The sequence below is a fragment of the Oncorhynchus mykiss genome, chromosome 25 (assembly GCF_013265735.2).
Source record: "Oncorhynchus mykiss isolate Arlee chromosome 25, USDA_OmykA_1.1, whole genome shotgun sequence".
NCBI lineage: Eukaryota > Metazoa > Chordata > Actinopteri > Salmoniformes > Salmonidae > Oncorhynchus > Oncorhynchus mykiss.
This window is the reverse complement of record NC_048589.1, coordinates 17,098,371-17,159,318: the sequence shown is the minus strand read 5'-3', so window position 1 is coordinate 17,159,318 and position 60,948 is coordinate 17,098,371. Positions and strand designations below refer to the sequence as shown.

General features: G+C 42.5%; 2 protein-coding genes across 3 annotated transcripts; one reads left to right on the top strand and one right to left on the bottom strand.

The window, feature by feature from the left end:
• Positions 1-5,230: 5,230 nt before the first annotated feature.
• LOC110505452 (sodium-dependent lysophosphatidylcholine symporter 1-B) lies at positions 5,231-27,869 on the bottom strand. Of its 2 annotated transcripts, none has more exons than XM_021584679.2 (14): positions 27,606-27,867; positions 22,066-22,194; positions 20,616-20,740; positions 12,862-12,985; positions 12,431-12,509; positions 12,159-12,328; positions 11,973-12,063; positions 11,572-11,690; positions 10,138-10,221; positions 8,614-8,697; positions 8,407-8,519; positions 8,119-8,262; positions 7,680-7,856; positions 5,231-7,390 (listed from the first exon to the last, which is right to left on the bottom strand). In XM_021584679.2, exons 1-14 carry the CDS (start codon positions 27,690-27,692, stop codon positions 7,336-7,338), a joined length of 1,581 nt encoding a protein of 526 aa, XP_021440354.2. In that variant the 5' UTR covers positions 27,693-27,867; the 3' UTR covers positions 5,231-7,335. The 2 variants fall into 2 exon arrangements, with proteins under 2 accessions (XP_021440354.2, XP_021440355.2); XM_021584680.2 differs by having other exon boundaries at positions 7,032-7,390; positions 7,680-7,755; positions 27,606-27,869.
• A 13,442-nt stretch (positions 27,870-41,311) lies between these two features.
• On the top strand, positions 41,312-45,336 carry LOC110505451 (protein L-Myc-1b). The gene is made up of 3 exons (XM_021584678.2): positions 41,312-41,644; positions 42,947-43,588; positions 44,045-45,336. Exons 2-3 carry the CDS (start codon positions 42,988-42,990, stop codon positions 44,611-44,613), a joined length of 1,170 nt encoding a protein of 389 aa, XP_021440353.1. The 5' UTR covers positions 41,312-41,644; positions 42,947-42,987; the 3' UTR covers positions 44,614-45,336.
• The last annotated feature ends 15,612 nt before the right edge of the window (positions 45,337-60,948 follow it).

Below are 60,948 nucleotides of genomic sequence, written 5' to 3'. Positions count from 1 at the left end.
TAGAGGTTAAAGGTCCTCAATGATGTCACCATTGTCCTTAATTCTAAGCAATGTTGTGCTGCTATTTTTATTGACTTGGCCAAAGCTTTTGATACGGCAGACCATTCCATTTTTGTGGTGCCGGCTAATGAGATTGGTGTCTCTGAGGGGTCTTTGGCCTGGTTTGCTAACTACCTCTCTCAGAGTGCAGTGTATAAAGTCAGAACATCTGTAGTCTCAGCTACTACCTGTCACCAAGGGAGTACCCCAAGGCACGATCCTAGGCCCCATGCTCTTCTCATCAACAACATAGCTCAGGCAGTAGGAAGCTCTCTCATCCATTTATATGCAGATGATACAGTCTTATACTCAGCTGGCCCCTCCCCGGATTTTATGTTAAACGCTCTACAACAAAAAGCTTTCTTAGTGTCCAACAAGCTTTCTCTGCCCTTAACCTTGTTCTGAACACCTCCAAAACAAAGGTCATGTGGTTTGGTAAGAAGACTGCCCCTCTCCCCACAGGTGTGATTACTACCTCTGAGGGTTTAGAGCTTGAAGTAGTCACCTCATACAAGTACTTGGGAGTATGGCTAGACGGTACACTGTCCTTCTCACAGCACATATAAAAGCTGCAGGCTAAGGTTAAATCTAGACTTGATTTCCTCTATCGTAATCACTCCTCCTCTTTCACCCCAGCTACCAAACTAACCCTGATTCAGATGACCATCCTACCCATGCTAGATTACAGTGACATACTTTATAGATCGGCAGGTAAGGGTGCTCTCGAGCAGCTAGATGTTCTTTACCATTCGGCCATCAGATTTGCCACCAATGCTCCTTATAGGACACATCACTGCACTCTATACTCCTCTATAAACTGGTCACCTCTGTATACCGGTCTCAAGACCCACTGGTTGATGCTTATTTATAAAACCCTCATAAGCCTCACTCCCCCCTATCTGAGATATATTCTGCAGCCCTCATCCTCCACCCGTTCTACCAGTCACATTCTGTTAAAGGTCTCCAAAGCACAAACATCCCTGGGTCACTCCTCCCTTCAGTTCACTGCAGCTAGCAACTGGAACGAGCTGCAACAAACACTCAAACTGGACAGTTATCACCATCTTTTCATTCAAAGACTCAATAATGGACACTCTTACTAGCAGTTATGGCTGCTTCATGTGATGTATTGTTGTCTCTACCTTCTTGCCCTTTATGCTGTTGTCTGTGCCCAATAATGTTTGTATGATGTTTTGTGATGCTACCATGTTGGGCTGCTGCCATGTTGTGTTGCTACTGTCATGTTTCAGACTGATTAAATTATATTACAGGCTATTTTCAAATCGATTACCTAATGTTTGATTGATTATGTGATTTAATTAAACCATTAAACAATTAACTCGTTAATAACCTGGGGCACCACAGAAGAGTGTTTATAGAGGTGCTTTCTCCCAAATAAACTCTTAAAGATCTGAAGATCTTTTATATCAATTGCAGGGAATTATTAATCGTCACCTTATTTAGTCTCATCTGAATGTCGAAAAATTATTGGTTATCTTCACGAACCCTGGCTAACAAGTTAAATCATCAATCCAAAAAATGGCTTAATTATTTATGATATACCTAAATAATCACATATACAGTGGGGCAAAAATGTATTGTCAGCCACCAATTGAGCAAGTTCTCTCACTTAAAAAGATGAGAGAGGCCTGTAATTTTCATCATAGGTACACTTCAACTATGACAGACAAAATGAGAAAAAAATCCAGAAAATCACATTGTAGGATTTGTAATGAATTTATTTGCAAATTGTGGTGGAAAATAAGTATTTGGTCACCTACAAACAAGCAAGATTTCTGTCTCTCACAGACCTGTAACTTCTTCTTTAAGAGGCTCCTCTGTCTGGCACTCGTTACCTGTATTAATGGCACCTGTTTGAACTTGTTATCAGTATAAAAGACACCTGTCCACAACCTCAAACAGTCACACTCCAAACTCCACTATGGCCAAGACCAAAGAGCTGTCAAAGGACACCAGAAACAAAATTGTAGACCTGCACCAGGCTGGGAAGACTGAATCTGCAATAGGTAAGCAGCTTGGTTTGAAGAAATCAACTGTGGGAGCAACTATTAGGAAATGGAAGACATACAAGACCACTGATAATCTCCCTCAATCTGGGGCTCCATGCAAGATCTCACCCCGTGGGGTCAAAATGATCACAAGAACGGTGAGCAAAAATCCCAGAACCACACGGTGAATGACCTGCAGAGAGCTGGGACCAAAGTAACAAAGCCTACCATCAGTAACACACTACGCCGCCAGGGACTCAAATCCTGCAGTGCCAGACGTATCCCCCTGCTTAAGCCAGTACATAACCAGGCCTGTCTGAAGTTTGCTAGAGAGCATTTGGATGACCCAGAAGAAGATTGGGAGAATGTCATATGGTCAGATGAAACCAAAATATAACTTTTTGGTAAAAACTCAACTCGTCGTGTTTGGAGGACAAAGAATGCTGAGTTGCATCCAAAGAACACCATACCTACTGGTAAGCATGGGGGTGGAAACATCATGCTTTGGGGCTGTTTTTCTGCAAAGGGACCAGGACGACTGATCCATGTAAAGGAAAGAATGAATGGGGCCATGTATCGTGAGATTTTGAGTGAAAACCTCCTTCCATCAGCAAGGGCATTGAAGATGAAATGTGGCTGGGTCTTTCAGCATGACAATGATCGCAAACACACCGCCCGGGCAACGAAGGAGTGGCTTTGTAAGAAGCATTTCAAGGTCCTGGAGTGGCCTAGCCAGTCTCCACATCTCAACCCCATAGAAATTCTTTGGAGGGGGTTGAAAGTCTGTGATGCCCAGCAACAGCCCCAAAACATCACTGCTCTAGAGGAGATCTGCATAGAGGAATTGGCCAAAATACCAGCAACAGTTTGTGAAAACCTTGTGAAGACTTACAGAAAACATTTGACCTCTGTCATTGCCAACAAAGGTTATATAACAAAGTATTGAGATAAACTTTTGTTATTGACCAAATACTTATTTTCCACCATAATTTGCAAATAAATTCATTAAAAATCCAACAATGTGATTTTCTGGATTTTTTTTCTCATTTTGTCTGTCATAGTTGAAGTGTACCTATGATGACAATTACAGGCCTCTCATCTTTTTAAGTGGGAGAACTTGCACAATTGGTGTCTGACTAAATACTTTTTTGCCCCTCTGTACACAGGATGGATCATACATCCATTACTAATCATGTCATAAAAGAAAAAGTCCCTAGCGGACAAAACCGATATGACAGCTGGTTACACAAAGAAAGGGGGTTGGGTTTGAAAGAAAGAGCGGGAAGACTGAGGGACTAAAGGAAGTAGGTCTCTATCGGACCTTGAGAAGCTATGCTAACGTTAATACAGAATCTTATGCATTCTAGTAACCGCCCATTCCAAAAAGGAAAATGCAAGATATATATTTACACTGAGCTGCGCTTCGATAGGTCGATGGGTCGATGATGGAAGACTGGTTTGCCCAGCAGAGATTACCCTTGTCCTTTGTAGAATATTTCTGGCCGTAATGATGTAGAGTGGATACGTTGAAGTACCCTGTCGTTCTCATAGGAGATTCCTAGGCCACATACGCTTACAGCTGCAGCTGATAACTAGACTTCTATGATGTATCACTTCTTCTTTAGTGAATAAGAGTTCAAAGTTCATACCGTTTTGCCATAATCAGTTCGCGCTGAATTCTGGCTGGTCTAGTAGAAATTCATCCTTCATCCTTGATCGTCACCTCCACGTCGAAATTAGCCCTTTAAACGTATATGGACACCAGTCCCCACATTGTCGTGAACTAAGGTTGACTTCCGTCAACGGGCTTTTGTATTGGGGAGAGAAGGGCATGTTTCATAGTTCCAATGTCTGTTCACTTGGGCGTGGCCACTGAGTGAGCATAGTTTACTTATGAAAACAATTCTCATTTAGAGGCTAAAATTACATTTAATCTTTTCACAAATAGTTTAATATTTAAACATTTAAATTGCACAACAATTCCATGTGAATCTGATAACTAGAATATGTAGACTTTCCAAAATACAATTTATGTCGTCCTATCATCAGATATGTCCCAGACACCAACTGATGTGACATCATATTCTTTAAGTACCAACAGACACTTTCAACTGGTTGGATTACAGAAATATTGTACCTTTCCCCAACCTTTTGACGCTAGCATACTCTTTCTATGTTAACAAAGGGCTTTCCAAGAGTTAATTCTGTAGAGTGGAGAGAAAAGGGGGAAATGTATTTATGGGGGTCATAAACCTCATACAACAGGGCAATGTCATGACACTACCATGTTGTTGTCATGTTGTGTTGCTACCATGCTATGTTGTCTTAGGTCTCTCTTTATGTAGTGTTGTGGTGTCTCTCGTCTGATGTGTGTTTTGCCCTATATATATATATATTTTTTTTTTTAAATCACAGCCCCAGCAGGAGGCCTTTTGGTAGGCCATCATTGTAAATAAGAATTTGTTCTTAACTGGCTTGCCTAGTTAAAGTTCAAAATAAAAAATAATTAACACTTCTAGTGCATTTTCCAAGATCCATAATTCGTACAGGATTTAACGTCAATGTTCTAACTCAACTGTTAAAGGCTTAATAATGACAAATAACTTTGTCATAAATGTCGTCCTTAATGTAAGGAAAGGTAGTGTTTTATGTCAAACGATCTGTGACGACTCCAAGCATTAACTCATGAATTATGGACAACTCATGAACTAGGTTGTAAAATATTTGATATCAGCTGATGTACGAAGGGCTATATAAATACATTTTGAAAAAAACATTTTGATTTGATTTGATTCAACCCATCATGTATTGAATGTAGGATACCTATTTTGCCTGTGTTCATGTGTTTAAAATTGCTTTGGCTGAGACGGTAGGTTACCCTCGGTAGGCTACCCTCAGTGGTGTTTAGGATTTGTCAAAGTTAAACATTACAGTATTTGAGACATTCGAGTAAAAATCATTTTTAGAGTTCTGATATGTCATATAAACAGTGTTGGGGAGTAGTGCGCTTCATGCAATTCAACTAGAAATGTAAATACATTTTGCAGTAGCTTGGTAGTAGTTGAACTAACTTCTGATCTTGGTAGTGTTTTCAGTAGTTCATTACTTTTTTCCAACTACACACTACTTTAAAAAAGTGTGAAGTAGACAATCATTTCAATTATTTTTCGGCACCTACCGTATTCTCACTTGAAACAGTTTGTTTATTTAATAGGCAAAATTATTATGTTATGACATTGTTAACATCTGACTGCAGAGTGATCTATTTCTCAGATTAATTAATTTCCCAACACTGCAGATACATAGAAAACTTGGCTTGGGTCTGCTCAAAGATTCATACAATAATAAATACGATCAAATGGATTGTTTGTTCCAGTACACACAACACAAACCATTCACATTTCAAGTTAGAAGTGAGATCGTTAACTCAAACTCGTTAGAAAGCTTTCCCACTCTCCAAGGAAGGTTCTACTTTAAAAAAAAAAGGTTGACTTTGGGAGAAAAACTGCATATCAATGCACCATGATTCCAGGTCATGTAATGCTTAAAAACAAAAATGTTAAGATATTTGGCTACGGAGATACCATTTCTTACCCATCTGTCCAAAAACAAATCCTGTGAGATGTCAACACATACTGGAGATTAAGTTCAAAACAAATTGGAACTCAAATCTCAAACTTCTGACTACAGTGCATTCAAAACAGAGAAGAAAAAAAACAAGCGCTGACTGGGGGGAGAAAAAAAAAAAAAAAAAAAAAAAAAAAAAAAAAAAATCGATTTGAGGGGTCATCCAACTCAGAATTCAATCTCGGGAACTCGGGCCTCTTTCTAGTGCTACGACTTTCCAACCTGAAGATCACTGACGCCATGATTTGACCTTGTGTTTATCTGAGTACACAGTCTAGCTAAACGTGGCTAGCTTAGCTGACAAACTACACTGAACAAAATGATGAATGCAACATTCATTTTTTTTACTGAGTTACAGTTCATAAGGAAATAAGTCAACTGTTATAAATTAATTTAGTCCATGTGAAATCTATGGCTTTCACATGACTGGGCAGGGCTGCAGCCATGGGTGGGCCTATGCCCACCCACTTTGGGAGCCAGACCCAGCCAATCAGAAGAAATAAAGCCCTTTAGTGGGGATTTTACAGACATAAATACTCAGTTTCATCAGCAGTCCAGGTGGCTGGTCTCAGACGATCCCGCAGGTGAAGAAGCCGGATGTTGAGATCCTGGGATGGGGTCTGCAGGTGTGAGGCCAGTTGGATGTATTGCCAAATTCTCTAACATTGGAGGCGGCGTATGGTAGAGAAAATAACTTGAAATACTCTGGCAACAGCTCTGTTGGACATCCAGCAATCAGCATGCCAATGGCAAAGATGGACTGTTCATGCTCAAAGTCAACTTTTAAAAAAGGGACCGTGTGAGAGAAACAACTTTGACCAAATAGAATTGAGTAAAAACTGTTGTAATTGCAATGAGATTTTCTGTATAAGGTTTCCAAAGTACAAGATGTGTTAAGGCAGTAATAATAAGGTGGAATTCAGCTAGCCTAGATACAGGAAGTCTGAAATCCAGACATCATTGGCAATGTTAATGAGTTCATTAAGGTTAGTTTATTTATCAAGGTTCCTTTTCCCCACAAGACACCAATATAATTCCAGTGAATGGATAGGATTGTCTGAAATGGAACAGTTATGTGCTCTCCACGTCCCTAAAGGAGGGTATTACTCTCGAGATAAGTGAATATTATTTACATTAAAACATAACCATATAAAACAGTCTAGATAGAACAAGTTACTGGTATGCCCTAAAAATGAGGACTGAAATCTTCCCTCTATGAGGACCACCCTTTCTGGATGGAAAATCTTTTTTTCCTCTGCTGAGAAAGGCTTCCCACCCAATACTTGGTTCAGGTAGACAAACATCATTCAAATGTTAGATTTGAAGGGTAAATGCCCACCCCCCCAAAAAATCCCAAACCAATGTTTGTTATGCAAACAAACAGACACATAAACCAATACCACAAATACATAGTACAGCAGGCAATAGACAGGGCACAGAGAGGGCGATGACTCAGAATGTCCAATAGGGGTCTCTGTAAGCCAGTTGAATCCTTTGGAGACTAGGGCCATTGCGTTCATGTAGCATCAGGTAGGAAGCAGCCAGTGTCGTCTGGTTTTTCTACTGTTAGTTCCAATGAAACCCCAAACACTCCAGCCTGCCAGTGCAAACACGCGGGACAGTTGTGGCCTTTCGGCTGGACCCCCCTCTCTCAGGGCTCCTACACAACGCTCCCAAGCTCTGTGGACTCCGTATCAGAATCCTGATTGCTATCCCTGTTTCAGAATAGGAACACAGCCAAGAGTTAGACACAAAAGACTTGGCTTGTTCAAGATGGTTCTTATTCATTGCAGAGGGGCTAAGGCTTAAAGCGTGTCCTTTCCATTTAGCTGAGGTATAGAGAAAGATGCCAGAAAGGAACAACGTTTAGTGTCCCCATGCAAGATCATTTAGTTCCCCAGTGCACTTAATTTAGGAAAAAAAATAGCTTGGGTCATTACAATGAGTGTCTGGCTTAGATACCCCCAATCAGCCCTAATCGTGGGTGTGTTTGGCCTGACTCACCGCATCGCCTGCAGTAGTTTCCTGTTGCCTTGCCTCCTCTCCTCGTCGATGGGGTAGGTCTTGAATATCAACAGCCCTAGGAATATCAGAACAACAGGAGCAGCTGAGACCAGCACCTTCAGGGTTAAATTCACTGCATCAGGTTGCGAGCAGCTTCTTGTCACATAGCCGGCAAAGCTGAACAAAATTTACAGGGAGAGAGAAGAAAAGAAAGCAGATATAAGGTACAGTTTGGCTTGATTATGAATGTGAGGATTATGTTATGCTTCACCACACGAGTGGCCCAAGGAAAATTCAGCTATCCTAAGGTAGAATTTAGCCAATTTTTTCAAAAATATAATTCACTAAAGCTGTTAGGAGTCCTGCAAAATAGAGTTAGATTTCAAACTAAGCTCAGCATATCATGTACAATACAAGCAAGAGAACGAAACACACTTACTCGAGACTGAGAGTGGAGATGCCGAGGGAGATTCCTGAGGCAAACTTAGTGAAGAAGACATAGAAAGAGTAGAAAATGGCCTCGTGGCCACTAGAGTCTGGATTCTTCACTTTGAAATCATCCACCACATCTGGGAGCATTGACCTGAGAAACAGAAAGATGTGAATGTATACAATAAAGGCAAGACCCACCATAGACTGGACAAACGTAAAGAGACACTGGAGATACGATAGATCTTATAGGTTGCTGTGGGTATACAGAGGTACATTCAGACAGTAGGCTACTTACCAGGGTAGGAGGAAAGCTGCAGCCACACTGACCCCTGCTGCCACAGAGACCACATAGGCCACAATCAGACTGCTCTCTATGCAGACGATCAGGATCATGAAGGGCACTGCCCACTGCGGAGAGACATGAATAAAATAAGCCATAAGAGAGCACCCCATACACACACCAGCTTTGAGATGAAGCTCCACAACAACACACACTGCTTACCGTGATGCCAATGTAGACTGCAGTCTTTTTCCCAAATCTGGTCAGGAACCACTGCCAGAATGGAATGGACAAAGTCCCAGAGAGCTAAACATAAAACACCAAAGAATAGCATTAAGATATTTAACTTTTGAACCATTTCCAATAAAAATACTAATCTAAGCACTGAGGGCAATGTGGGAACAAAAAAGGTCAGACTGACCGATAGGCTAAAACTAAATGTGAGAAGGACACAATGTGAAAGGGCTCTTTATTTAAACCTGCAGGAAGTCCATGACCCTTTACCTCTTGTGTGTGGTCAACCCATCTGTCAAATGACCACACAAGGTTTAGCTAGTGGCTGAGCACTCAGCAATATTAGAAATATCTAACACTATACTGACCAAAACCAGCCTTGCATGGATGGCAGTTGGAGGAGTTGGCTAAATCACAAACAGATCTGGTGACCGGGCTACTAAGGACCTTTCTAAACTCCCACATTTCCTGCTCTAGTGGCCAGGGTGGTGCAAGGCAGGTCTACATCCTACTCAGGCAGAGGGAGAAGTGACGGTGCAGAAGAGAGGGAATGGTAAATTGGAAGGAAATGCCAAAGCATGTTCCCATGGCGGTGCTGACAGATTGCCCGAGCAACAAAGGCCCCTCTGTGCTCCTTTCTCACCCCTGCTCTCTCTAATAGTGTGAGAGAGGGTGACAGGTTCCCAGGGACCACAACCACCTCTCACCCCCCAAAAATGTAACCTTTCCATTCCATGAGGAACCCCGCCCAAACAGTCACAGAAACACCATGGAACCACATGGTGACCTTTCAGTCAACACATAATGTACAGGTCTTAATGTACAGAATATACACTGCTCAAAAAAGATAAAGGGAACACCTATACACAATGTAACTCCAGGTCAATCACACTTCTGTGAAATCAAACTGTCCACTTAGGAAGCAACACTGATTGACAATAAATTAAATTTTCTGTTGTGCAAATGGAATAGACAACAGGTGGAAATTATAGGCAATTAGCAAGACACCCCCAATAAAGGAGTGGTTCTGCAGGTGATAACCACAGACCACTTCTCAGTTCCTATGCTTCCTGGCTGATGTTTTGGTAACTTTTGAATGCTGGCGGTACTTTCACTCTAGTGGTAGCATGAGACGGAGTCTACAACCCACACAAGTGGCTCAGGTAGTGCACCTCATCCAGGATGGCACATCAATGCGAGCTGTGGCAAGAAGGTTTGCTGTGTCTGTTTTGACTTGTTTTAAGGACATTACATCAAAGTTGGATCAGCCTGTAGTGTGGTTGTCCACTTTAATTTTGAGTGAGACTCCAAATCCAGACCTCCATGGGTTGATAAATTTAATTTCCATTGATCATTTGTGTGATTTTGTTGTCAGCACATTCAACTATGTACAGAAAAAAGTATTTCATTCAGATCTAGGATGTGTTATTTTAGTGTTCCCTTTTTTTGAGCAGTGTACATTCACTGATGCCTTTGGGTTACACCTCTAGTGGGAGGTATCCCTAGACTCACCATAATGACCAGGAGAATGTTCTGGAAGTCATTTCTGAAGCCCATGGTGTAGCTGATGAACAGGGCAAAGTTCCCCTCCAGGAGCTGCAAGGAGAGCAATGACATGCACATCAACCACTGAACATACAGGAAGTCATATACTGTTGAAGTCGGAAGGTCACATACACTTAGGTTGGAGTCATTAAAACTTGTTTCTCAATCACTCCACCAATTTCTTGTTAACAAACTGTAGTTTTGGCAAGTTGGTTAGGACATCTATTTTGTGCATGACAAGTAATTTTTCCAACAATTGTTTACAGACAGATTATTTCACATACACTAAGTTCACTGTGCCTTTAAACAGCTGGGAAAATTCCAGAAAATGATGTCATTCTGTCAATTGGAGGTGTACCTGTATTTCAAGGCCTACCTTCAAACTCAGTGCCTCTTTGCTTGACATCATGGGAAAATCAAATCAGCCAAGCCCTCCGAAAGAAAATGGTAGACCTCAAGAAGTATGGTTCATCTTTGGGAGCAATTTCCAAAAGCCTGAAGGTACCACGTTCATCTGTACAAACAATAGTACGCAAGTATAAACACCATGGGACCCCTCAGCCGTCATACCGCTCAGTTCTGTCTCCTAGAGATGAATGTACTTTGTGCGAAAAGTGCAAATCAATCCCAGAGCAGCAGCAAAGGACCTTGTAAAGATGCTGGTGGAAACAGGTACAAAAGTATCTATATCCACAGTAAAACGAGTCCTATATCGACATAAGCTGAAAGGCCGCTCAGCAAGGAGAGAATTATGTGGATATCAGTCAGAAAGTTAAAGCTTGGTCACAAATGGGTCTTCCAAATGGACAATGACCCTAAGCATACTTAGGTTGTGGCAAAATGGCTTAAGGACAACAAAGTCAAGGAATTGGAGAGGCCATCACAAAGCCCTTACCTCAATCCTATAGAAAATGTTGCGGGCAGAACTGAAAAAGCGTGTGCGAGCAAGGAGGCCTACAAACCTGGCTCAGTTACACCAGCTCTGTCAGGAGTAATGGGCCAAATTCACCCAACTTATTGTGGGAAGCTTGTGGAAGGCTACCCGAAACGTTTGACCCAAGTTAAACAATTTAAAAAAGGTAACACACTCAATTAGTATTTGGTAGCATGTAAACTTCTGATCCATTGGGAATGTGATGAAATAAAAAGATTCTCTCCTATTATTCTGACATTTCACATTCTTTAAATAAAGTGGTGATCCTAACTGACCTAAGACTGGGAATTTTTACTAGGATTAAATGTCAGGAATTGTGAAAAACTGAGTTTAAATGTATTTGGTTAAGGTGTATGTGAACTTCTGACTTCAACTGTACATACAGCAAACACCAGGGTTACACAGCCTATAGCTTGTCATAAATCAGTTTTGGTGCAACTGTATCCCATTCTAGGAGTATGAGTCACCATGAAGGCCAGCGACGTGAAGAGGAATCCCATGACCAGTTTGACATACGGCCCATATCCCATCACCATCCTCATGCCCTCAAAGAACGACATGGGCTCTGTCTTCAGACGCCCGCACTCTATGACCAAAAACAAAGATGGTGATTAAAACAGATTAGATGCACTGTGCCAAACATCAGCTGAAGACTTATCCGATGTCATGGATGAGAGATAAGCACTTTTACTGACTGCCAAAATGTGGCCCTCTTCTAGTTATTTGTAACAAAGAATTCTTGGATCATTTTAGGGTTGAGAGGAAAAAGGATAACATACAAAGCTGTTGTACTCTAAATATGAGAAAAGTATATTTGATGTAATTAATGTAAATAAAATGTAAGACAATTCCATTAATCAATTCATACCTTCCTGCTCTCTGACTCCCAGGAACAGGACTGCTGCACAGAGAACGTACATGACACAGATGACTGCTGAGGCGATGAGGTAGGCTCGTTTCTGTTAGAGGGACAAGAGGAGCAGGGTTAGGGTCAAATTACACTTCTAACATTGCCATTACAATGCTACCCTCCCCCCTGGGGTCCACTTATCACCGTTTCATCCAGGGATATGTGGGAGATGCTGACGTCTGACCCCAGCAGTGTGGTGTTACCGTTGTCAAGAACTTCCAGGTCACCCGGGAGACAGGGGGTGATCGCCCCACCCACAATCTGCCCCTGGATTGCTGTGCCAACCACCGAGCCCAGCACCTCCGCTGTCATACCTGAACAAGAGAGAAGGGATGAAGAGAGAGAGTAGAATGAAGACCTCATATTACAACCACATGAGATGCTACATAACTGCAAAGATGTACAGGATGACTTACGGTAGGCCGTGGCAGAGTCTCTCTCTTTCTGGTCCATGCTGATGAACATGGTGAGCGCTGAGTATGGCACATGGAAGCACTGTACACAAAAACAATCAATTCCTGGCACAAAATAGCTGTATGTAGTAGTAGAAGTAAAAGTATTGTTGTCTGTTAGTTTACTCCAATCAGGGTAGGGATGGTAGGAAAAAGTATTTAAAAAAGCAATTCGAAATGACAATTATATTGATAGAACCCACATTAAAGCAGATCTACCCCCCCCCCCCCCCACACACACAAATATATTGTTTAATTACAACCATATCACAGTTCAATGGGGATTGAGGAGCAATGAATTGGATGGAACATGTGCCCCCTCTTATTAATAACATTCGTATTAATAACATTTGTTCACTAACAAGTGTGTGTGTGTGTGTGTAGGGGAGACTGACCGTCTGCAGAGACTGGAATAGGCAGTAGAAGATCAGATACCACAGGACCTTCCACTGCTCCACTGGAGGGACATACCAGATCAGGAAGTATGTGAGTACTGCAAAGGGAGTGGAGATGAGGATCCTGTGAGGAAAACAGAGGAGCATTTTAATGTTTTGGTGTCTAAGTAGGTCTATTTCATCTCTGACTGGAGAAAATATGATATACTATTTAAAATAAAATAAGTTTACAGTATTGAAGCAGTAAATATATGTTCTCACAATTATGATTTCCATGAGTCCCTGCCAGGCTAAGTGTGGCACCTGGTAGTGATGGCAGTAGTGCTACCAGATTTTTTGCACTAACAATGTCATCTGCATAGGGTTGAAATAGACGAACACTGACCAAAAATATGAGAAACAACAAATTTACTGAATTACAGCTCAAAGGGAAATCAGTCAATTTAAATAAATTCATTAGGCCCTAATCTAGGGATTTCACATGACTGGGCAGGGGTGTAGCCATGAGTGATCCTTAGGGGCATTTTTGAAATTTGATTTAACTAGGCAAGTTGTGATAGAGCCCGGGATTGAACCAGGGTCTGTAGTGACACCTCTAGCACTGAGATGCAGTGCCTTAGACCACTTGATATGCAACACCTGTCAGGTGGATGGATTATCTTGGCAAAGGAGAAATGCAAACACCTTTCTGCACAAATTTGTAGAGAAAGAAGATGTGCAATTTTCTGTTTTTATTTCAGCTCATGGAACAATTTACATGTTGCATTTATATTTAGTATCTAACTTTTAAAAAATGTAACTAGGCAAGTCAGTTAAGAACAAATACATATTTACAATGATGGCCAACACAGGCCAAATCCGGACAACTTTGGTCTAATTGTGTGCCACCCTATGGGACTCCCAATAACAGCCAGTTGTAATACAGCCTGGATTCGAACCATGCTGTCTGTAGTGATGCCTCAAGCACTGAGATGCAGTGCGTTAGACTGCCGCGCCACTCAGGAGCCCTTGAACCATGTTGTTTTCTATTTTATTTTTACATTCACATTCCCCTTCTTATTCATTATTTCTCTGCATTGAGATCTATAACCCTTAATCCCCCGTTTGGGGCTGTGTATGGAGAAGGGACTCAGAATGGGCTCAATGTGGCCCTTCTCTCTGCACTATGCCTGCTGACGGGAAGACTGTGGTGGGCTGTCCTTGTGGTGGCGGCGCCATACTACTCACCTCACCCTACTCGACAGGCACCTGACCAGCAAACCAATCCACGCCAGCTAGAAAAGCAGAACATCCGTAGAGAAAGGATCCACTACTGCAGTGGTCTTCCAACACGTAGACCAGTAGCTCAACAATATTCTGAAAGTACATGCATTCTCTCAAACATAAAGCTCACGGCTACCGTCCAAAGCAACATTATCCCACCCCTGGTTAGCCACCATTAGCTTAAAAAGCCAAATGTAACAATATCTGCCAATTAATTTCCAGAAATATTGCCCTTCTGTCTGTTTGGTGCGTACAGTTGTCCATCATCAGTCAGTATGTAGCCAATTAGCAATGTTAATGATACCCAGCATCTTGTGGGTAGACGGCCTTTCCCCAAAAACCTTCTCAATGAAATGTAAACTGCAAAGTTGGCTTCCCTGACAGAACTAGATCATGATTAATTAGGTCATCGTTTTGCAAACTCTGCCATGCCGTGTTCTGCAGCAGTAGGCCTTATTGCTAAACAGACACATTTCTCACTCGTTTTGATCACGCGGACTGGGATATGTCCAGAGTAGCTTCAGAAAATAATATTGACACATATACTGATACGGTGAATGAGTTTATCAGGAAGTGCATAGGAGTTGTGGCACCCACCGTGACCATTTAAACCTACCCCAAACAGAAACCGTGTATAGATGGGAGCATTTGCGCCAAACTGAAGGCACGAACCACTATTTAACCAGGGCAAGAAGACTGGGAATATGGAATAATATAAACAGTGTAGTTATTCCCGCCGCAAGCGATCAGGCTAATCGTCGGTAAAAGGACAAAGTTGAGTCCCAGTTCAACGGCTCAGACATGAGACGTATGTGGCAAGGTCTACAGACAATCACAGATTATAAAAGGAAAGCCGCGCCACGTCGCAGACACCGACATCTTGCTTCCGTACAGGCTGAACACCGTCGCTCGCTTTGAGGAGAATACAGTGCCACCGACGCAGCCCGCTATCAAGGACTACTTCGCCGTGGGGGCCGTGAGTAAGACATTTAAGCGTGTTAACCCTCGCAAGGCTGCTGGCCCAGATGATATCTCTAGCCGTGTCCTCACAGCATGCGCAGACCAGCTGGCTGGCGTTTACAGCTCTATTCAATCTCTCCCTATCCCAGTCTGTTGGCCACCATTGTCCCTGTACCTAAAATCAAAGGTAATTGAACTAAATTACTATCACCCCGTAGCACTCACCTCTGTCCTCATGAAGTGCTTTGAGAAACTAGTCAAGGATCATATCACCTCCACCTTACCGGCTACCCTAGACCCACTTCAATTTGCTTACAAAACTAAGTAGATGATCGTGGACTACAGGATACAGCAGAGGGAGCACCCCTTTATCCACATTGATGGGACCGCAGTGGAGAAGTTGGAAAGCTTCAAGTTCCTCAGCATACATGTCACTAACAAACTGAAATGGTCCACCCACACAGACAGTGTGGTGAAGAATACCTCCTTGACACCTACAGCACCAGATGCCATAGGAAGGCCAAAAAAGAGCAAGGTCATCAACCACCGGAGCCTCTGCCTGTTCACCCCGCTACCATCCAGAAGGCGAGGTCAGTACAGGTGCATCAAAGCTGGGACCGAGAGACTGAAAAACAGCTTCTATTTCAAGGCCATCAGACTGCTAAACAACCATCACTAGCAGAGGCAATTGCGAATCACTGGCCACTAATAATGTTTCTGGATCTAGCATTACTCATTTCATATTTATAAACTGCACTCCACACCATCTTAGTCACTTCTAGATTGTGTTTACATATTGCGTCATCCATTTCATATGTATATACTGTATTGTATTCTATACTACACCATTGACTGTTAAACAGCCATTTTAAAGAAATGAAACACTATCTATCCACTTTAATGTCTCCATATCTTGCATTAATCTCATGTGTAAACTGTACTCTATACTTAGTCACTAATTGTGTGTGTAAATATTGCATCATCCATCTCATTCATATTATATATATATATATATATATATATATATATATATATATATATATATATATATATATATATATATATATATATATATATATATATATATATATATATATATATATATATATATATATATATATATATATATATATATATATATATATACTGTACTCTATAATATATGCCATTGTATCTTAGTCCAATGCAGCTCTTACATGTACAGTTGAAGTCGGAAGTTTACATACACTTAGGTTGGAGTTATTAAAACAAATTTTTCTACCACTCCACAAATTTCTTGTTAACAAAACTATAGTTTTGGCAAGTCGGTTAGGACATTACTTTGTGCATGACAAGTAATTTTCTAACAATTGTTTACAGACAGATTATTTCATTGTATCACAATTCCAGCGGGTCAGAAGTTTACATACACTAAGTTGACTGTGCCTTTAAACAGCTGGGAAAATTCCAGAAAGGGATGTCATGACTTTAGAAGCTTCTGATAACTCAAATGATGTCAATTAGCCTAATTGTAGGTGTACCTGTGGATGTATTTTAAGGCCTACCTTCAAACTCAGTGCCTCTTTGCTTGACATCATGGGGGGGGGAAAAAAAAAAAAAAAAAAAAAAAAAAAAAAAAAACTCAGAAAAATAATTGTAGACCTCCACAAGTCTGGTTCATCATTGGGAGCAATTGCCAAATACCTGAAGGTACCACGTTCATCTGTACAAACAATAGTACGCAAGTATAAACACCATGGGACAACGCAGCCATCATACCGCTGTCTCCTAGAGATGAACGTACTTTGGTGCAAATCAATCCCAGAACAGTAAAGGACCTTGTTTCCTCCAGCATATTCACAGGTACAAAAGTATCTATATAGCCCTTACATCAGCTGATATATCCAAGATTATGTGGATATCAGTCAGAAAGTTAAAGCTTGGTCACAAATGGGTCTTCCAAATGGACAATGACCCCAAGCATACTTCCAAAGTTGTGGCAAAATGGCTTAAGGACAACAAAGTCAAGGAATTGGAGTGGCCATCACAAAGCCCTGACCTCAATCCTATAAAAAAATTGTGGGCAGAACTGAAGAAGCATGTGCGAGTAAGGAGGCCTACAAACCTGACTCAGTTACACCAGCTCTGTCAGGTGGAATGAGCCAAAATTCACCCAACTTATTGTGGGAAGCTTGTGGAAGGCTACCTGAAACATTTGCCCCAACAATTTAAAGGCAATGCTACCAGCTATCACTCTACTATTATTCTGACATTTAACATTCTTAAAATAAAGCAGTGTTCCTAACTGACCTAAGACAGGGATTTTTTTACTAGGATTAAAATGTCAGGAATTATGAAAACCTTAGTTTAAATGTATTTGGTATGTAAACTTCCGACTTCAACTGTATATTCTTAACCCTTTCCTTAGATTTATTTACGTGTATATGTTGTGAACTGTTAGATATTACTGCACTGTCGGAGCTAGAAGCTACACCCACAGTAACATCTGCTAAACACGTGTATGTGAAAAGTAAAATTTGATTTGCAATTATAAAGGGGAATTACACCAAAAAAGAATCTAAATGTGATCGTTTTTTTCCAAACAATCGTCTTCTGATGTGATTTCAGCATTGACATGACTCAGAACATTCCTTTTCGCTGTTTTTATGAATAATTGTTATATTGAGAGTAGAAAACAAAAAAAAATATCAAACCAGGAAGAATAAAACTCCAAAAAAATTGAAATTCAAAAATACTAAAGATGATTTATTAACCATTAAATTACCAGGTATATTGATAGAAAACACATTATACACCAAAGACCCAGGGAAGAGTTGCAGGGAAGAGAAGAATGTGAGTATCTGAAAGTAGCTACCATGTTAGAAAAGGTTGGAGACCCCAGCACTACTGGGTTTCCAGCAGACCAGTCCACTCAAAATAATAGAAGTCAGGGGCATTGCTGGCAGGGTATTTTGGAGACAAATATGTATCAACAAAGACATTTCTATGCCTGCAGGGCAGTGGGCGTTCCATTTGTCTCATCCCCTCACTTGTCTCTGCAAAAGCCACTGTTGAGAACAGTGGTTGCTGTAACATTGCATGCTCATCTGCCAAGTGTTTTAAATCACTACAACTGCATTAATACTTTATAACAATCTCTTGCTAATAAGTAATGTTTTTCTATCCATAATCATGCTTGACCTGCAATTATGGTGCCTACAGTCCTCAGGGGGGCAATCAGCTAAATTAACTGAATATGCATGTTTGTCTGACATGATGACCCCACTCACAAAATGGCCAGTCAAAGGGAATGGCCCATCCTCTGCAGCCCACACCAACTGAACTGGATAATCCCCCTCCATCTTCTTCCTTAGCCTATGTGGGCTGCCAATGGGGTTAATGAGTCTCAATAGGCTGATCTGACTGGAAATAGAGGTAAGATTCCTCCTTGATTGTCTGCATTTTTTAAAACAGTCACTCCGGTTTAATACACAAAGCTCACAGCATGAGCATAACGGCAGCCCAACACCAATGACCTTGAAGCAAAGACATACACAACCCACCTCAGGGGGTAGGGCAAGACACGAGAGAGGAAAAGGCTCAAGGTTTTATTTTGCAGACTGGACCATTCATGAGCTTGTTCAAGTTGTCAACATTGTCTTATCAATATCATAATACTTAAAAAGCGAAACTATTAAAGTACTGATCAGCAGAGCCCATTAAGATAACATTGTGTTCCCTCTTTTATAACAATGATCCTTTTGATGTCATTTTTAAATCACAACCAATCAGATGATTATTTAATCATACAGCTATCCGTCGGTCTTGCAGGTGGATACATGGAAGACGTTCTAGAATTCCAGTGTTTAGGACTAATCAATACAATTCTGGGAAAAACATCATCCACATATAGTGCCAAATAAAAGGCTGGAGCATTCAGATGGGAAAAGAGCTTTAGTCAAGGTTTAGTTAAAAAATGCATTATTGATAGTGGGGAAGACATCTAAATCTCCTAGTCTGTGCTAGGAGATGCGGATAACATGCTGGGGGCTTTGTGGCGGTTTGTACAGGCAAGAAAACTGCCACCTAACAATGACCCACCTCATTGACAAGCAGCCAAGAATCTCCCCTCTACTTGACCTGTGGTAACTTCTCTGAATTAAGCAAGCCCCCTCCCCAACTGCCATTCTGGAATCACACACAGACACACTTCAGGCCACCCATTGGCCTAAATCCAGTGGTGTGTTGAGGGTTGGACCAATCAGAGAGGGAGAAGCCAGTTCTCTCCACCTGGCATCCTACATTACTCACAGGGTCTTAAGATAAAGCGAATCCAGCTACCTTATCATGAATCATCTCTGTCGACAGAATTCCTAGACAGTCAATATAATGCCAAATATACATTTTAACCACAATTTCACTCCGTCCTCTTGTAGAGGAGTATGTGAAAATATACATTAGTATGTTATATAGCAGTGGTCACCATGTTCCCTCTGGTTTAAATAACTTTGGTCTGTGCATGGTCACAGTCGCAGCACCCAAAGGCCAGAGAGGTGTCAGGGATCAGTGTTTCTCTTGACCACATGGGGTCATAGAGTTTGACAAGTGCATATAAAGTAGGCTGCAAAGTGCTAGGTAGCAGGGTTAGGATGCTGCTAGAGGATCTAACACCATCGAGATCATCTCTCTTTACAAACAACTGTCTCACAATGTTAAATAACTCCCATTATGGAATTCCTACAACCAAATGTCAAATAAAAATACTTTTGCCTTGATAGAGCACACCTAGCAACAAAACCGTAACGGTTAACAACGGCGTTTTTTGACACGAGGATTACTTTAGCAGTAGCATTGCCGAATCTTATATGCAATGCTCATGTGTTTAGATGATCAGTGTGACACTGGCGCTCTGGTTTCATCAACTAGCGACTACTACTTTAGAGGGAACTCACCGCTCTCTTCCATTCCTGACACATACCACCCACCACTTGGCTTAACAGTCTCAATTAGGGCATCTGGGGCAAAATTCATAGCATTTTTACCACCCAGAGCTTTGTGGAACCTCAGTGGTAGCTCAGAACAAAAAGGAAAACACCTGGGTATTCTAAAATGAACTAAAATAAGATTTAGCCTCATTCCAGTCTGTCCTGGTTTGCACCCAGAGGAGAAGTTAAAAGCTACTACAATCCAAGACAGACAGTACCCAACTGCAGATAAAGATAGAGTAAACGCATCAGTGGATACTGAGGTTGAATAGAAAACAAGTTATGCATATCAGTGACAGCCTGTTCTCTCTATTCATCTCTATTCAATCCATTTCATTTCAGCTTCGTTGTCACGATTACCACCCATACTTCAATTTCAACTACTGTGCTGTTCTGCCTCGAGGCGTGGCGAGAGGTTATGCTTTTAATTTCTGAATGACTCTCCTCTCCACCCTTCCTCCATTCAATATCCTATTCTTGTTTATGTCCCCTTTTTGTTAACATTTCCTCTTTCATTCCTGCCTGCTGTAAGGATGTCCACTGGGTGACCGAGGCAGAGACACCTACCAGGGCATCATCCGGCCACACCGGGTCCATCTGCTCCGGCTCACCAGGAAGCCCACTGTTGGGTCTGTCACTGCATCCCAGGCCCGGCCCACAAACAAAATGATAGAGGCATAGAATGTGTCCAGCTATGGAGAGAGAGAGTTGAAAGGAGAGAGAGAAATAATTAATTGTCTGTCAGACCACTACAACCACAGACTCCAGCCATCACCTCTCCTCACAGGAGTGGCCTTGACACAGAAATAAAAAGCCATCTTTTGCATCTTATGATTAACAAGATGACTAAGGATATTTGGAGAGTTACCAAGGTAACTCCAAGGTAACTTACCGACTGTATGAACAGTCGGGGATACATTGACAACATTACCATTGGAACATTGTGTTTAAGACAATTCCAAGGAGCTCATTATCTCTGGTTGAATGCGTTGTATTCAGTGTGCACAGTTTATCACTTGCTAATTGAGAGACAAAGCAAAGCAGTGGGAGTCAGAGTTAAACTGCTTCACTAGATGAGTCATGCCAGAGGCTGGCAAAATGAAACCAGCTCTTTGGCCTTCCCCTTAAAATCATCAGTTCCCTTTTACTTTTTAGTGACAGTGAGCTCAGAAATGTTACAGTATTCAGAAAATAAATTAGACAAAATATATACACTGACTTTCTATGTTGTGCTTTAGGACTGATACAGTACAAAGCTCATTAGTTGGATACTGAAATGCTGAATGTGAACTATCATTTTCAGTTCTGCCCTAGGAATTGACTGCAACACTGACGTACTGTGCTCTTTATCTTGGGGGTTTATTACAGTGCCTATATAGAGATCAGTGGTTGAAAAAGTACCCAACTATCATACTTGAGTAAAAGTAAATATACCTTAATAGAAAATGACTCAAGTAAAAGTCACCCAGTAAAATTCTACTTGAGTAAAAGTATTTGGTTTAAAATATACTTCAGTATCAAAAGTAAAATATCATTTCTATATATCAATTCCTTATATTAAGCAAACCAGATGACACCCATTTTATTTATGGAAAGCCACAGGCACACTCCAACATTCAGACATAATTTACAAACAAAGCATGTGGGTTTAGTGAGTCCGCCAGATCAGAAGCAGTAGGGACAACCAGGGATGTTCTCTTGATTAGTGCGTGAATTTGACTATTTTCCCATCCTGCTAAGCATTCAAAATGTAATGAGTACTTTTGGGTGTCAAGGAAAATGTATAGAGTGAAAAGTAGAATATTTTCTTAAGGAATGTAGTGAAGTAAATGTAGTCAAAAATATAAATAGTAAAGTACAGATGCCCCCCAAAAACAACTTAAGTAGTACTTTAAAGTATTTTTTACTTAAGTACTTCACACCACTAAAAGAGCTGCCTAGCTTGGGACTTCTAACCCAAGCCTTCTATGTCCCCCACCCTGGTGTTGCCCTCTGGCTCAACCCCCAACTCACTCACCTGGGCCACATCCAGCAGGTAGATCTGGAGGAAGAAGCCCAGAGCACTGCCAGTGATCTGATAGGGAGCCCCTCCAATGGCATAGCACAACTTACTGCACACTGATAGACGGCCGCTTTCGTCCCGCCGCTGGAGAACAGGGAGAGAAGACTCACATAGCAGGACGACAGGACAATGTTTTGTTATACACTAAATACAGAAATGAAGAACACTGGATTTTAATGGGTTGCTATTGATACACAATTTAGCTGTGTTGTGATACGGGGCTCTTTGTATGTCCATATCCAACTCAGACGTTTTATTAAGAGCTGACAAAATGTGGGAGGCATTTCATTTTTATATATTTAGCCAGGATAGTCTACCAACAGTTGCTACAGTTTTAGAGTCCTGGATTCCATATAATCAATTTAAAAAACAGAAGCAAATATAGCAAAGCCATTAGCATACATACAACAGCACAGCTAAAAATCACAGCATACACAGTAGCACACACTTCATACTTGGTTGGAGACTCCCACCTGAACAGGTCTGACATGTATTCATGCAGTTTGTGCTGTGTCACCTTGGAAACAGTCACTAATGTGTTGTAATGGATCCTGGTTTGTCAGTGGTTCGATTCCAGCATTTTGCACAAAAAATAAATAATCTGTATTCCCTCCGTGAATACCCAGTCATGATAGAAGCAGCCCTATTGATACGTTGTAGCTGGTTAAGATCAGTCTTATTGCACTGATGTATGGTGGGAAGCCACACTGGTTTATCACTTAATAATGAACAGACTTGATCAATAAAAACTAACTGGTAGGTCTACCTTTATTTTTTTACTTTGTGAACTGTCATCATCCTCCCTTAAGGATGTGGGTTTTTGGTAATGGCACAAGGCAACTTTTCTTAAGCAGACAGTATGCAAAGAATTCCTCAAACTAAAAATAAATGTTGATATTAGTTGGTAGGGGTCTTTACTTCAACATGATGTTTGGATGCATTTCTAAAGCCTTAAGACTTTCTGCTAGATGTTGTCTAAGACCCATTTTCCATCAGTTTGACCAGAAATCATAGCCTTTGCTTAGTTTCTCAAAAATAGACTTGACTTTCATTTGACATGCTCCTATGAGCTTCACATGTTGGTCCTCATGGGTCCTTTTAGATAGAAATTCCCTAAAACATTGTGAGGCCAACATTGGACAACCCTCCTCACCCCATTTTTAACATCAGATTAGCACTAAATCCTTCTGACTATGCAGTCTGGGTCACAAGGAGTTTAGAAAGTGGTGTGATACTGGGAGGTCACTACACAACTCTGCTTGGTGCTGGAGGCAGTGATTGGCTCTGGCTATGTGAGGAGGCATTCTGATGTTCCATCAGCAGCCTGAGTGCCCCAGCAGTCTGCAGACAGTCAGGAGTGCACACACACACACCCCTCCTTCCAATCACAAAAACATCCTACTGGTCAATGAGTAAATAAACCCAGTCCAATGGCCAATTAATAGTAAATTGTATCTATTCTGACACTGTCCTGTCAGTGTTGTTATAAGCACCTCTGACCTATTCATAGTACTTTCCCAGGTGAAATATGCCCGCATAGAACAGGAATTACATCCCACATTGCCTTCAGGAATGCAGCCTGAAGATATCCTGTGTAGGACCACTTGTATGGAACATACTTTGTTTATGTGGACACCCCTTCAAAATAGTGGATAAGGCTATTTCAGCCACATGCCTTGCTGACAGGTGTATAATATTGGTCACACAGCCACGCAATTTCTGACCTGGTAGAGCTGCCTCGGTCAACTGTAAGTGCTGTTATTGGGAATCGGAAACGTCTAGGAGCAACAACGGCGAAGTGGTAGGTCACACAAGCTCACAGAATGGGTCCGCAGAAACGTGTAGCACAAACGTTGCCTGTCCTCAGTTGAAACACTCACTACGAGTTCCAAACTGCCCCTGGAAGGAACATCAGCACAATAACTGTTCGTCTGGACCTTCATGAAATGGGTTTCCATGGCCGAGCAGCTCTACAAGCCTAAGATCACCATGCACAATGCCATGCGTCAGCTGGAGTGGTGTAAAGCTCACCGCCATTGAAGCAGAGGAAACGCGTTCTCTAGAGTGATGAATCATGTTTCTCCCTCTGGCAGTCTGATTTTGGCAGATGCCAGGAGAATGCTACCTGCCCCAATGCATAGTGCCAACTGTAAAGTTTGGTGGAGGAGGAATAATGGCCTGGGGATGTGTTTCATAGTTCGGGCTAGGCCCCTCAGTTCCAGTGAAGGGGAAACTTACGCTAAAGCATACAATGACATTCTAGACGATTCTGTGCTTCCAACTGCAGCAACAGTTTTGGGAAGGCCCTTTCCTGTTTCAGTATGACAGCCCCCATGCCTCAATCCCATTGAACACCTTTGGAATTAATTGGCAAGCTGACTGCGAGTCAGGCCTAAATCGCCCAACATCAGGGCCCGACCTCACTAATGTTCGAGGCTGAATGGAAACAAGTCCCTGCAGCAATGTTCCAACATGTAGTGGAAAGCCTTCCCAGAAGAGTGGAGGCTGTTATAGCAGTTGGGGACCAACTCCATATTAATGCCCATTATTTTGGAATGAGATGTTCAATAAGCAAGTGTCCAAATACTCTTGGTCATGAGATAGATATCTATCCACACACAAAAATATAAATGCAGTACCTCTGCATTTGGCAGAGGTACTTCCAAATGCAACAAGCTAATTTCTCACATTGTGCACAAATTTGTTTATGTCCCTGTTAGTAAGCACTTCTTTGCCAAGATGCTGTAAATCCATCCACCTGACAGGTGTGGCATATCAAGAAGCTGATTAAGCTGGGTACAATAAAAGGCCATTTTAAAAATGTGCAGTTGTGTCACACAACGCCACAGATGTCTCACGTTATGAGGGAGTCTGCAATTGGCATGCTGACTGCAGGAATGTACACCAGAGCTTTTTCCAGAGAATTGAATGTTCATTTCTCTACCAATGTCATTTAAGATAATGTCAGTAAGTCCAACAGGCCTCACAACAGCAGACCACGTGTAACTATGCCAGCCCAGGAGGTCCAGATCAGGCTTCTTCACCTGCGGGATCGTCTGAGCCCAGCCACCTGGGCAGATTGATGAAACTCTGGGCTTGCACAAGATGTCAGAAACAGTCTCAAAGAAGCTAATCTGCGTGCTTGTCGTCCTCACCAGGGTTTTGACCTGACTGTACTTCGTTGTCGTAACCAACTTCAGTGGGCAAATGCTCACCTTTAATGGCCACTGGCACGCTGGAAAAGTTTGCTCTTCACGGCTGAATCCCAATTTCAACTGTGCATGGCAGATGGAAGACTGCGTGTATGGCGTTGTGTGGGCGAGCAGTTTGCTGATGTCAATGTTGTGAACAGAGTGCCCCATGGTGGCGGTGGGGTTATGGTATGGACAGGCATTAGCTACAACAAGCAGAATTAAATTTTATCTATGGAAAGTTCAATGCACAGAGATACCGTGACGATAGGCTACCTGACATCGGGGCGGCAGGTAGCCTAGTGGTTCGAGCGTTGGACTAGTAATCAAATGGTTGCAAGATCGAATCCCTGAGCTGACAAGGTACAAATCTGTCGTTCTGCCCACTGAACAAGGCAGTTAACCCACTGTTCCTAGGCCGTCATTGAAAATAAGAATTTGTTCTTAATTGACTTGCCTAGTTAAAGGAAAAAATAATCATATCCTGGAGGCCCATTGTCATGCCATTCATCCGCTGCCATCACTTCATGTTTCAGCATGATAATGAACAGCCCCATATCACAAAGATCTGTATACAATTCCTGGTAGCTGAAAAAGTCCCAGTTCTTCCATGGCCTGCACGCTCACTAGACATGTCACCCATTGAGCACGTTTGGGATGCTCTGGATCAATGTGTACAACTGAGTTCCAGTTCCCGCCAATATCCAGCAACTTCGCACAGCCATTGCAGAGGAGTGAGACAACATTCCACAATCAACAGCCTGATCAACTCTATGTGAAGGTGATTTGTCACACTGCATGAGGCAAATGATGGTCACACCAGATAGTGACTGGTTTTCTGATCCATTCCCCTACTTAAACCAGGCAATTTATTTACATTGACTGATTTCCTTATATTAACTGTAACTCAGTAAAATCTTTGAAATTGTTGCGCTTATAAATTCTCTCAGAGAATAGAAAATTCAAAAACAAACTCAATTTTGATACACTCCCATATCTACTGGGTGAAATACCAGTGTGACATAGCAGCAAGATTTTGCCACAAGGGCAACCGGTGAAGAACAAACACCATTGTACCCTTTTGTACATTGTTACACTGTATTTAGATATGACATTTGTAATGTCTTTATTCTTTTGAACTTCTGTGAGTAATGTTTACCGTTTACTGTTCATTTTTATTGTTTATTATCTACTTCACTTGCTTTGGCAATGTTAACATATGTTTCCCATGCCAATAAAGCCCTTAAATTGAAATTGACACAGACAGAGACACCTCTAGTACCGAGTTCCCAGTTATTTTCAACGCGGCCCATCGAGACAATTACTGACGTCATATCAGTGAACGTCAGTAAAACATTTGTCTTCGGTTCTTATTATAGACAAATTTAGTGCATTCAGGACAACTGGGAACTCGGGAAAATGTTTGACTTCTGATTGGGAAAATGTGTTTTGAATGGTCATCCAAGTCCGAATTCCAAGTCGGAAACTCTGGCCTAGTTCTAGAGCTCCGACTTTCCAACCTGAAGATCACTGATGTTATGAGTCAACCACATTTTATCCCCAGAGTTCCCAATTGTCTTGAAAGCACCAATACGTATGATGTTCTTTTGAGTACGTCAGCTGGTCAACATTATTGAGTACGTCAGCTGGTCAACATTATTTTGAGTACTTCAGCTGGTCAACATTATTTTGAGTACGTCAGCTGGTCAACATTATTTTGAGTACGTCAGCTGGTCAACATTATCCTTCAGACAAAATTAATCATAGCTAAAATACAGGTTTAATGAATGAATGTCCCTTTAAAAACCGGTAAAGTTTTTATTTCTCTGAAGACCGACACTCGGATTGCGCTAACGTGGTGAAATTCAAGACCCATCAACGAAACTGGAGGGCATTAGTGTGCTATGCTATAGTCACAATTATACCAGTAACCTAAGCCACTCGTTGTAAATGCTTATCATTTGAAAGCTATTTGACGGTTGAAACGTGACTGCAGTAAGTAACTAGCCCAATTACAATAACACAAAGGAATCACATGCCCTCACTGCAAATTACAGCGGCTTCCTTAATAGCCTCATCAAACCGGCCTCAATTTTATCTTGATATCACGGTGAAAATATTTCAATTAATTTGTGTGCGTTGAACAACCCATTATAAAAATGCCTATTTAAGCTACAATACAGCCCATATTTATCCATGTGGACATGGTAGTAAAATAATACCGTGCAGATTTCCGTATAGCCTACAAAACAGTATTGTGAAGATAATTTTAGGCCATCAATTAATAGATTTCCTCGCAATTACCTTGGCAATTTTGATTCCATCTTGACTTGTTTTTTTTGGTAATAGACTTGACGCGGAATACTGCTCCGCGCCCTCTCCTTTTACCATATTGTTAGAAATCGATAATTTCTTTAAAAAGCCTTAAAAAAAAAATTGCTCCTCGCTCAGTATTGGAACCGCACGAGTAAGCCACGGTTCAAAGCTCTGTGTGTTGCACACTCAATTTGGGAAGCTGGTCTCCTTGGTTTGATATGGATGTTTGGAGCGCGTTTTTGCCCTCCCCCACTCATTCATCCACGCTTTCAAATACTACGCCTCCAACGTCATGTTAACCCTTTAATTGACTAATATGCTGACGCGACTAATGGAATTCAATGCAAGGTAGCCTACAGTAAAGGAAACATGGTATACCAACAATATAGGCAGAAATATTTGCCTGCATCAATTTTATATTATGACATAGTGCACTTTGGGTTTTAAAAGTGTGCGGGGGACATGACCTGGCGGGTTGGAGGGTCCTCCCCCAGAATATTTGGGCCATCCAGACCAAATTTCATTAAATTTTTACACAATCAAATATATCGTCTCTATTTGCAACTAAAAGTCAGCAAAAATGCCCACAGTCATCAAGCTAGGTTTTTTAAAAATGAGCTCTGACTGGGAAAATTAGTTTTGAAGGGTCATCCAACTCCGAATTCCAAGTTGGGAACACAGGCCTCTTTCTAGAGCTCTGACTTTCCAACCTGAAGTTCACTGATGTTATGATTCAACCACATTTTGGGGGGCATCTAAAGCTAACTTCCTGTATTTTTACACAATCAAATATACCATCTCTATTTAGAACAAAAAATCAGCAAAAATGTCCTCAGTCATCAAGCTAGGTAAGAGATCAATTCTAAAGATGCTTAAGTGATGAATAAAACTGAACTAAATCTAAGGTAATTCAATAATAAATATTGTGTTACACCTTTAACCAATAGCCTAACATATGAACAACGCTTGAAAAAATACAAATACTTTTTATTGTCTTTGTTAAGACATCCTCTACATCAACTTTTAGCCAGACCGACCAGCCAGCCCGAGCCGCCTGCACCCCCGACCCCCACCAGCCTAGTCAATAACTCAACTCTCTCTCAACACAATTTCCATCCAAGTTCACACCTTACATTTGTTTAATTCCCAAGGGAAAGGATTGGAAAACAAAAAACAAAAAACCCACATACACCTCTAATATGCATTTACACACAGAAACAGCAAATCCTCCATATAACTAATATCATAGGACTAATAGTACTGAAGAGCTCGTTTTACTTGCACACAAATAGCTTTGTCGTCCAGTCCTGTCCCTAGGGGTCCACCACTCTGCAGGGCCCAAACCAAACACACCCCACTCAGCGTTAGGATCTTAATGAAGCATTCCTTATTGGTTGTAGGTGTGTTAGGCCAAGGCGAGAGTGACAACCCACAGGATAGCAGAGCCCCAGGGCCAGGACTGTGCAGCCCAGCAGCTAGCGATTGCCTAAATAGGTACAGTGCATTCAATAAGTATTCAGACCCCTTGACTTTTTCCACATTTTGTCAGGTTACAGCCTTATTCTAAAATTGATTAAATTGTTTTTTTCCCTCATCAATCTACACACAATACCCGATAATGGCAAAGCAAAACAGGTTTTTAGACATTTTGCAAATATATTATAAATAAAAAACGTAAATATAACATTTACATAAGTATTCAGACCCTTTACTCTGTATTTTGTTGAAGCACCTTTGGCAGAGATTACAGCCTCGAGTCTTCTTGGGTATGACACTTTTTAAATTTTATTTATCCTTTATATAACCAGGTAGGCAAGATGAGAACAAGTTCTCATTTACAATTGCGACCTGGCCAAGATAAAGCAAAGCAGTTCGACACATACAACAGCACAGAGTTACACATGGAGTAAAACAAACATACAGTCAATAATACAGTAGAAAAACAAGTCTATATACAATGTGAGCATGTGAGGTGAGATAAGGGATGTAAAGGCAAAAAAAGGCCATGGTGGCGAAGTAAATACAATATAGCAAGTAAAACACTGGAATGGTTGATTTGCAGTGGAAGAATGTGCAAAGTAGAGATATAAATAATGGGGTGCAAAGGAACAAAATAAATAAATAAATAAATACAGTAGGGAAAGAGGTAGTTGTTTGGGCTCAATTTTGGATGGGTTATGTACAGGTGCAGTAATATGTGAGCTACTCTGACAGCTGGTGCTTAAAGCTAGTGAGGGAGATAAGTGGTTCCAGTTTCAGAGATTTTTGTAGTTCGTTCCAGACATTGCAGCAGAGAACTGGAAGGAGAGGCGGCCAAATGAATAATTGGTTTTGGGGGTGACCAGAGAGACATACCTGCTGGAACGTGTGCTACAGGTGGGTGATGCTATGGTGACCAGTGAGCTGAGATAAGGGGGGACTTTACCTAGCAGGGTCTTGTAGATGACCTGGAGCCAGTGGGTTTGGCGACGAGTATGAAGCGAGGGCCAGCCAACGAGAGCGTACAGGTCGCAGTGGTGGGTAGTATATGGGGCTTTGGTGACAAAACGGATGGCACTGTGATAGACTGCATCCAATTTGTTGAGTAGAGTGTTGGAGGCTATTTTATAAATGACATCACCGAAGTTTAGGATCGGTAGGATAGTCAGTTTTACGAGGGTATGTTTGGCAGCATTAGTGAAGGATGCTTTGTTGCGAAATAGGAAGCTGATTCTAGATTTAATTTTGGATTGGAGATGCTTAATGTGAGTCTTGAAGGAGAGTTTACAGTTTAACCAGACACCAGGTATTTGTAGTTGTCCACGTATTCTAAGTCAGAACCATCCAGAGTAGGGATGCTGGATGGGCGGGCAGTTGTGGGCAGTGATCGGTTGAAGAGCATGCATTTAGTTTTACTTGCATTTAAGAGCAGTTGGAGGCCACGGAAGGAGAGTTGTATGGCATTGTAGCTCATCTGGAGGTTAGTTAACACAGTGTCCAAAGAATTGCCAGAAGTATACAGAATGGTGTCGTCTGCGTAGAGGTAGATCAGAGAATCCCCAGCAGCAAGAGCGACATCATTGATGTATACGGAAAAGAGAGTCGGCCCGAGAATTGAACCCTGTGGCACCCCCATAGAGACTGCCAGAGGTCCGGACAACAGGCCCTCCGATTGACACACTGAACTCTATCAGATAAGTAGTTGGTGAACCAGGCGAGACAATCATTTGAGAAACCAAGGCTGTTGAGTCTGTCAATGAGAATGTGGTGATTGACAGAGTCGAAAGCCTTGGCCAGGTCGATGAATACGGCTGCACAGTAATGACTCTTATCGATGGCGGTTATGATATCGTTTAGGACCTTAAGCGTGGCTGAGGTGCACCCATGACCAGCTCTGAAACCAGATTGCATAGTGGAGAAGGTACGGTGGGATTCTAAATGGTCGGTAATCTGTTTGTTAACTTGGCTTTCGAAGACCTTAGAAAGGCAGGGTAGGGTAGATATAGGTCTGTAGCAGTTTGGGTCTAGAGTGTCTCCCCCTTTGAAGAGGGGGATGACTGCGGCAGCTTTCCAATTTTTGGGAATCTCAGACGATATGAAAAAGAGGTTGAACAGGCTAGTGATAGGGGTTGCAACAATTTCGGCAGATCATTTTAGAATGAGAGGGTCCAGATTGTCTAGCCCGGGCTGATTTGTAGGGGTCCAGATTTTGCAGTTCTTTCAGAACATCAGCTATCTGGATTTGGGTGAAGGAGAAATGGGGAGGCTTGGGTGAGTTGCTGTGGGGAGTGCAGGGCTGTTGACCGGGGTAGGGGTAGCCAGGTGGAAAGCATCGCCAGCTGTGGAAAAATGCCTTAGAAAAATGGCTAGGGTCCCCAGTCGGAGGTTGGCGGCGAGGGTCGCCGCTCATAAGAGGCCACGGGGGTGGTTGAGGAGGCGGACAAAAACTGTGGTGAAGTGGGGTCCACGTCCCGTGCCAGAGCCACCACTGCGGACAGACGCCCACCCAGACCCTCCCCTATAGGTTCAGGTTTTGCGGCCGGAGTCCCCACCTTTGGGGGGCGTACTGTCACGTTCTGACCTTTATTTCCTTTATTTTGTCTTTATTTAGTATGGTCAGGGCGTGAGTTGGGTTGGGCAGTCTATGTTTGTTTTTCTATGTTTGGTTTCTGTTTCGGCCTAGTATGGGTCTCAATCAGAGGCAGGTGTTGTTAGTTGTCTCTGATTGAGAATCATACTTAGGTAGCCTGGGTTTCACTGTTGGTTTGTGGGTGTTTGTTTCCGTTTGAGTGTTTGTCGCCACACGGTACTGTTTCGGTTTCTGTTATTCACATCATTGTTTTTGTTCAAGTGTTCATTTTGTCTTTATTAAAATATCGTCATGAACACTTACCACGCTGCATCTTGGTCCGATCCTTACTCTTCTTCAGACGATGAGGAGATCTGCCTTTACACAAGGTAGAGGTGGTATACAGAAGATAGCCCTATTTGGTAAAATATCAAGTCCATATTATGGCACGAACAGCTCAAATAAGCAAAGAGAAACGACAGTCCATCAGTAGATTAAGACATGAAGGTCAGTCAATCTGGAAAAGTTCAAGAACTTTGAAAGTTTGTTCTAGCGCAGTCGCAAAAACCATCAAGAGCTATGATGAAACTGGCTCTCATGAGGACAGCAGGAAAGGCCCAGAGTTACCTCTGCAGCAATGGATAAATTCATTAGAGTTAACTGCACCTCAGATTGCAGCCCAAATAAATGCTTCACAGAGTTCAAGTAACAGACACATCTCAACATCAACTGTTCAGCGGAGACTGTGTGAATCAAGCCTTCATGGTGGAATTGCTGCAACAAAAAAACACTACTAAAGGACACCAATAAGAAGAAGAGACTTGCTTGGGCCAAGAAACATGAGCAATGGACATACATTAAGACCGGTGGAAATCTGTCTTTTGGTCTGATGAGTCCAATTGTGAGATTTTTGGTTTCAACCGCCGTGTCTTTGTGAGATGCAGAGTAGGTGAACCGATGATACCTACATGTGTGGTTCCCACCGTGAAGCATGGAGGAGGAGGTGTGGAGGTGCTTTGCTGGTGACACTGTCAGTAATTTTTTAGAATTCAAGGCACACTTAACCGGCATGGCTACCACAGCATTCTGCAGCGATACCCCATCCCATCTGGTTTGTGCTTAGTGGGCCTATCATTTGGTTATCATCAGGACAATGACCCAAAAAACCTTCAGGCTGTGTAAGGGCTATTTGACCGAGGAGAGTGATGGATTGCTGCATCAGATGACCTGGCCTCCACAATCACCCGACCTCAACCCAATTGAGATGGTTTGGGATGAGTTGGACCGCAGAGTGAAGGAAAAGCAGCCAACAAGTGCTCAGCAAATGTGGGAACTCCTTCAAGACTGTTGGAAAACCATTCCTTATGAAGCTGGTTGAGAAAATGCCGAGAGTGTGCAAAGCTGTCATCAAGGCAAAGGGTGGCTACTTTGAAGAATCTAAAATCTAAAATAATTTGCAAATAAATTCATTAAAAATCCTACAATGTGATTTTCTGGATTTTTTTTTTCTCATTTTGTCTGTCATAGTTGAAGTGTACCTATTATAAATTACAGGCCTCTCATCTTTTTAAGTGGGAGAACTTGCACAATTGGTGGCTGACTAAATACTTTTTCCCCCCACTGTATGTTGCACATACCCCACATCTTGCAGGAATAGTTTTATCATGTTACTGAGTATTTTCAGATTTTGTTATCAACAAATGAGGCAAAAGGTACAGTAAATGTAAAATGCTCACTCACTTTCACTCACTCACTCACTCACTCCCTTACATATTTCCATATGGCTTGAGTTTCCTAGTATAACATGATCACAAGAAGAGGAAGTAGCATGTATGCATGTGTTAGTTGAGCTCCAAAATCATAGGCTTTGTGTTGACAAGCAACATTATGTTTGTCAACATAGGGCAAAAAATACAGTATGAAGTAGTATTGTGACTTAGTTTGTGAAAATGAGGTCAATGTCACACTGCCTGTATGAATGTAGAATCCAGAGTTCAAAGCTACTGATTTAACCTGTATGTCGGTTTTAATGCAAATTAACATATAGTATAGGCCTAAGACAAAAACATTGCCTGGGGCGATTGTGTACAGATTAATGAGAGGAAACCCCTCCCTGTCAGCCCTCATGACTGTTTTCCTCTATGCAGTACCCTACCAAGTTAAAGAGCCAATGTAGCCATTTTTATCTCAATATCAAATCACTTCTGGGTAACAATTTTGTACCTTACTGTGATAGTTTTCAACTGTCAATAATAAACAAAAATTGCTTCTTAGCAAAGAGCAATTTTTCAAGCAAGAATTTTGCCAGGACTGTCTCGGAGAGGACTGAGTTGGGAGGGGTTGGCAGAGAAGTTTGGAACTCTCTTTCTTATTGGTCTATTAACTAATTTACTGCCTGGGGATGTCACTAGGGAGACAAACTCCATCCCACCACAACAGGCAGAAGTTTTAAGTGGTCTTTTAAAATGGCTCTAACACTAAAAGGGCATTATCATCATTATCACAATTACACAGTATTAATCATAACCTCATAGTGTGGAAATATATATAAAACACGGGAAAATCATGTTTTCTGACTGGACTGGGGAACAATGGACCCATGGATATAACTTTGGGAGGAAGTTCTAGCTGCCTGATCGATTACTTAAATGTCTTGCCATTGACACGTTTTCAAACACTCACACTAACAGAAGTAACACACAAAGAAGCATGCCTGTGTGTGCTTTATGTATCAGTATGACTGATCAATCCTGAGAAACTTCTTAATTACACCCAGTCTCAGTGAAGAAAATTGCTTAATGTCGCCATCTCTTGGACAGTTAGTTATACAGTCATTTCAGTTTTACTTCACACGATCCAATATACCGATGTCTGAGAAAATAATGGAGAAATAAAAACGTACACTCATCTATGTGAATGGGTGCTCTGCCCAGTCTTTTTATCTTCCTACTTGAGTAAGTGTTTACCAATAATCAACACCAGGTGTCAGTCAAACTCAGCCAATGGAGACACCAGGTTGAAGACATCTACACTGATGTTCTCTCAGTCAGTCTCCTTTTTACATCTACCTTTTTCTTTGTGACACTTTTCTATGACGTATGTTACCGTAAGAACATGCACCATATCACTTGGTGTAGGTTGGAAACAACGACTTCTGACTGACGGAGACTTCAATTAAAAATCTCTCTCTAATGTTCAATATTTTCCAAAGATACTTTTCTAACTGTTTTATAGACACTTTGGAATGGCCACTGCATTCAGCTCTTTTTTTTATGCTAGTGGAAATGTAAACTGATGTTTGTGTTTTTTGCGCAGTACTCTATGAATAATCAGTGTAGTGCTCTACTTACACAACTCAAGGATCAGATAAGGGTTATCAGTTTAGAAAGAAAGATAAAAGTCTATGTTGTATATCTCTCGATCCAAACTGATGATTCCAATCAAATTCTCAAGATTTTAGTATTCATTATATTCATACCCTCATTATACCATGCTAGAGATGGTTGCACCATGCTAGTCATGATCATACTGTACTGAGAAGGTTTGGCAGAATATGGTGCAATACTTCCCTTGGGAGCAATAGTAGTTTTCTATGAGGTTTCATTATTTTTCCTCTGCTTAACGCTTTCTCTAAGCAGAGACACCTTTCACTTTTTTTAGATGGTGTATATATAAGATTGGGAGGAGAACTTCAGGGGTCAGGGTCTAGGGTGTTAAAGGGGTTGTGGGGAATGGAATGGTACTGGACAAAGGGACACTTCCAGGGATGTTCTGAGAAGCCCTGAATTCCAGAAGTGCCTTCTAATGTCTCTGTCATTGTGCCCTCCATCTTTTTATGGGTGGCTGAGTGTAGGTGTCAAGTGTGCCCTGCTTGACTTCTCTCCAAAAGTGAGTCCCCTCCCAAACCCCCTACAGTACTCCCTCCCCATGTCTTCCTCCGCTTCACACACATATGCTACTCTGACAATACGGGCCAATGGGAGCCACTTGAAGTGAAGCTGGAGTTGACTTGGGGAGCTCCCCCCGTGAGGCTATTGTTACTGTTAAGCGTTGTTACGCCAACAATAACCTTGCTGAGGAAAGACTAAAAGTTTTCATTCCTTATGAAAGAAGAGGAGAAAGAGGAGGAGTAAAGCCTCCTATTGGAACTGTATTGACCGAAAGGCTTTTGTTCTTAGTGGTTGGGATGAATTCCTCCAATCGGAGGAGGGTGGTCCTCTATTCACAGTGTGATGAGTCTGAGTGGGGTCTGTGTGAGACTGAGGTCCTGGCTGCAGTGCAGAAGAGATGAGCTAGTCCACTCAATCAGTTCTACATGTAAATTTCATAACTGTCCCTTCTGAGCTGTTTGATTACCGTTGCCACCTCACTACATGCCTGATTTCAATGCATTTTATGTCACTCAAGTTGAAATACCCACACACAAAAATATCAACTCCCATCTTTATTCACAAGCCCGTATTCATCAACCCAACTCTTATGATACATTCAGGGACACAAGCTGACTAAGACTGAATATATCATAGGTAGGGCCAGGACTTTTCTGGACCATGTGACCTGATAGAAAAACTCAGGGTCCCATGGTTTTAATTTGGACAGCAGGAGTGGACAGAAGTCACACTGTGTTGTGACCTGAGGATCCCGCCTGGGACGTCGTTCCCTCTGGCTTGGGGTGGTGACACCACATGGTAGAAGTGTGTTTGACCTAAGGCTTGTCTGTTACAACAGATGTCCATCACTAATCAATGTCATTACTTTGTCCTATACGGACAGGGCCTGTGGGGGTCTCCCTCTAATACAATAATATATAATTATTCAAATCAAATCAAATTAGGGAGAAGATGGAGTACGCTAAGCTCCGCTCTGATCAATATGATGAGTAGGGGTGGAGGAGTAGAGGAGTGAAGGGGACAGTGTTCTATGATGGTGACCTTGTCTTGTCTCCTCAGCAGACGTTGGCGACCTTTACCTCAAACTCTGTGATAGGCTAGAGTCCGACTCACCATTTATTTCCCCTTCACTGACTGCACTCCAGACCAGACTGGCGTCCTCACAGTTTGGAATTAAATTGGTTTGTCTTTCTACTTCATCAATGTTGTGTTTTAATTGTGCCATTGTAGCTAGATGAACCAGGCCAGTCTGTTACTACCAAAGTCACAGAAGCTCACAGAGTAGTCATCTGCCATTGCAGCTTATTGTACCAGAAGATTTAAAAGGCTTTATAATCCCTTCAAAAAATGATTATGTTTCAGAAGGTGTTAAACATTCATTTCTAAATGAGAAAACCCCTAATTATTCATGGCGGAAGTGTTATCTTGAGGCAACGTATTGCGTCTTTCCATCATCTCTTTGCTGTGTTAAGGAGCATTTCAATCTGAAATCCAAACAGATGACATTTTTTATTGAACCTTTATTTAACCAGGAAAAGCCCATTGAGACCCAGAGTCTCTTTTTCAAGGGAGACCTGGCCAAGCAGGCAGCAACAATCAATACATTACAGAATTAAAACACACAACAATACAATACAACAACATGATCCAGACTTAAAAAAGCATTTACATTCATCTGTAACAGAGTCTCCCATCAATATTTTAAATGAATGCAGTGGCACTAACATATCTAGATGAAGCATGGATTGTAGATTATTCCATATGTCTGGTGCACAAGAAGAGAAGGCAGTCTTGCCTAATACTGTAAATGTCCTGGGGACTTTAAGTAGCAACCACCTATCAGACCCGGTATGGTAACTGCTGGTGGTGAAGGAGACCAGACTACAGCGGTAAAGAGGGAGTTTACCCAAAAGGGCTTGGTAGATGAACACATACACATGTATCTTTCTGCGCGTATAAAGTGAGGTCCAACCTACCATTTGGTACAATGTGCAATGGTGGGTGAGGAACTTGGCATTTGTAATAATGTGCAAGGATGCATCAGGGCGGCAGGTAGCCTAGTGGTTAGAGCGTTGGACTTGTACCGGAAGGTTGCAAGTTCAAATCCTCTGAGCTGACAAGATACAAATCTGTCGTTCTGCCCCTAAACAGGCAGTTAACCCACTGTTCCTAGGCCATCATTGAAAATAATAATTTGTTCTTAACTGACTTGCCTAGTTAAGTAAAATAAATAAATAAATGCATGATAAACAGAGTCCAGTCTCTGTAAGATGGTGGAGGTTGCATGCATATACAACAAGTCACCATAATCAATAACAGAGAGAAAAGTGGCCTGAACAAGCTTCTTTCTAGCTGTAAGCCAGCCTTATTATGAAAATAAAACCCCATTTATATTTCAAGCTTTGTCACAAGATTATCCACATGAACTTTAAAGGACAACTTGTCATCCAACCAAATACATAGGTATTTGTAGGATGACACTTTTTCAATAGATAAGCCACCAGATGTGACAATGCTAACGTTCTCTGGCAGAGTTCTAGCTCTGGTAAAGGTAATGAATTTAGTTTTTTGTACTTTCAAGACCAGTTTGAGACCATAAAGGGAGGCCTGCAGTGACTGAAAAGCAGTCTTGAGCTCTTCAACAGCCTGAACCAGAGGAGCACATGAATATGACTATCATCTGCATATAGATGTAACTTTGCTGGTTGCATCCCATTTCCCAAATCATTAATAAAAATTGGGAACAACACAGGAGCTAAAATGGAACCCTGGGTCACACCTCCATTAACCTCAAGAAAGCTATACTTGTGATTGTCAGTATATACATATTGTGTTCTGTCAGAAAGAGAGTTCCTAAACCAATTTACTGCCCCTTCACTGAGACCAATGTTTCTGAGTCTAGCTAGCAACAATTCATAGTTAGCTATATTAAAGGCCTTTGATAAATCCACAAACAGAGCAGCACAATGTTGCTTTGTATCAGGTGCGTTAATGATGTTGTTTACCACTGCCATAGCTGCAGTTGTGGTGCTGTGCCCCGATCTAAAGCCAGACTGAACCCCACTCAGTATGTTCTTTTCAATTAAGAAGTTTTTTAACTGTGAGTTCAATAGGGACTCATAGACTTTGGCCAGGATAGGGAGTTTGTAGTTTGGACGATAGTTATTAGCATCTGCGGGATCTCCACCCTTTAGCAGTGGGAGGACTATAGCCTTTAGTGCTTTTATAGACCTCAGCATAAGAAACAGGCTCAAAGTTCAAATGGTTCACATAAGGGCCTATATCATAGTTGACTGTAACGGAACTTACATTAGAGGCCTGGGCCCCACCATTATCAAAAACTGAACCAGCAGATATGAAGTGCTTGTTAAAAACCCCTACACTATTGGCGTTATCCTTCACTTCATTAGAATCCATCATTAAATGGTCAGGAAGGCCAGAGGATACATTAGAACCTGACACTGATTGGATTAGTTTCCAGAACTTGGTAGGGTTGTTACGGTTCTCTGTGACTACATTTAAATAGTCATCTGATTTGGACGTCCTGATCAATCCTGTGCATTTGTTTCTTAGGGCTCTGAAGGAGGCCCAGTCAACAGGAGCATTTGTATGTCTATCTTGAGCCCAAGAGATATTGCTCTTTCTAATTAATTCTGCCAAGTTATCTGGAAACCAGTGATTGTCCCTTCCACTGATTCTAAATTTCTTCACAGGGGCATGCTTATCACAATCGGCACAAATTACATATAAAAATAGTCAGAATCAGACTTACTCTGTCAATATTATGGGGGTTTGGCTTTGGTCATTTTTGTATTTCAAACACAAGCACAGTGATCACTGACATCATTACAGAATATCCCAGTTGATGTGTATATGTGAGGGGTATTTAGAATAATGTCCAATAGCTTTGATTTGTTAGGTGCTCTGGGATTCGGTCTTGTAGGCGCATTAATTAATAGAGCGAGATTCAGAGAGTCACACAGTTCTTTAAAAGAGTCCAATACAGATGTAAGCATGTCCCAGTCCAAATCTCCTAAAATAATGAATTCGGAGTCATGTAGCTTGTGCAGGACATCATAAAGAGAGTTAAGCGCGTCTCCAGAAGCCGAGGGCGGTCTGTAGCAGCTGACTACAGTGATGTACGTTCACTTTAACCGAAAGCAATTCAAAATGTTTGGCTTTGGTAATCGAGAGAATTTCAGAGGTGTTACACTCGGATTTCACATAAATTGCAACCCCTCCTCCTTTACTCATCCGATCCGTTCTAAAAACCGCGGACCCATCAATAGAAATCCAGTTATTCGACAAAGATTTCTTTAGCCAAGTTTCTGATAAAACTATTTACGTCTCCATTTTTGCCCATATTCTAATCATGTTTATTTTTGGAAATAGGCTTCTGACATTAACATGCAAGAGGCCAAAACCTGCTCTGTTTTTAAAATCATAGAAAGTCGGAAGAGATTGCTTGGTATCTACCGGCCCAGGGGTTGGTCGCACATTACCAGAGATCAACAATAAAAGCATAACAATATGTCTCACTTGCCCAATGCGTGAGGACTTGGTGGAGCCAGCACCAGTGTCAATAAAACGAACTGAGTCTTTCGACACAGAAAACAAGTAATTCAAGGTGAAAAGAGGAAAACTGACTTTAATTACACTCAAAGACAATTCAGCTCCCCACTCTAAACATTCTTTGTATCCTTATTTTGTTTTTAGTTGTTCTTTTGTATTCCTAAACTCCTGTGCATTCTCTAGTCTCAAGGACCCACTTTTTAACAGTCTCAAGTCACAAAGAGATGACATGTCAGCTGCACTAATTTGCAATTCCCCCCATTTACATTCACCACGGTGTGAATGTTTTGCAAATAGAGGGATTGTCCTTGCATATACTGCATAACTATTCAGTGAAGTGATGGATCTGCCCGATGTTCTCTGGTACTTGTCTTTTAGAATGCAAAATGAGTGATCAACACAACATTAAAAGCTTGCTTATCACTTTTCTACCCATTTTGGGGCAATCAACAGAACACCCCCTTTATCTGGCATACTATATATTGATAGGTTATGCTTTTTTTAAGATTTTTTTTTTTTCTCAATTCAACCAGTTTGTTCAGCAGATTAAATAAATAATTCAAGTCAAGACTTCCAGTGACTGTGGGGTTTTCACTTCTATACTATACCAGAAACCCCTCTGTGCCTCTGCAGGGTGTAGATGGCTGAGGTCACACTGGCAGATGGGATGTGGAGGGCAGGACCAAGTAACCAACCTTTTGCATCAGGGTTAGCACATGCCCATCCTCACTTCTGGATAACCAATATTGGTTATTGATCATATAGATTATATGCTTCACTAAAGCAAGAGGCACACAGGGACATCTGCCCTACAAAGACACACGCCACCCTTCACTCAGAACTCTCCATCTGGGACTGAACCAAGCTGTTCTGCAATATGATTTAGAACACATCAATGACTCAAAAGCTTAAATTATGGATGCAAAGAAAAGGTTTATGTTTTTCAAAAGCAAGTTAATGACCATTGCAGTACAGTATAGCCTAAATATAATTGACATGATCGACAAGCAGGCATCTTCTCATCCACTCTGTAATTGTTCTATGGGTACGTCAATAGAGGTTACATATACTCAAAACCACAGAAAATGCAATTCATACGGATTTGCATCTCTAAAAGACCTATCAATTGTAGTGGCTTCGCATGTAGCTTTAACTGGGCGTGCCCGTGTATGCTAATGAACCTCGGGGTTTACTCGGATAAGGCGCTGCAGATATTTACTCCCTACTTTATCATCTTCACACTGGTGCAAAAAAACCGCTCTGTGTGGCTTCTATTTACCAGACTGTAGGCGGAATCAATTGCACCACTTTTTCTACACTACCCCGCTGAAAGAAATACCGAACTTCAACTTTGTTTTCATACATTTCGTTGGGGGCAACCTCTTTTACGGTTTTACTTATTTTCACGGTTTTACTTATTTTCTCTGATGAGGAGTTCCAACTACTAGCTAGCATACCAACTGATACGAAGTCGACTCCCATGCCGGAAATTGCGGATTGGGATCCTAAATAAACCGGTGAGTGTTTTAGATAACTAATCTAGCTACCTAGCCTAATGAAGAGAACATGGAACTTTATTTCTCTAAGAATAAGTGGCTGCTACCCATTCCCTTTTAACATCCGCACAAGGCGAATATAGCCAACTTTAGTGAAGTAGCCTGGGCTACTTTGTCTTGTCTTAATGCACGGCTGCCCGAGATGGCGCTTTCAGCAATTAATGTGTCACCCGGCAGCGCATCTACAGAACATTTGACGTCTATGCGCAATGGCCAATTATGCAATTACCTGTAAGGAATTTAGCAAAATTATATATATATTTTTCTCAATTGCTTGCATTGTCGAAGGTTACATCGGTGCATAAAACTACGTAGCTAATAGACTGGCCAGGCATGGCAAGGTTATCATGGCAAAGCACCCACAAGATGAAATAAATTATTAATGTAGTCCCATTTGTAGACGGCATCAGGCTAAGATTAGAACATGGGTGAAATCGTGATGGAGATCTTGGGAGGGAGAACAGTAGATGGGGTCCCAGCGTTTGACACTATTTATTGCGCCTACCATAAGGTACAATAACACCCCCCCCCCCCTACATGTCACAATTTTTCAGTTTTAAAGTAACTGTTCAGTGAATCTCAGTTCGTATTCTATTAACACATATCCAAATAGTGTTGACCATTCTATACTCGTGGCCAAAGCATAAATTGGAAGAAAAACCCCCTTACAAAGACCATTTCAAACATGCTTGCTATTTCCTCATTGAGGAGGACTAGTATGAATATTTTATGACCTGTATACGCCCACACCATTCTGTTGTTGGTAAACGCCCACACCATTACAACCCTAAACAGCTGCTTTTAACATAATTATAGGTCATATTTCATAGGAATCTGTAAACACTAGACAGTTAATTTTGCATTATAGTCATTTTATAGTCATTTAGCAGATGCTCTTATCCAGAGCTACGTACAGTAGCAATTAGGGTAAAGTGCCTTGCTCAAGGGCACATCGGTAGATTTTTCACCAATCTGTCATACCAGCTCATTTAATGATTAAAAACATTTAAAAATAAATTATTTGACGGGGAGAAATCGACCGGTTCTGAATATTGCATGCCTATGGATTAGAATGCACTGTTGCAATGTTTAAGCACCTATTGATGATTGCAGAGCCATGTTTTAAAGGCAGTCTTGGAAGGGAAATTGATGATCCTTGTGTAAAGATTCTCGTGAATCCAAAGATGATCTAGATTAAGATGTGGGTTAAACTACTTTTCTAAAGAATAGGACTAATGCACCACTTCTGAATTGTTTCTTCAGGTCGTGTAAAGATTTTCTCAAAGATCAGTCGGTGATTATCAATGCTTGGAATAAACTCAAGAGCATCGCATTGTGACAGCTGGGAGATGGAGTACGACTGCTATCAGCACTATTTCTTAGATGACCTTGACAAAGAGGAGGATTTCTACAAGTCAACCGCACCAAGTGAGGACATATGGAAAAAGTTTGCACTATTGCCCACCCCTCCCATGTCTCCTAACAGGACAATCAGCAGTGGTACCTTGTACTTTACCCCTGGAGACAAGTTTGGCTGGCTGTCCAAGGTCTTGGGCCAGGATGAGGAGTACGAGGGACCTGACACCGAGGAGCTTTTTGGGAACATGAGTTCCATTATTATCCAGGACTGCATGTGGAGTAGTTTCTCGGCCAGTCAGCACTTGGAGAAAGTCAGTGAGCGCCTATCAGCTGCAGCCCAGGCTCGTCTCTCCCCACCAGCACCCCAGAACAATGTGACTATGAGTTCCAGCAAAGCGCAGTGCAACCCGCTGACCCCACCTGACTCTCCACTGCCCAGCACTGTGGCAACAGAATGCGTTGACCCAGCGGCTGTGCTCACCTTCCCAACCATCAGCTGTAGGAAACCGGTGTCATCGGGCTCTGAGTCTCACTCCGATTCCTCTGGTAAGAAACTGACCATGCAGTAAACCAATTCACCTCTGCTAGATGTTGCCCACTCAATGCGTCAAGTGGAGGTAGCCAGGGAAACTCTCACGCTAGGCTGGATGTAGAATTTTGCTGAGTCAAAGTATTCAGCTGTACTTAAGCCTGTATCTCGAGCACAACCCATTACCTCTGTTTCTCACTCTCAAAGGAATGTCACTTTTCCACAGTCAATATTTGTAAACGGTTGCTGCAAATGCTTTGGTCCCTGTGAAGGCCTAGTTTTAACCCCCCCCCCCACACACACACATGCTTTGCACACAGATTTGGGGGGTTTCTGTCCTGGAATTGCATGACAATTGAAATGTGGTATGGGTGGGAGATGGGGTACATGGCGTCAGACTGTTTATGAAACTATTTCCTATTGCTTAAATTCCTCTGTGCAATGATGTGTGGTTGTTTCTTTTGATGTAACAGACGACGATGAGGTGATTGACGTGGTGACTGTGGAGAGCAAGCAGAGCCGAGCCCGACTGGTGGGCAGCCGTAAGCCTGTGACCATCACTGTCCGAGCTGACCCCTGTCCAAAGCGTTTCCACATGTCTGTGCACCGGCAGCAGCACAACTACGCAGCCCCTTCCCCGGATAGCGACCCTGAGGATGATGAGGAACCACAGAGTAAACAGTCCTGTCCAGACTCCAGCCTCCACCAGCAGCCAGACTCCCCCACCATCATCTCCCCCGCAGCTTCCTCTGCAGACAGCCCCCAGAGCTCTGACACCGAGGACACTGACCGCCGGAAGAACCACAACTTCCTGGAGCGGAAGAGGCGGAACGACCTTCGCTCTCGCTTCTTGGCACTGCGGGATGTGATCCCGGGCCTGGTGGAGTCGGCCAAGGCCCCTAAGGTGGCCATCCTGACCCAGGCCACAGAGTACCTTCTCCAGCTGCACAGCAGAGAGAAGCACCAAGCTCAGGAGAGGAAACGTCTCAAAGCCCGCCAGCAGAAACTCCTCCGGAGGCTAGCCGACCTTAAACGCTCGTGAGGTTAGAAACTATCTATGCAACAGACTCTTAACAAATAAACTGCCTCATTCTCAGAAGCCAATGACTATTCTCTATAAGCAAACTAAAAAAAAACTGAACATTGTGCTATGGACTTCTTTTAAAACTAGGTGGATCTCTTAGTCTGTAAACCCATGGTGGGAGAGGCTGGTGCTAAGGACCTTTGTGTTTTTATTTATGTTGTCTCTCTATGCACATTGAGTGATGACCAGGTGGTAGTGGACTAGATGAGACAGAAACATTGGTTCCTGGTGATATTGGTAGATGATGCTGTAATTAAACCAGAATGAAACTTACTTCCAAATGTCATGTCTCTTCTTGTTTGCCAGTTAAGTTCCTTGATAGCATTGTCTGTTTATTTCTGTGATGAATAGTCCATGCACACTTGGATTGAAGTTTATTGATGAAACGCTGTAATGTGTACACTGGGAGGGACTAATCTTTTTGTTTTCATGACTGTGATTTATTTTGATGTACAAATTGTTCTGTAAATAATAGCATATTGCTCTGTTAAGGAGACTTGAATATTGCTATTCTCTAAAACCAGCTTTAGAGCTTCTACTTTTGTCATTTTAACAAAAATAGAACTGCTATACTTTATAATTACACATGTCACTTTGCGATGCTATTTTTACTGCTTGTTCCTCTTGGGTTGAATTTGATTTGTGTACACATGACCAGATGCATAAAATGTTGATACCAGATTCCAAGAATTGTGATTTTCTTCCTTTGATGGTTCTTTCAGATTATATTTCAACAGCATAGTTACACTGCTTAAATTCACTAGCATGTTATTTCCTAGCTAAAATGACTTTTTAAACAAGACTGGACTGATTTTTAAAGAGACCGCATAACACACTGACTAAATCATGAATGCATAAAGATTTTACGAAAGGCTTGTTGTATGGACTCTGAAGGTAGTATTTGTTTGTCCCATGCTTAACTGTCATGATCTTGCCAGATTGAAGCATGCCGTCGCTTGGTCTAGATTTAGAGGGAGTGTGTCATTGATGTGTCCTTGAAATGTGTGATACCTCGGAGGATCCTCCCCTCTGCAGTTGCTGCTGCATGCAGGGCAACTGATGTGCTCTCAACTAGGTTACACACACACACACACGGTATCTTTAGAACATTCCCTGGGGTATGGAGAGAGGGTCTGTGTGTGAGCTGCTACTCTGGGCTGGGTTCAGTTGTCCTATTCTAAGCAGTCTGACTGAGCCCTTGCTCTCGCTTCCCCTGCATGCATGGTGGAGAGTGGTTTGAACATTGACTGCAAAGGGGAGAGGTGCTGTGAATGGTCAAGTAGAGAAGCTGGTGTAAGAAAGAAGCTCTCTCCTACGTTGTCTATACACTGAGTGTACAAATCATTAGGAACACCTCTTTCCATGACAGACAATCCAGGTGGCATCTATGGTCCCTTATTGATGTCACTTGTTAAATTCATGTCAATCAGTGTAGATGAAGGTGAAGAGATACGCTAAAGAAGGATTTTAAGTCTTGAGGCATGGATTATGTGTGTGCCACTCAGAGGGTGAATGGGCAAGACAAAGTGCCTTTGAACTGGGTATGGTAGTAAGTGCCAGGTGCACCGGTTTGAATGTCAACTGCAATGCTGCTGGGGTTTTCACGTGCAATAGTTTCCCGTGTGTATTAAGAATGTGCGACGCATTGGCGTCAACATGGGCCAGTATCCCTGTGGAACACTTTCGCCACTTTGTAGGATCCATGCCCTGACGAATTGAGGTTTCTGGGGACAAAAGGAGGTGCAACTCAATATTAGGAAGGTGTTCCTAATGTTTTGTACACTGTATATTTCTACACTATGAGTTTGGAATAATACTGTTAAAATGATGAGAATGCTAGAGCTGTTTGAAAAGACTGCCTGACATTTCAGCTTGTTTTGGTGGGATGGAGCTTTGGCCTGCCTGATGATGTCACCAGGTGGAAAATGTGTTAATTGACCAATAAGAAAGAGTGTTCCGAACCTCCGTGCCAATAACATCTAGTTTTCCACTCCCAGACAGTCCTAGCATAATTCTTGCTTGTGAAATTGGTCTTTGCTATGAAGCTATTTTGGTTTTTATTTTTGGCTATTTTAATTGACAACAAATCATAGTAAGGTACTGAATGGTTACCCAGAAATGATTTGATATTGAGATGAAAATGGCTGCATTGGACCTTTAAGGCCCATCATCTTTTGTACATTTTGTGAAGACCCAGTTGGCACCCGGTCCTTTGTTCTTCCACCCATAATGTGTAGCTAGCTGTCGCGTGCCATCTTACACAGCTGGTACTGTTCTCGCATGCTTGAGAAGCACTTAGCTATGCATCCAAGGCCAATTGGCACCTAGATCTCGTTAGCATAAGAAGATGGAACAGGCTTCTGCACTGGTGCAGGTTGCTTTGATTCTTGATTTAGCCTATAGCTATGGCCCACATAAAGAATTCTGAAGCAATAATTGACCCTATAGTGTTGAGAAAGAAGTACCCCAGGCTGCCATTGGTGAGGTCAGTAACCTGTCTGAACAGGAGCTCGTGAATGTCTGAATTTAGAGAATTAAGATGATTTGATTATCAGTTGATAGACCAGTCAGCCTTAACCGTCGCACCTCACATCCCTTTGTCCCACTGTTGACGGTTGGTAGTTATCCTGCATTCACTGAGCCCTATCCAAGCCCTAGGGGCATCCTGTCTCTGTCCCTATTCAGCTGTGGATGTTTTCTCTAAAAGCTTGCTCAACAAGTTAGAATGTTTGAGAGCATTTCAGTTAGAAATGCATTGCATAGAGCTGCTGCAATTCTCTATTTCATATGGTTGTGAGTCTTTAGCCAACTCCCCTGACTATAATTGTCATGCCACACAGAATAAAGCACACACAGATCTGTGACCATGCCAGTAGTAGATCGTGTCTCTTCCTGTGGTGTGTGAATAACTGGCTTACATGTTTGGATTGTACAGGTTATAGTGCTTTACCATAAGAAAGGGTCATTACTTAACAGTAAACTATGAGATACTGCGGTGATAGTGATCAACAGCAGGTTGTGTGTGGTAATGTGGGTGTATAGTTCTCAAGTCAAGGCATCCTGAGATCAGATAGCATGGTCTTGGATCAGATAGGAGCAACCTGCTCTGTGTGTTTTCTGTTCAGTCGGCTGTGCATCCAGAGAAATGCACTGCAAGCGTGTGAAAACAGTGCCGTCTATACACGTTGGATACTCTCATTCATCCTTACAAAACTTTATGGGAAAGCAATATATTTTACTACAGAAACCACACTGTTGTTTCTGACAACACAGTTGTGCGTTGCTTTAGTGGTTATGCAATTGTGGTTATGCATCAAGCAGCTACACAGCCCACAGTGTGTTTGTCTTTATTAACAGTCACTGAAATCAGTTTCCAAATGGTACTGCACTTCCCAGTGACAGTAGTAACGATAATGAGGGAAAATGCATGTGAAACACTGTCTGTTAAGAAATGTCTGGATGTGTGATCTCTTCCACACAGACGTTCTGGAGGTGTCGATTCTAAACACTCATATGTGTTTCATTCTCACACATCTGTGTTCTACGGTCATCCCCATTACAACCCAACTCTTTTTATCATTACCAACTGCATGTGTGTCAGTTCACTCGCGTGTGTCTGGTGTGAAGGCATTGATACTGTATGTCTGTTTGGACATATCATGTGTGTGTCATGGAGGCCCCCTGTATCCTGAATCAGTGTGTATGTGAGCTCTAGTGGAGGTCAGACCCCCGTGTGTATGTGAGCTCTAGTGGTGGTCAGACCCCAGTGTGTATGTCTGATCAGGGTGGGGCAGAAGGAGAATTTATGATTTGGTCAGCTAGCTGACAGGGAACTGTCTTCTTCCTGATTTATAGGTCCTCCCCTCAGTACACTCTCTATTGTCTATTTCCACCCCAGGAAGCTGCTGAAGTGAGGACGGCTCATAATCATGGCCAGAATGGAAGGAATGGGATGTATTTGATACGATTTCACTCATTCTGCTCCATCCATTACCACAAGCCCCCCCCCACCCCCCCCCTCCTGGACTTTTATTCTCTAATTCTCTATGTCTTAAATACGTGACCCTCATATGTCACTATTACAGATTGGTTCTCCTTCACCTCTCCTGCCACTACACTGTTAGTCAGCACCATCTAATCATTCATTCCAGTGTACACAAATACATGGACCTAGTGCTGACGTTGCCTTAAATCAAGAATAGAGTTCAGCAAAGAGGCACACATACAATACAATAGGGAATCTATGAGTGGAGGGCTGACTTGGCAATGCTAAATGGTTGATTGGCTGTGGTTAATTGGCTATGTGTGGTTAATTGGATAATTGTGGTTAATTTGATAATTTTGATGAATTGTGCTCAATAGGAGGATCAGGGCTGAGATCAGTTAGGAGGCAGTTGGAGAACAGAGTCACCTGTATGAAGCTTCTCTGAGTGTCTGCTATTTTGTCAGTGGGTCAAAAGTATCCAAGCTCAGAGAGAGTAGCACCGACGTCCTCAGAACAGCCAGATTAGTGTGTGTATGCTACACTGCAGGATAGCTTTCTGGGGAAGTAGACAATCCTATATGATATACAATATAGTTCTACACGCTACCCTCTGTGTGTAATGCAAATAATATAAAGCACTTCTGGAGCCAGAAAAGCCGGTGTGACAATTGCAACACACTTCAGTAACATATTAGGCTTTAACCCTATCAGTCCCAAGACCACAGCCAAAATCGGCTTTTCAATTGTCTGACATTCATTTATCCGCATGTTCAGTCCTTATATTTAGCGTCAAGGATAGTTGTTTTCAGGACAACCAGGGCTACAAGTAGAACACAAAACAATTTGACATAAACAAATCAAATCACATTTGATTTGTTTCATGCTTTGCAGACAACAGGTGTAGACTAACAGTGACAAGCTTTCTTACAGGTCCTTTTCCAACAATGCAGAGTTAAAGATCAGATAGAAAATAAATCATGCAAAATGGAAATAGTGAGACAAGGAATAAATACACAGTGACATTCATGAGTTTTATTGACAAACGTCAATAAAAAAAGAAGGTTCGCCAATTATGGAGGCTTATTACATTTTTATAGACATTGTATCCCAGGATTTCCTTGGAACTTCTAAGTAGAGGAACCCCCTACGTTCTAACGACTCTTGTGTAGCTTTTGAGCGTCATAGAACAAAACACGGTACATGTGTGTATTTGTGAGAGTCTCAGCTTTTCATAAATTAGGTTTAAAGCTCGTTTCAGACGTTTCTGTCAAAATAAATAACGGCCCCTTCAGGATCCGCCCTTGTCCCACAAGCACCGCTCGACATCAGTCCCCATTAATCACACCAACTGATGCATCTCCGTTTTTGTCGATGAAAGTTTCATAACATACCCTCCTTCAGCTGTCATGGTGAGGGATCTCATACCTCGGCACTTTAAGACAGACAGATATTGGGCTATGTTATTTCAGCTATGTTCCCCTGTATTCTTCTCACTGGCCTGGTTATGCAGGGTATACAAAGTGTGTTTACATAGTGACTCAGAAAGGAAGACGACCATAAACACACAATAGCACAGGTTTATGACTTAAGTCTGGTTGAAACTGTACCTACAGTACCTTCAGAAAGTATTCATACCCCATCACTTTTCCCACATTTGTTATGTTACAGCCTGAATTTACAACATATTACATTTAGATTTGTTTGGTCACTGGTCTACACACAATACTCCATAATGTCAAAGTGGAATTATGTTTTTCGATTTTTTAAATCGAATACTTTAGTCAAGTATTCAACCCCTTTGTTATGGCAAGCCTAAATAAGTTCAGGAGTAACCATGTGCTTAACATAATAAGTAGCATGGACTCACTCTGTGTGCAATAATAATGTTTAACATGTTTTTTTAATGACTTCCTCATCTCTGTACCCCACACATACTATTATCTGTAAGGTCCCTCAGTCGAGCAGTGAATTCCAAACACAGATTCAACCACAAAGACCAGAGTGGTTTTCCAATGTCTCACAAAGAAGGGCACCTATTGATAGATGGGTTAAAAAAAAGCAGACAATGAATATCCATTTCCGCATGGTGAAGTTAATAATTACACTTTGGATGGTGTTTCAAGACACCCAGTCGCTACAAATATACAGGCGTCCTTCCTAACTCAGTTGCCAGAGAGGAAGGAATCCATTCAGGGATTTCACCATGAGGCCAATAGTGACCATAAAACATTTTAGCAGACGCTCTTATCTAGAGCGACTGACAGTAGTGAGTGCATACATTTTCATACTTATTTTCCATACCCATGGGAAACAAACCCACTACCCTGCAATTGAAATCAGCATGCTCTACCAACTGAGTCACACTGAGCCACATGGTTACAGAGTTTAATGGCTGTGATAAGGAAAAAATTAGAATGGATCAACAACTTTGTAGTTACTCCACAATACTAACCTAATTGAAAAAACGTGCATCCTGTTTGTAACAAGGCACTAAAGTAATACTGCAAAAAATATGGCAAAGCAACTAACTTTTTGTACTGAATACAAAGTGTTATGTTTGGGACAAATCCAATACAACACATTACTGAGTACCACTCTCCATATTTTCAAGCATAGTGGTGGCTGCATCATGTTATGGGTATACTTGTAATCGTTAAGGACTGGGGAGGTTTTCAGGATAAAAAATAAACGTATTGGAGCTAAGCACAGGCAAATTCCTAGAGGAAAACCTGGTTCAGTCAGCAGGACAATAATTTAAAATGCAAGGCCAAATCTACACAGACATTCCTTACCAAGAAGACAGTAAATGTTCCCAGCCTGGTCTCATAAACTAGACGTCACATAGTAAATATAAATCCGGGACAATCTAATTATTATGATATGTTACGTTTGGTATGGTTACATAAGACAGATGGTTACTTAAGGCAAAAACGAAAGTAGGGTGATTGGTCAGGGTAGAGGGGTAGGTGTATGACGCAAACGTTTAGCAACCCAAAGTTTGCAAGTTTGAATCTCATCACAGACAACTTTTTAATTTGAGCTAATTAGCTACTTTTTTTTTACTACTTACTACTTTTTTTAGATACTTTGCAACCACTTAGCATGTTAGCTAACCTTTCGCCTAACCCTAACCTTAACCCTTTTAGCTAACCCTAACCCTAACCTTAAACCTTTAACCTAACTCCTAAACTTAACACTAACCCCCAGCCTTGCTAACGTTAGCCAGCTAGCTAATGTTAGCCACCTAGCTAGAATTCGTAGCATATCATATGTTTTCCAAATTTGGAACAACTAGTACATTTTGTAAATGCAAATTCGTAAAATATAATACAAATTATAATTTGAAACATATCATTTGAAATGGTTGATGGACAATCACATATTGAATCATACCATACGAAACGTAACATAAATGGATTATCTCAAATTTACATAGAGAATAATACGAAATGCTCTGAGACAAGGTTGATGTTCCTGAGTGGCTGAGTTACAGTTTGGACTTGAAAATCTATGGCAAGGCCTGAAAATGGTTTTCTAGCAATGATAAACAACCAACTTGATAGAGCTTGAAGAATTCTGAAAAGAATAATGGGCAGATCCAGGTGTGGAAAGCTCTTAGAGACTTACCCTGAAAAATCCACAGCTGTAATCTCTGCCAAAGGTGCTTCTAACTCAGGGGTGTGAATACTTATGTAAATTAGATATTTCTGTCTTTCATTTTCAATATATTTTCAAAAATGTCTAAAAACATGTTTTCACTTTGTCAGTATGGGGTGTGTAGATGGGTAGTCTATTTTGAATTCAGGCTGTAACACAACAAAATCTGGAATAAGTCAAGAATGAATACTTTCTGAAGGCACTGTAGATGATGTAAAACATGCTGCTGTCTTGGTATTTTAGAAGTTTTTTAGTTTCTGTTTCCCTTAATTAGATTATGGTGCTGCAATCACATTGCTGCAATTATCAATTTGACTGCCTTTCCCTTATACTTTATCTTATGTCTACTTTGAGTGTAAGACTGGACGTCTTCTGGGACTTTCCTTTCCAGTAAAATAGCTTCAACAATAGCAGAATTTCAGCTGAAGGATGCAGAGAATATCGCTGGGTGAACCTACTTTCATTTCTGTATTACTCAACATCAAACATTTTCAGCACACAACCTTCCCTTATTCTATTTTAAAGTGGCTGAGATAGCAGTCAAGGGAGAGAGGAGAGGAGATTGTGCCTGTTTTACATGGCTGCACTCACATGCGCATGCACGCACACACAAACAAACTTCCTGATTGCAGTCCTCCATTTCTCTCTCTCTCTGCCCACTGAACAACATTCCATCCTGGTTGTGTCACTGGAACTCTGTCTGGCCCCTGGCAGTCACTGTCCATCTGATCCTAACGAGGCCATGGGGCTGCAGTGGTACACACACACAGAAACACACACAGAAACACACACACACACACACACACACACACACACACACACACACACACACACACACACACACACACACACACACACACACACACACACACACACACACACACACACACAGAAACACACACACACACACACACACACACACACACACACACACACACACACACACACACACACACACACACACACACACACACACACACACACACACACACACACACACACACACCATCTCCCTGTCTCCAGTGCCTATCTTTCTCTCACAAACAGGCTCGTCCTAATCTCCAGCCCTTCCCTCTGGTCCATATTTCTGTTACTCAAGTCCTCTCTGATATACATTGAGTGTACAAAACATCAAGGACACCTGCTCTTTCCATGACACAGACTGACCAGGTGCATCCAGGTGAAAGGTATGATCCCTTATTGATGTCACCTGTTTAATCCACTTCAATGAGTTTTAGATGAAGGGGAGGAGAAAGCTTAAATAATGATTTTTAAGCCTTGAGACATGATATTGTGTATGTGTACCATTTAGAGGATGAATAGACAAAAGATTGCAGTGCCTTTGAACGGGGTATGTAGTAGGTACCAGGCGACACTGGTTTGAGTGTGTCAAAAACGGCAATGCTGCTGTGGATTTAACAGGTGACATCAATAAGGGATCATAGCTGGATTGACCTGGTCGTCATATTTGATTTGTTTTAAGTGTGTCAAGAACTGCAACACTCAACAGTTTCCCGTGTGTATCAAAAATGGCACTTTAATAATGATGTTTACATATCTTGCACTACTTATCCCAGATGTATATACTGTGTTTTATACCATCTATTGCATCTCGTCTATGCCGCTTGGTCATGACCCATCCATATATTTATATGTACATATTCTTATTCCATCCCTTTACTTAGATTTGTGTGTATTAGGTAGTTGTTGTAGAATTGTTAGATTACTTGCTGCACTGACGGAACTAGAAGCACAAGTATTTCGCTACGCTCGCAATAACATCTGCTAACCATGTGTATGTGACCAATAAAATTGTATTATATTTGATTGTTGGTTTTATTAATTTATTTTTATTTCACCTTAATTTAACCAGGTAGGCCAGTTGAGAACAAGTTCTCATTTACAACTGCGACCTGGACAAGATAAAGCAAAGCAGTGCGACAAAAACAACAACACAGATGGGATAAACAAACGTACAGTCAATAACACAATAGAAATATCCATGTACAGTGTGTGCAAATGTAGTAAGATTAGGGAGGTAAGGCAATAAATAGGCCATATAGGTGGAAAAAAATACAATTTGGGAATGAGGTAGTTGGGTGTGCTATTTACAAATGGACTGTGTAAGGTACAGTGATCGGTAAGCTGCTCTGACAGCTGATGCTTGGTACACCACCCAAAGGACATCCAGCCAACTTGACATACCTGTGGGAAGCATTGGAGTCAACATGGGCCAGCATACCTGTGGAACACTTTCTACACCTTGTGGATTCCATGCCCTGACAAATTAAGGCTGTTCTAAGGACAAAAGAGGGTGTAACTCAATATTAGGAAGGAGTTGATACTATGAAGTGGCAGTCCTGTCCTCTCAGCTTGTTTGTTTAATCTGGAGATAATCCTAACAACATAGCCATCTGTGCCCAGACAGTGCTGAGAATAAAGATCCTGTCAAAAGGTTCCCAGACCTGGACAACGAGTGTACCACTACCTAGCCAGGGACTGGTAGAACACAGATCCACTCTGAACCAATCTGAGGGCTACCAGAAAGTTGTAGTCAAGACAGGGCCACAGGGATCACATTTCATCCCAGTTCCATATTCAAAGGGCTAGGTGTGGTATTGGGAAAAATGTAGATGAATGTAAAAACAATATGATAGTCAGTAGTGTTGTTGGAAGCATGCAGGAGTCAGAGGAGTAGGCCTACTGTAGGTTGTCCTAGCAGTGACATGAGAGTAGGTTTAGCACTTGTGATGTAGGCTAGCCATGGAGCTGAATGGTTGATCAGGGCTACAAGAGGGGGAACGGGGCCTCAGCTTGGACAGCTGGTCTATTACCCTCACCCTGGCAACGTTGCATACAGAATGTGTGAGAGGGTGTGTAGTGTGTTCTTGTGCATGTGTGAGGGAACTATGAATACTAAGATTGATCTATAGGGCTGTGGTTTTTATTTTGAAACCGAAAGAAACCTTGTACTCCCATACCACTTATTGGAACAAAACATGCAAAATAGAGTTTAAACCTCTTGATTTTTAAACAAGCACCTTTGTACATGATGCTCTTATTACATAAACTCAGCAAAAAAAGAAACATCCTCTCACTGTCAACTGTGTTTATTTTCAGCAAACTTATCAGGTGTAAAATTTGTATGCACATAACAAGATTCAACAACTGAGACATAAATTGAACAAATTCCACAGACATGTGACTAACAGAAATTAAATGTGTCCCTGAACAAAGGGGGGGTCAAAATCCAAAGTAACTGTCAATATCTGGTGTGGCCACCAGCTGCATTAAGTACTGCAGTGCATCTCCTCCTCATGGACTGCACCAGATTTGCCAGTTCTTGCTGTGAGATGTTACTCCACTCTTCCACCAAGGCACCTGCAAGTTCTCGGACATTTCTGGGTGGAATGGCCCGAGCTCTCACCCTCTGATCCAACAGGTCCCAGATGTGCTCAATGGGATTGAGATCTGGGCTCTTCGCTGGCCATGGCAGAACACTGACATTCCTGTCTTGCAGAAAATCACGCACAGAGCAAGCAGTATGGCTGGTGGCATTGTCATGCTGGAGGGTCATGTCAGGATGAGCCTGCAGGAAGAGTACCACATGAGGGAGGAGGATGTCTTCCCTGTAACGCATAGCGTTGAGATTGCCTGCAATAACAACAAGCTCAGTCTGATGATGCTGTGACACACCGCCCCAGACCATGACGGACCCTCCACCTCCAAATCGATCCTGCTCCAGAATACAGGCCTCAGTGTAATGCTCATTCCTTTGACGATAAACGGGAATCCGACCATCACCCCTGGTGAGACAAAACTGCGACTCGTCAGTAAAGAGCACTTTTTGCCAGTCCTGTCTGGTCCAGCGACGGTGGGTTTGTGCCCATAGGCAATGTTGTTGCTGGTAATGTCTGGTGAGGACCTGCCTTGAAACAGGCCTACAAGCCCTCAGTCCAGCCTCTCTCAGCCTATTGCGGACAGTCTGAGCACGGATGGAGGGATTGTGCGTTCCTGGTGTAACTCGGGCAGTTGTTGTTGCCATCCTGTACCTGTCCCGCAGGTGTGATGTTTGGATGTACCGATCCTGTGCAGGTGTTGTTACACGTGGTCTGCCACTGCGAGGACGATCAGCTGTCCGTCCTGTCACCCTGTAGCACTGTCTTAGGCGTCTCACAGTACGGACATTGCAATTTATTGCCCTGGCCACATCTGCATTCCTCATGCCTCCTTGCAGCATGCCTAAGGCACGTTCACGCAGATGAGCAGGGACCCTGGGCATCTTTCTTTTGGTGTTTTTCAGAGTGAGTAGAAAGGCCTCTTTAGTGTCCTAAGTTTTCAGAAGTGTACCTTAATTGCCTACCGTCCATAAACTGTTAGTGTCTTAACGACCGTTCCACAGGTGCATGTTCATTAATTGTTTATGGTTCATTGAACAAGCATGGGAAACAGTGTTTAAACCCTTTACAATGAAGATCTGTGAAGTTATTTGGATTTTTACGAATTATCTTTGAAATACAGGGTCCTGAAAAAGGAAAGTTTATTTTTTTGCTGAGTGACAACAATGAAATTGTTTTTTTTTTCTCCTACAATGTCTACCATAAATCTGACCTAACTCATGTTTTATTCTATATATTTCCTTAATTGTTAAAGATGTACTCCAGCTATAAAAACGTTTCTTGTTGAAAAATAATACCCCAAGTATACTGTACCTACAGTGATGGACACAAAAATATGTTTGGAGCAAAATGCAGTTTTTTAGACACAACTGCAAACTTCAAGGATTAGGCCGTTCATAGAGTTGGACTGATGTGATGTCATTAGGCACCCCCCTTCCTTGCAAGAACAATAGAGGAGCAATAGAGGACAAAAAAGGAAAAGGCACATCCCCCCACTTGTGCCATGTAATCTTCATGTCATACCTGGACCATCTATTGAGATTAAGTTCTGGTTAAACATTTAAGTAAAGCATGTGATAAATGAGGTGAAAATGAGACTGGAGTGCCACTTTAACCTGTTGCTAGTTTTTAAACCAATCTGAAGCATCTCAGCGGAGAGCCGTTGATGTGTCTTAATGCTTTGTCAGTAAGCAGATGTTTCTTTGTTTAGCTCCGCAGCGCTTCACAGAATAAAATTGCTTCAGTTGTAGTCGGGAGTAGGAAACTTGATGCATCTTTTGAATTTCGTCCCATTGAAGATCTTCCTTCCCCCTCTACACCCTCGAGCTCCTCAGAGGGAATGAACCCCTCCCCCACCCCATTTAACCCCCTACATACCCCTTAGTTGTCACATAGGCTCTTTTTGGCCCCCCTGTTCTTTGTCCCTAATGAAGCAACAGCCAGACCCTAACTAATCATTCTCTCTCTCCCCCCACCACTAGAATACACGCAATAGCTAATTCCACGCTGATAGAGAAAGAGAGAGAAGGGGGGGAAGAAAGAGATAGACATACAGACAGACTAGATAAAGAAGTGGGAGAACAGAGAGAGAGATAACAAGTGAGTGAGCTCATGTCAGATACCAGATATGAAAGTAAAGCCTGTAGACTGTTGTGCTCTCCTCTGACCACCATTCCCAGTCTCTGTTTGTCCTGCCTCAGTGCACAACAGTCACAACTCTTTTTTTCCCATCAGCAGCCAGGGCTGCTGGAAAACGTGTGGTGTGGCGGCATTTGCCCCAGCACTTTTCAGTCAGTTGTGGCAGCACCACGCCACTTTTGATTTGGTATAATAAAATATATCGCTTTAAAAATGTTAAAAGAGAGGGAAAGTGCAGTTTTTTAAAACCGATTTGTCTCATGATTTGTCTTACAATTTCTCTTTTCTAAACGTTGGAGTGCTGCTCCAGGCTGTGTGCATGTCTTGACCAATCAGATTCATGGAAATCGCAGTGTTACGTGCGTCCCAAAGGAGTGAGGTGCAGGAATCAGGAATCAGGAATCAGGAGCAGGAGAGCAAGGAAGTCCCAGTGGCACAATAGTTTATTGAGCAGTCCCAACTCGACTAGAACATGGGACTGAAACATGCCCAAACAAGGTCGCCACACACACAGAGAAATAAACGCTACACACGGAGGAGAAACCTCTACTCCTAAACTCAATACCAAACGGCACAACTGCCGTGAGAAAAGAAAACCCAGTGGTGCAGACACACACCCCTAACAACGTAACCACAGAAAACAATCCCGCACAAAGACTAGCAGGCAGCGGAGGTAAATATACCCACCGAAATCAACTAATAAGACACAGGTGTAAACAATAAGACAGACACAAAAGAAAAAGAAAAATGGATCGTTGGTAGCTAGTAGGCCGGGGACGATGACCGCTGAGCACCGCCCGAACAGGGAGAGGAGCCACCTTCTGTGGAAGTCGTGACAGTACCCCCCCCCCTGACGCGTAGCTCCAGCAGAGTGCTGACGCCGGCCTCGAGGATGACCCGGGGAACGAGGTGCAGGGCGATCCGGATGGAGGCAGTGAAAATCACTCAGTAGAGATGGGTCCAAGACGTCCTCCACCGGCACCCAGCATCTCTCCTCTGGACCGACCCCTCCCAATCCACGAGGTACTGCAGCCCCTCACCCGATGCCTGGAATCCAGTATGGTTCGCACTGTGTACGCCGGGGCCCCCTCGATGTCCAGGGGGGGCGGAGGGACCTCCCGCACCTCAGCTCCTTGAAGCGGACCAGCTACCACAGGCCTGAGGAGCGACACATGAAACGAGGGGTTAATACGGTAATAAGGGGGAGCTGTAACCTATAACACACCTTGTTTAATCTCCTCAGGACTTTAAATGGCCCCACAAACCGCGGACCCAGCTTCCGGCAGGGCAGGCGGAGGGGCAGGTTTCGGATCGAGAGCCAGACCTGGTCCCCCGGTGCCTCACTGCGGTGGCGGTCAGCGCTCGCTTTCTGCCGCACTTCGGCCCGTTTCAGGTGCCCGTGGACGGCCTCCCAGGTTGCCTTCGAGTGCTTCACCCAGTCCTCCACCACAGGAGCCTCGGTCTGGCTCGGATGCCACGGAGCCAGGACCAGCTGATACCCCAACACACACAGAAAGGGCGAAAGGTTAGTTGAGGAGTGACGGAGTGAGTTCTGGGCCATCTCTGCCCATGGAACGTACCTCGCCCACTCCCCTGGCCGGTCCTGGCAACACGACCGCAGAAACCTACCCACATCCTGGTTCACTCTTTCCACCTGCCCCTTATTTTTGGGGTGAAAACCAGAGGTCAGGCTGACCGAGACCCCCAGACGGTCCATGAACGCCCTCCAAACCCGGGATGTGAACTGGGGACCCCGATCAGAAACTATGTCCTCAGGCACCCCGTAGTGCCAGAAGACTTGAGTAAACAGGGCCTCCGCAGTCTGTAGGGCCGTAGGGAGACCGGGCAAAGGGAGGAGATGACAGGACTTAGAAAACCGATCCACAACAACCAGAATCGTGGTGTTACCCTGGGACGGAGGAAGATCTGTCAGGAAGTCTACCAACAGGTGTGACCAAGGCCGCTGTGGAACGGGGAGGGGTTGTAACTTCCCTCTGGGTAGGTGTCTAGGAGCCTTGCACTGAGCGCACACTGAACAGCAGGAGACATAAACCCTCACGTCCTTAACTAAAGTGGGTCACCAGTACTTCCCCCTAAGGCTTCGCACCATCCTATCGATACCCGGATGACCAGAGGAGGGTAACGTGTGCACCCACCGAATCAACCTATCACGGACACCAAGCGGGACGTACCTCCATCCAGCTGGACACTGAGGTGGAGTCGGCTCTGACCGAGATACCCGCTCGATGTCCGCATCCACCTCCCACACCACCGGCGCCACTAGACAAGAGGCCGGAAGTATGGGGGTGGGATCAATGGACCGCTCCTCTGCATCATACTGACGGGACTGTGTGTCTGCCTTAGCGTTCTGGGAACCTGGTCTAAACAATATCGTAAATCTGAATCTGGTGTAAAACATGGCCCACTTTGCGAGGGTTCAGCCTCCTCGCCGCCCAGATGTACTCCACAGTTTCGCTCCGCCGGGCTGAGCTTCCTAGAAAAAGAAAGCGCAGTGGCGGAGCTTCAGTGGAGCCCCTGAGTGCTGGGAGAGCACGGCTCCAATCCCAGCCTCGGATGCGTCCACCTCCACTATGAATGCCAAAGAGGGATCCGGATGAGCCAACACGGGAGCCTCGGTAAACAGAGTCCTCAAGCGACAAAACGCTCTGTCCGCCTCAGCCGACCACCGCAGACGCACCGGTCCCCCCTTCAGCAGTGAGGTAATGGGAGCAGCCATCTGCCCAAAACCCCGGATAAACCTCCGGTAGTAATTGGCAAACCCTAAAAACCGCTGCACCTCCTTTACCGTGGTGGAAGTCGGCCAATTACTTACGGCTGCAATGCGGTCACACTCCATCACCAACCCTGATGTGGAAATGCGATAACCCAGGAAGGAGACGGCCTGTTGGGAGAACACGCATTTCTCAGCCTTGACGTACAGGTCATGCTCCAACAGTCGCCCAAGTACTCTGCAACCAGAGACACATTGCCTGCGCTTGTGGCGGAATAGATCAGAATGTCATCGATATATGCCACCACACCCTGCCCGTGCAGGTTCCTGAGAATCTCGTATACGAAGGATTGGAAGACTGCTGGGGCATTCTTCAACCCATA

Excerpts from the sequence above, each read along its gene's own strand:
- LOC110505452 (XM_021584679.2), bottom strand. The coding sequence starts at position 27,692 with ATGGTAAAAGGAGAGGGCGCGGAGCAGTATTCCGCGTCAAGTCTATTA. Across the intron at positions 12,064-12,158 it reads ACATATCCCTGGATGAAACG|AAACGAGCCTACCTCATCGC; the intron begins GTGATAAGTGGA and ends TCCCTCTAACAG. Across the intron at positions 11,691-11,972 it reads GGGAGTCAGAGAGCAGGAAG|AGTGCGGGCGTCTGAAGACA; the intron begins GTATGAATTGAT and ends TTTTGGTCATAG.
- LOC110505451 (XM_021584678.2), top strand. The coding sequence starts at position 42,988 with ATGCTTGGAATAAACTCAAGAGCATCGCATTGTGACAGCTGGGAGATG. Across the intron at positions 43,589-44,044 it reads GTCTCACTCCGATTCCTCTG|ACGACGATGAGGTGATTGAC; the intron begins GTAAGAAACTGA and ends TTGATGTAACAG.